This window comes from Tasmannia lanceolata, unplaced genomic scaffold (assembly GCF_043159265.1).
Source record: "Tasmannia lanceolata isolate RefF3 unplaced genomic scaffold, GAP_Taslan_0.1 ptg000023l, whole genome shotgun sequence".
In the NCBI taxonomy this organism is placed as follows: Eukaryota; Viridiplantae; Streptophyta; class Magnoliopsida; order Canellales; family Winteraceae; genus Tasmannia; species Tasmannia lanceolata.
Genome location: NW_027518700.1, coordinates 36,894,084 through 36,952,500, shown reverse-complemented (window position 1 = coordinate 36,952,500; position 58,417 = coordinate 36,894,084). Strand labels below are relative to the sequence as shown.

The 58,417-nt window shown below is 39.3% G+C and overlaps 1 protein-coding gene across 2 annotated transcripts; it reads left to right on the top strand.

Moving 5' to 3' along the window:
* Positions 1–6,812: 6,812 nt before the first annotated feature.
* On the top strand, positions 6,813–27,764 carry LOC143856185 (UDP-xylose transporter 3-like). 2 transcript variants are annotated; one of them, XM_077366301.1, is made up of 8 exons: positions 6,813–7,071; positions 7,158–7,283; positions 14,653–14,837; positions 15,918–15,985; positions 19,613–19,745; positions 20,405–20,566; positions 20,649–20,921; positions 27,341–27,764. In XM_077366301.1, exons 2-8 carry the CDS (start codon positions 7,163–7,165, stop codon positions 27,455–27,457), a joined length of 1,059 nt encoding a protein of 352 aa, XP_077222416.1. In that variant the 5' UTR covers positions 6,813–7,071; positions 7,158–7,162; the 3' UTR covers positions 27,458–27,764. The 2 variants fall into 2 exon arrangements, with proteins under 2 accessions (XP_077222416.1, XP_077222415.1); XM_077366300.1 differs by having other exon boundaries at positions 6,814–7,071; positions 7,152–7,283.
* Positions 27,765–58,417: the final 30,653 nt, after the last annotated feature.

Sequence of the window (58,417 nt, the reverse complement as noted above, 5' to 3'; positions counted from 1 at the left end):
TTCGTATAGCGGGTCCACCTTTGCGAGTCCACAAAAAGTGAAACCCTCCCATTGGTTCGTATAGTGGGCCCACCTTTGCTGGTCCACAAAAAGTGAAAATCCTCCCATTGGTTCGTATAGCGGGCCCACCTTTGCGGGTCAACAAAAAGTGACCAATGGGAGGCTTTATAAGCCACTTATGCGCAGGGAGCTCCCTGCGCAGGAACACTTTCCATATATATATATATATATTATGAGGAAAGTGTCTCTAGTCAGTCAACTAGAGAACCTTCTCTAGTCCGTCGACCAAAAACAAAGCGGGCCCACATTATTTGGATGATCCAAAGCATTCATTTGATGGGCAATGACATAGATAGGGTGTGCCCCAAAAATCATCTCCATAGGATCATCCTAACCTTTCAATTTGGGAAGGTTAAAAATGGACAATGGAGGTTAAAAACACAGTGGGCCCATGTTGTTTGGATGATCCAAAGCATTTATCTGATAGGCCCTGACATAGATTGGGTGTGGCCAAAAGTTCATCTCCATAGGATCATCCCAACCCTTCGATTTGTGGAGGTTAAAATGGACGCGTATAAACTCCACAAATATGTCCATTTTAACATCCACAAATCGAAAGGTTGGGATGATCCTATGGAGATAATTTTTTGGACACACCCTATCTATCTCAGGGGCTATTAAATGAATGCTTTGGATTGGTCAAATAATGTGGGCCCACTGTGTTTTTGGTCGGCGGACTAGAGAAGGTTCTCTAGTATGTGTGTGTGTGTGTGTGTGTGTGTGTGTGTATATATATATATATATATATATATATATATATATATATATATATATGAGGAAACTGTTGGTGAGCTTAAGCTCACCAAACTTATGGTGAGCTAGCTTGCCCAATCACATGGGGGCCCACTTTGTTAGGATGATCCAAACCATTCATTTGAAAGTCCCTTACATAGATGGGGGGTGTACCAAAAATCAGCTCCATAGGATCATCCTAACCCCTCCATTTGTGGAGGACAAAAATGGACAGACACAAATCTGCCCCATTTTTGTCCTCCACAAATGGAGGGGTTAGGATGATCCTATGGAGCTGATTTTTGGTACACTCCCTATCTATGATAAGGCCTTGCAAATGAATGGTTTGGATCACTCCCCAAAATGTGGGACCCATGTGATTGGGCAAGCTAGCTCACCATAAGTTTGGTGAGCTTAAGCTAGCAGAAGAGAAAAAGAGAGAATTATTTGAATTTCTCCCAAAATTCTATGAGAATTACATATCACTTTTTTGACTTTTTTTTAACAAAGGCACTCATTCAACCTACATATTTTCAATCCTACCCCCTCCTTTATGCTTTTTAATAAAGGCACTCATTAAAGCCACATAATTTCAATCCTACACCACTCCTTGATGCTTTTTTAATTATGGAAACCTCTATAGATTGTAGGGCTAGGATCATCCTATGGAAATGATTTTACGGGCACAACCTATTGATGTTGTGTTCCATCACATGGACGGTTTGGATCAACCTATGATGTGGTCTGTACAGTTCTTTGTCAGCCCATGCATCGCACGGGGTTTTTTACTAGTATATATTATAATATACTAGTATATATTATAATATACTAGTATATACATATACTATATAATATAATATATTATATATTCTATAATATACTAGTATATATATAATACATACTAGTATATTATGTATACATAATATACTAGTATGTATTATATACTTACTAGTATACTAGTAAAAAACTCTGTGCGATGCAAGGTCGACAAAGAACTGTACGGACCACATACTAGTATATTATAATATATACTAGTATATTATTTAGTATATATAATATATACTAGTAAAAAAATCCATGCGATGCACGGGCCGACAAAGAACTGTACGGACCACATCATAGGTTGATCCAAATTGTCCATGTGATGGAATACAACATCAATAGCTTGTGCCCGTAAAATCATTTCCATAGGTTGATCCTAGCCCTCCAATCTATAGAGGTTTCCATAATATGTTGTTCCTCTTAAGGTGCCCGGAATTCGTCAATATTTTGAAAGGTGTCCTGAATCCATAGTATTATGTAATATGTTAACAAAAATCCGTAGTATTATGTAACATATGCACTCAATCCGTAATTTTGCAAAAACAAAAACGCCACCATGTTGACGTTGTCCACTTTTTTTTTTATTAAAAAAGCATAAAGGAGGGGTATGATTGAAATTATGTGGCTTTAATGGGTGCCTTTGTTAAAAAGCGTAAAGGAGGCGGTAGGATTGAAAATATTTGGGTTGAATGAGTGCCTTTGTTAAAAAAAAGTGATGTGTAATTCTATTAGAACTTTGGGAGAAATAAAAATAATTCTCTCATTTTCTCTTATGCTACATAGATATAGATATAGATATATGAGGAAAGTGTTCCTAAGCTATAGCTTATCTAAGCTTATCTAAGCAACAGCTCAAAAACACATGTGACCCCACACTTTTTGGGGGATCCAAAGCATTCATTTGGAAGGCACTTCCATGGATAGGGTGTGTACAAAAAATAAGCCATATAGTATCATCCTAACCCAATCAAAGGTGGAGTGGAAAATGGACAAATGCTGTGTGTCCATGTTTCTACCCATTTTTTTCCCTCAACAGATGGCAGGGTTAGGATGATCCTATAGGGATGATTTTTGGTACACACCCTATCCATGGAAGGGCCTTCCAAATTGTAAGCCCAAGGGTTCCCATGGGTTAATCATCCACCTTACCTTCTTGTTTTGATGCTAGCAAACCAAATTGATTAGCATTTATGGACTAATGTGTTGCTTTGAGGTGTTGTGTTGTATATAGGAATTTGATATATAATATCGCCATTACACAACTCTTCTCAACACATGGCTTGTGAATCAAGGATCAAGGAACCAAGAGCTTGCACCAACAGTGAAGACATCACCATTTAGAGATGATCAAGTCAAGAAACTCAACATGAAGATTCCACAAGTTCCCTAAGCAAGTGTCAATAAGGAGCTTGGAGATGAACTAGCCATTGGTGACACCTCATGTACCTCAACATGCATTGAAGATTGGAGGAGAAGTCACAAGAGCCAAACAAGGTCAAGAAGTTCTCTCACAAGTAGAAGAAATTCAAGAAAGTGTAAAGGAGCCAAGACATTTCAAGGAGACTCATGGTATTCACTTTTAGAATGTATTTGGAGTCCTCTTGATTTTATGTTTAAATGCACTTTTAAAAGGTTTTCTAATGGTTTTCATACTTAACTTTTTAATATGTTTGAAAACCATACACACACCCAAAAATGTGTTTGAAAACTTAAGACTTAAGCCCTAGACCATGGCCCAAAAGCCCCTGCTTTTTAAAGTTAAAAATAGAATTTCACATAGGGCCAGTCGACCGGGCTTTACCAAGCGACCGCAAGATAGAATCTGGAAGTCCAGGACATCTCAAAATTTATCGGGCCGGTCGACCGGGCCAATCCGGTCGACCGCGGATTGATTTTCTAGAAATCTAGAAAACATCCAGGTTAGGCTTGGCAGACGACCGCAATGGGACAGTCAACCGCGGATAGGTTTTTGAGCCGAATTTTTAAGCTAACAGGTTAGCCTCGCCGGACGACCGCCATGGGACCAGTCAACCGCGACGGTAAGAAATTTGAAAATATAAAAGGGCGCCCGATAAGGGCGGGCGACCGTGGTGGCTCGGTCGACCGCGACAGTCTGGCAAACTAGCCGTTGGGGCATTTTTTGCTTGATTTTTTCACGCCAGTTATTTATAGTTTTACCCCAAACGGTCATATTTTCAAATACACTATATATATACATGATTAAAACCTATCTCTACAAGCTTTTGAACATTTGAGAAAGATCAAATCCCATTTCTCTTTGTACTTCATTTTGAAAATCAAAAGCAAAACCTCTTTCAGCTTTCATTTCTACATTCTTTCAAGAGGCACTCCATAGGGCTTTTCTTTGCTTATTCTTTTGGAGTGAATGTGAGCTTACAAAGTTGTAATTCGCCTATTTAAGAGGCATTGGGTGTTTTTCATTGTATTTGTTCTTCGTTGAGGGTCTTCTCTTCGGCCCGGTAAGAATTGTGAAGAAGAGGGTCTTCTCTTCGGCCCGTGAAGAAATGTGAAGACGAGGGTCTCCTCTTCGGCCCGTTAAGAAAGGTGAAGACGGCATATGAGGGTGTGTCCCCTCGCCGAAGGCCTCGTGCAGATGGGCTTCGCTTCGGCCCTTGAGAATGGAAAAGCTTGGTCATGTAATGGCTCATTGATCCGGCCTTGAAGGAGGATCGAGATAATGGAACTCACGCGTGGACGTGAAGAGTGGAGTAGGTCTTGTGATAGACCGAACCACTATAAATCTTGTGTTCATTGTCTCTCTCTCTCTCTCTCTCTTCCTTTTCTTCTCTTGCACGTGTGGTGATTGGTAATCTCTAACCTTACTTATGTTTGTGCTTTAATTGAACAAGGGTTAGTAAATGCACTTAAGTTGAATGTCTAAACCTTAAATTGCATTATAATATCTATTTGAACAAGGGTTAGCAAATGTGCATGATTAGAATGTCTAATCCCTAAATTTCACTAATATGATTATTTGAACAAGGGTTAGATTAATTAGTGCTTAATTAAAGGATTAATTTTTAATCTTCTCTTAATTAAGCCTAAAACTTCTAATTGACTAATTCACCCCCCCTCTTGGATTGTCACGCTTGTATTTCATAAATGAATGCTTTGGATCCCCAAAAAATGTGGGGCCACATGTGTTTTTGAGCTATAGCTTAGATAAGCTTATCTAAGCTATAGCTTATGAACACTTTCCTCTATATATATATATATATATATATATATATATATATATATATATATATATATATATGTATATATATATATAATATGAAACAGTCAAACCCTCTTGGATTTTTATTTCATGGGAGCTTTCCCGCGCGATGTCTAATGTATGTTTTCTCAATCCCTCTCTATTTTCATCTCTTGTATTTCTTTTAGTTTTTTTTTTTTTTTCAATTTCTATGTTCGTTTTGTGTTTTCTGGTTTTTAGGGCTGAATTTCTTGGTTTATTTCCTATTATTAGTTGCCCAATTTCAATTTTTTACCCCCCTTTGGAAATATGATCTCTAAGGCCATGTTTGTTTTTTATTTTGATGAGGGATTGCAAGTCCCAAACCTAATATTGGACTCAAAATTAAAACTAACCATAAAATTATCCTTCCTTTCATATGTTCATTTTGTAGCTAAAATGTATGTAAAACACTTGAAAAGTTAGAAATGCATGTTCTTTTACTTGTTTAGTTGAATTGGTATGTGCAATAATCTCTCCGTCCCTTTGTCTCTCATCAATTTTTAGGAGCGTATTCAGGGCTTTCGTGACCATGATTTCTATTGTGTTTGGAAAGGCATTTGCATAGTTTAGCTTATTTGCTCAATAGCATATTCCTATCCCGAAATTTTAGGTAGTGTTCAATTGGGTTTTACCTAAAATGACCTTTATTTATTATTTATTTAAGAGTATTTAATTAGAACTATTTGTTAAAGTAGTCGCTATAAATTCTGTTTATTTGCTCACATACATAATATATTAAAAAATTGGATAGAAATACTCTCTTGGTAACTCTAAAAGCACAATTTTCTGCCCAAAATTTTCGCTTTTTGTTTCCTTATAATTAAAAAAAGAATCTTTTAATATGAGAGACACTAAGGTTAAACTAGGCAAAGTGATATGTCCGCCTCTTTGTACTCTTTTATCATACCAATAAAAATTAAGATATGGAACAGGTTCCTAGATAACTTCTGGTAATTACTTTAAAAAAAAAGTTCTCTGCCCCCGAAGCAAATTCATGACTCCGCCCAGGGGCAGGAAGACTATCTGATAATTAATACTCTCTAATACATCACATAAATTGTGACGACTACTAATATAATTATTAGGGATTTGTAAGGACCATCACAAAAGGCATTTCGCGGAGAGCAGCCACCTCAGATGAATTAAATGAATGAGACAAAATCTGGTATTGTTTCTATCTTTCAAGTCATTCTAGATACGATTTTGAAATATTGGATCTTCCATTATTTAAATAGTGTATCTCATTCATTTATATAGGGGCCGTTTGGCTACATGGATTTTAGAATCCAGGATTTCTTCAAAATTATAGATGAGAGACAAGAGAAGAAGTGGATCAGCTACCGTTTTCTGATTTCTCGACCTTCTTTCCGTCAGCAAGAGAGTAGCAGATCTTCCCATATTTCCAAGTTCTAGAAATCTCAAAGCGAGAGAGAGATTTTTAAAACATGATTTTCTTACTTAAAATCCAAGAAACGCTGTCAAGACAGCATACGACAAGTTGATCATGAACCCTATTTTACACTTTTTCAAGCTAAAGCATGGATTCTAAATTCCACTTATCCAAACGGCCCCATATAGTGATTTATCATTCAATGAATTAATGAAGAACTCATTTAATCCGCGGATAACAATCAAATCATCTCTCTTTATACTTCTACCCATCTGTTAAAAAGTGAGCCTACATGGCTTCTCTCTCATGGAACAGTCAGCCCGCGAAATACCTTCAGCGTTGGTCCCTATCAAATCCCTAATCCTCAATTAAATGAGGTAGTGGACACTTCGCAGAAGGCATTTCGCGATGTTGAAGACAAAATCTGCTGAAAAGTGAGCCTATGTGGCTGCTGTCAGATGCAACAGATCATCTACGAAATACCTTCTGCGATTGGACGCTAGCAATTCCCTAGTTATAAAGAGGGGTTATAAAGAGGGGGTGCACTTAAATAAACAGAATATATTTTCATAAACAGGGGGTGCATATGGCGCCTGTTCATCTAAAAATACCATTTCCTGACGCGGAAGATAGCTGGAGTAACGCTCCTTATTTCCTTTTAGATTCTCTCTCTCTTCATTTGAAGCAATTTAAACAGATCTAGGGCTTCAAAAGCTGCATTTCTGCAAGCTTCCCTTCTTCGAATTCGATGGAACTGAACTGATTTCTCTTCTCAATTTCGCATTCTTTTCACCAATCCCCGAATTAGGTAGGTCTTGATTCGAATTCCCGTTTTGTTTGATATTTTTTTAGGTTATGTTTTATTTAACCTGATTAGTTGAATAATAGATCCAGATAAGATGAACGAGAACAAGGGATTCCAGTTAGGAACAGTTGGGGCGCTTACTCTATCGGTGGTTTCTTCAGTGTCAATCGTGATTTGTAACAAGGCACTTATCAGCTCTCTAGGTTTCACTTTCGGTAAGATTTCATTAAGATTATGGACTTTATTTCATTAATTTGATATACCATACCTATTTTTTTAGGGCTAGTGATAACGACACTTTTTGATGATTTTATTAACGTACCTTATCTTTTCTTTCTTAATTTACTTGTGAGAACTTGTTTGGAAATTGTGATAACCTTTGACACCTTGTTAAATAGTAAAGACAAGGTGAGTTAGTGCAATTATAATAACATGGCAGTGCGAATATCAGCAACCTTTTTTTATTTTTTTTGTTATGTTGCGTGAAAGTGTTCATGTTTGCTAAAGTGTAAAAGATAAATAATGCCTTTCTCCAACAGCTTAAGCTTTTGGAGAAGTTGGTAAGTTAACAATGTTAATTTTACTTACCGTGATTTTGAGGATTGTGTGAATTTGTTTTCTTATTCTTAATTATAAATTGTACTTATTTTTTTCATAATTATACTTTAATTCTTGCGTAATAGCTGTTCCTCATATTGGATTTTCATGTTTCGAGTAGTTGAATTTAGAGTTGTTGGTTAATGGTTTAAGTCTTCAATTGTAGATTGTACTAGAATTCTAATTTCTTCCAAAATGAATTTGTTAAGTATAAATTGTGCTTAATTTTTTCTTAATTATTATTCTAATACTCGCATAATTGCTGTTGCTCGTATGGGATTTTCATATTTCGAGTAGTTGAGTTTAGAGTTGTTGGTTAATGGTTCAAGTCATCAATTGTAGATTGTACTAGAATTCTAATTTATTCCATAATTCAAGTAAACACTCTCAAAGGCTCCTTCATAGGAGGAGAGAGGTCAAAAAATAGTGCGAAGGTGAGTCCAATGATGGGGATGTAAGATATAATCCTAGAAGATGACATTACATACGATTCTCTAATTGAACAATCAATAGCAATACAAGAGAATTGGAAAATGAAGGACTGAGAGAGTGGAAATTTGAAAACCTTATCAATGCTTCTTTTAAAAGTGAGGATTTCAAAAGATTCCTTCCCTACTTCCCTTCTAATCTTTCCTTGCTAAGACAATAAGCACCTCAAGTCGTCAATCTCTTGACATGACGGAATTGAACTTGGTGCCGCTCCAGACGATCTTGAATCTCCTCATTAAACTCTGCAAACCTCTAGGTTGAAGTGCTCCTCCCCTCTAGCTGGCAACCACCTGATGATATTGAAGGAGTCCCCTTCAACTATAAGCCTACTCAAGTCGTCGATCTGGGTTAATCTGATCCACTGCAGCACTGCCCTGATATCTGCTTCATTGGAGTAGTTGATCCCAATGAGAGCAGAAAAGGAACACATAGTCATTCCATCTTCATTCCTTAAGAGGTCCCAATACTGGCGGGACCCGAATTTCCAACGCTCGAACCGTTAAAATTTAATTTCACAGTACCTAGGTTCGGGAGACAATGTCTTCTCTCTTTTACACTACAAATTTCCTTCCGGCAGCACTTGAGGCCCGCACAAGAGGTGAACCTGAAACAGGGGAGGACCTTTAGCCCAAGAAATACTAAGAGAGATAAACTTCAAGATCATATAGATTGTACCTTTAGCAGAATTTTTGAAAATTCGAGTATGTCGCTCCTTCCAGCCTTCAAAGAATCCTCATCTTTTAATTCCAAAGGCACATAAAACCAGAGAAGCAGGATTCGTACCCAGAGTTGGGGATTCGCGAATCCCCGAATCGCGAATCCAAACCGTGATTCAATTCGAATCCCTGATTCTGGGGAATCCCGATTCCCAATTTTGGGAACCCCGATTCCCAATTAATGAAAACCCCGATTCCCACTTTATAGGAACCCCGATTCCCAGGCGATTCCCTGCGAATCCCCAGCGGATCCCAACTCCCCACAACTCTCAACAATTCCCCGACGAATCCCTGACGAATCCCCGGCGAATCCCCGACGAATCCCCGGCGAATCCCCGTCGACTCTCTGGCAAACCCACGATTCCCGCTTCCCACCATCCCAGGAGCCTTCGATTCCCGCTTTCGAATCCCGAATAGAATCCCGCTTTTGATTTCCGCCTTGGCAACCTTGCATAAAACTAGGCTTCAAGGAGGAAAGCTGAGAAGGGAATACTCAAACCATTTCGAACAAACTCTAGACATCAATAGATATCGTGCAATGAATGAACAATGGTCTACAGTCTCCATAGCCTCCACACAGAGAGCACAGTGATCCACAATCAAGACCTTGCAGTTTCGCAAGTGGTCCACCGTAAGGATCTTACCCTGTAATGCAAACCAACCAAAATCACACACTTTGTGTGGTGCTTGAATGCTCTTAACTTTGGCCACTGTGATGGGCTAGAGTTAGAGACAGAACGTCCCAGCTTGGGATCCCCTTTCACCTTTGGTACTCCAGTAGATCTTCAAAAAAAGGCCCTCCTTTGATAGAAAGACTTGACACTGAACACACTAGACGATTCCCAATTCTTAACCCTCTTGGAATTGTCTATATTTTTCATGCAAACAGAATCCAGATAATTCATGAACAACGCAACCCGGTCCAACTCTCTGTTTTTTTTTTTTTTTTGAATGGTAAGAATTTCATTAAAGCTAAGGAAGACCGAGATGGTCCACCCACAGAGCACATGAGAGTGAAACAATACAAAGGAAGCAAATGAAAAGATGCAAAAAGCAAAAGAAAATATCTTTCAGAGGGCAGGAAATCAAACATCTCTAGCCCCTACCTTCCAACCCCTTCCCACACCAATCTGTCAGCATCACTATTAGCTGATCTTTTGGCATGACTGAATACAATTGAGGATCCTTCTATCCGGCCCCGGATCTCATAAAAAAGGCACGCAAACCGCCAAGGTGGCACAACCGTCCCTCTAAGCCACCGAATCACATTCAATGAATCACCCTCTACAATCGTGCTATTCATTAAGGTTCGATCTATATACTTTATTTCTTGATATGCCGCTCTTAGTTCTGCCTCACTTGCATCAGAAGTTCCTATTAGTCCCGAGAAGGCCCAGATGATGCCTCCGCTAGAGTCTCTCTGGACTCCACTAATACCTGTGGGACCGGGAATACCCAAGCTAGAACCATCAAAATTTATCTTGACCATGCCTTCCAGTGGAGTCTTCCATTTTTGGAAGGAGGTTTGCTTCAGCCGGTCAAACTCTCTATTGAAAAACTGGTACATGAAATTAACTTTCCATGAAACCTAACCCTCTTCCCTATCCTCACTCTCTTGAACCATTGTAACTTTATTGACAGCCAGTCCAAGAAGTTTAGAAAAAGTTTTCATTATGCCCCCTCCTCGCACCATTTATTCCGCCAGAAGCTAGTCCTATTCCCTTTGTAGACCCTAAATCCAATCTTTTTAAAAAATTTATGCTTCTGCCTCAAGATATCCCACCATACAGTTAATCATTAGAGATGTACCTGTCATCAGAGATCCAGTTGCCCTTGCTATCACCATACTTGCTCTCAATGACTCACCAATAGCTGCCTAGCTGGTGTCGTACCTCCCCATACCTCCACATACATTTTCCAAGCAAAGCTTTGTAGTTCTGATGGAGATTTTTGATGCCCAACCCTCCTTTCCCGGTCGGTTTGCACACCTCTTCAACTAAATGGAACTCTCTTTTCCTATGAGTCGCCCAGGGGAAATTCCTTTGGATGTGCTTGATTACTCTAATCGGGCATCTGAAAAGTAGATAGAATTAGACCGGGATATTAGCTAGAAACACCTTAATGCGAGTGATCCTTCTCCCAAAAGTGAAACTAGATTCCGCTTCCAAGATGACAATCTCTTTTCCACCTGTTCAATAATAGGATCCACTCATTCTCTCAGATATCAATTCCGTTTCATTTCATCCGGAATGGACGGAACGATTTGTTCCAGACCGAAATCCGGTACGAAATGGGTACCCATTTCATTTTGTTCCGAATTTCTTCCGGTTTTGTCCATTTTAGACGAAATTCCGAACGAAACAGGCAAAATGTCTTGTTTCGTCCGGAATTCGTAAAAAATCCACTTTTCTTTTTAAAAAATCACGACAATGCCATTATAGCCGTTGGAAACTATTATTATCCTCATTTTGTGTCAGTTTTGACCATTTTATAGCCATTGGAAGGGTATTTCTTGTCTTTTGGCATCTACAAGCCCTTACACCTCTATATATACCCCTCTAACCCTTATTTTCCTACTCACTGCTCCTTCGACCTCTTATTTTTCTACAGATGTTTGTTGTGACGACGACGAGGGCTCCTACCACTCGGTTGAGTATGACGATCCTCAATATGGGAGCCCTTAGGAGGATTCAGGAGATGACATAGTTGAGTGATTGAGCTATGAGAGATGAGATCTGGTTTTGAGATGTATTTTGTATTTTCTTGTTTTTTGTATTAATAGTAAATTTAATTTTTAAGTAATAAAGATGCTTTTTATTTGCATATTTCGTTCATTTAATTGTTTCTTATATTTTTTTTACCAATTTTTAATTTTTTTCATATTTTTAACTATTAAAAAAAAATTCAATCCTCGTAGCAGAGTGAAAAGTTTTGAATGAAACAATGAACGAAACGGACGAAACACCGAAACATTACGTTATGGTTGCCAAAACGAAACGGCGAATGAAAAGGAGTAGACCCAGATTCATAGTTGGAAAAAGCTCCATTGAACACCATGTTAAAAGCACCAATATGTCTCTCTCCGCATCTCCAATATGAATACCAAGTAGTTTAGATTTCCGGAAGTTAGATCTTTGCCTAGTTACAACCTCACAGCAACGAATCACCGTGTTTAACTTCAACACTTTATCTCAAGGTTGCCAGAGCGGGAAGCGGGAAGCAAAGGCTCTCAGGGAGGTGGGAAGCGGGAAACGTGAAGGGTTTGAGAATTTTTTAAATAGTTAAATATTTAAAAAAAATTAAAAAATAAAAAATTACTAAAAAAAATATAAGAAATAAGTATATGAACCAAATATTTTTAAAAAATACTTTTTATTGAAAGATCCAACATTTACTTAAAGGAAAATCACTATTAGCTGAAATGCCTATGTTGACCAGTGCCTGAGAAGAAGAAGAAATTTTAGAAACCAAATTATGAGATTTTTTTGCCGGACTTTTGAAATTTAATAATGTTTGGACATTATAAAATTTTTGAATTTTTAAAATTGGAAAAATACCCCATCGTTTGTGTGGAACTTACCAACTTCTCCAAAAGCTTAAGCTGATGGAGAAAGGCATTATTTATCTTTTATACTTTAACACTCCCCCGCACGTGTGGCCCACTTGGCAAACACGTGGCACATGTGGTCCCACTTTGGGCCAACCATCGCATGTGGATTTTGCTATCTTGGAGGTTTGAACTCGAGACCTTTGGCTCTGATACCATGCTAACTTACCAACTTCTCCTAAAGCTTAAGCTGTTTTATACTTCAACAGTTTGGAAGTTAAGATTTTGACCCAATCCGCTTTTTTCGAATTTTATACTAGAACTAGAAAGTTGACTTTTTATCCTTTTAGATTTAGGTCTTGAAACTATTTTTAATAGATTCAAATGGGGGTTATTCCTTAATTTACATGTAAAGTCATCTTAAGTACTTAACCGACTTTACATGTAAATACTGAGAAGAGGAAGAGAAGAGGAACTAGCATGAGACAAGGAGGGTAAATAAGAAATGCGCTTCCCATAGAGTGAGATATGCGTTTCCCATAGAGTGGGAATCGAATTTCACATAGAGTGGGAATCACGTTTCCCACATTTCCGAAACGGGATTTCCAAAAATCGGGGAATCGAGAAGATTCCCATTTCCGAATGGATTTTCTGGGAATCAAGATTCCCCATTATGAGTAGAGATTCCTGTTTCCTTGCTTTATCTTCAGCCTCAATGAAATTTAGACTGTTGTCTGCAAACTCAAGATGGGAAACTTCCGTCTCTAGATTGCCAATATGAAATCCCTCAATTAAACCACACGCTCTTCATAATTCATCATTTTTTGTTGAGTAAACCAAATTTATTAAATAGGCAAAATTACAGTAGTAACTCACTGCAAGAACAGAGGTACATTAACTACATGTTAATCATATGAGCCCAGTTTAATAGAATAATTTTTTTGATAAACTGGAAAAGGTTTTTTTTTTTTTTTTGGGCGGGGGGGGGGGGGGGGGGGGGTTGCTTTATTGCCAATGATGGCCTATCAACTCACTCACTAGATAGAGATTCTACATCATGTAGCCTATGCTCAAGTTCACAGGTAAGTACTGATATTAACTATTATTACTTGTTGGTTGTGTGAGTGGGAATGAGTCCGTAATTACATAATAGAAAACTTAGAAAGAATGTGATTGTATGTGTAAAGTTCATAGTTCCATAATACAAAATTGGAAAGAGTTTGCTAGCCTCCCTAACCCAGATCATAGATCAGGCACCACTTATTAGGGGATGCAAATCTTCCTCAATTCTTGTTGTAGAGATGCGTATTCTTCCACGGACCACCTGTTTGACCTACCCTATGCATTCTCGACAAGGATCACAGCAAATGTAAAAGTGTTGGTTAACCCATAGCCAATGATTATTATTATTAGTATTGGTATTAGTATTTGCCTAAAAATGCCAACAGTAAGGCAGGGTACATCCTTGCACCATGTATTCACCAGAATAGAGTTGTGAAGTTGTCACATTCTGGTCTCCCATATAGTGGAGTTGATTCATTTTCTTGTACTTCAGTCTAAGAAAGTATAATGTCCCACAAAAAGTTGGAACCAGGCTTCAATGCCCTCCACCACTACCACTTTCTTTGGAGAGAAATGTCTCTTTCACATTCTGCAAATTGCAAATTCTTAAGTTCCCATTTTACTCTAATTAACCAAATGAACTTTATTTTCTTTTCTAACTCTTCTTTTGATGAAGTCTCCTGTGATCAACTCGGTTCACTCGGTATAGTTGTTGCCTCACTACCATTCAAACAAAAGTTGTTGCCTCACTAGTATCCAGATGGTGAACCACTAGTAATATATCAACAACGTACATAACCTTAACTAAGGTGATCCTTCTAGGGATCAAGGTGTAGTGATTCTGCACTTCTCCAATGGAATGGAACTAAATTACTAAACGCGGGCAAACTTTGTTTTCAAGACTTGCTCGTGAAACGATGGAGCTGACTTCTTTTGTGGGGGTATGGGAAATATTTGAGTTGACTTCTTCTGTTCTATGTTTGAAGTTCTGGCTAGGGAAAAATTCCCTCTTGCGTAATTCATTTTTATGTCGTGACTTCTTTTGTCTTGTCTTTGAAGTTCTGGGCTTTGGAGGCATACATATTTTGCATTTTATATATGTTGTTAAATGGTTGTAGGTCCCTGATCTGTATTAAGATATTTGTGAGCTTATGTTTCTTATCGGGTTTGTAGCCACAACTTTGACAAGCTGGCATCTTCTTGTCACATTCTGTTCGCTTCATGTGGCATTATGGATGAAGCTATTCGAACACAAGCCTTTTGATGCCAGAGCTGTAATGGGATTTGGCATACTAAATGGGATCTCTATTGGACTTTTGAATCTTAGTTTGGGTTTCAACTCTGTTGGTTTCTATCAGGTATAATCTTCTTCCTAATCCTTATGGACATATATATGATCTTGAGGTCATCTTTGGATTTTCATTTATCATCACCTGCCTCTATAGAAATATTTATTTTTTCTGACCCTAGGTTTATACTGTTATATTGTACTAATACAGTCCTGACACTTTTGGCCAAATATCAGACATACTATGTTTTCTCAGACTTCTTTTTCGGCTCATGTACTACTGTGCTAGTGCACCATTTTAATGGAATTATTCAGAAACTGCATTCCATCTCTCTCTTTTAATCTGTTTTGATGTAATGGATATGTGAAGTGTAATAAGATGCTTTATGCAGAAATTAACTGTTATTACTTGCGTCAGAATATATGCTTATGAAACTACTGTTGTTTTTATAAACGAAATGACATTAGAGGATAGAGGGTTTCCATTTCATTCCTGCGGTGCCTTTAGATTCTTTTCCTGAAACTATCTTTGTTATTTGTGAACTGTGACTGTTGTCATGGAAGATTAGCTTCGTTTACTTCTATTTCTAGGTTTTAAATTTCGGTTTTGGGTACTTCTATGCAAGGTTTTAAATTTCGGTTTCAGTTTTGGTCATCATGGAAACGGAAACATTTTGGTTTCGGTGGAAATTTAGTAAAATCATGTTTGGAAATCATGGCTTGGGAAATTTTGGTAGAAATTTGGGCAATATATCAAAAATTCAAAATTTGGAAAATTAGCAAATTTCGCTTGATCTTTCGGAAAATTTGCATAAATTTCGACCGAAGTTTTGTAATTTTTCGAATGTATGCGGATTTCGTGTTGGAGTTGAACAAAACCGAAAAATTTCGGCCGAAATTTAAAACCATACTTCTATGGACTAGTGCGGTCACAAATGTCCACACCAACATTTTTTTGATTGGAACTGTCATGTTGTCATTGGAGACGTCCATTGCTTACCTCTGCCTTGGATCATTAATCTATCTTGTAAGACTGTCGTATTGGAATTTAAGCTCTTCATTACCTCAGGTGTTCCAGTTATCTTCCTTGTTTGGGGGAATAGGGATTTACACTTTTTGACATTTTGTCATATCTCTGTTTCATTTGCAGATGACAAAGCTGGCAATCATCCCTTGTACTGTTCTTCTAGAAACCCTTTTCTGCAGGAAAATATTCAGGTCCGTACACACTTGACATTCCAATTCAACGTGACTCTTTAAGATTTAAATAAATTTTACCCGATGTTGAAGTGCTCTGCATCATTTTTTGTTAACATAATTCCGAGACGTATACTTGTTGAAGACTGTTTGCTTGTAGATAATATTTTTCCTTGAAAGGTGCATTGAGTGGAGATTCTGTAGTGGCGTAACATTATGACTGTGAAACAGAATCTTTGTTTGGTGAAATGTGTCCCTTCAGCAATTAAATTTGGGTACTCATGGCCATTTTGTATGGGGTTTTGTGTGAGAGAAGACCGGGGAGGTCTCTGCAAGGAATCAAGGGAAAGAGGAAAAAGTACAAATAACAGTGTAATTGTACTGGGGTATTTTTAGTCAAATGTTTTTACAGTTCTGTAATACCTAGCCCTAGGGGTGTAAATGAGCCGATCCGAGCCGAGCTTGGCCCTGCTCGGCTAGTTAAGTTCATTACCTAGGCTCGGGCTCGGCTCGGGCTCAAACCAGGCTTGAGCTCGGCTCGGCCAGGCTCACGAGCCACCGCGATCCTTACTGAGCTCGTTAATGGACCCCCAAAATCCTATATTCACACCCCCTCATCTTTCCTGGACAGCCCTATCTAGTGTAATTCGACTACTCTTTTTACACCACAGGGGGTGATCCAGGCAACAAAAAGGGTTCCAAAAAAGAAGTGATATATTTGGCCTCCCTCTTTCACTCCCTGGACAGCCCTTTTAGTATATATATAATATATATATATATATATATATATATATATATATATTTAAATATATTAAACCGAGCCTTAACGAGCCGAGCTGGGCCTGGCCTAGCTCGGGCTCGGCTCGTTAAGCTTAACGAGCATGCTTGGCTCGGCTCGGCTCGTTAAGGATCCGAGCCGAGCTCGAGCGAGCTTCCGAGCCCGAGCGAGTTTCCGAGCCCGAGCCTAAACTGACACCCTTACCTAGCCCTATGTCCCCTATTGAAGCAAAAGTATGGAAAATCCATGCGCCCCCATCGGTCTGCACTTTCAGCTGGACGACCGTTAAAGGTCGGATCCAAACGATTAACTTCCTGAGGCAAAGGGGGATGTTGATATTGGATCATTGTGCATTGTGCATTGTGCATAGGAGCAGGAGAATCAATGGATCATTTATTTATTCGCTGCAGAGTCCCTAGGGAAGTATGGAGTAGTATATCCTTCTCAGGTTTGGTATTTCATGGATTTTCCCATCTAAGCTAAGAGATTTACTAGAAGGGTGGTCGTTGGTTCCCTGGAGATCTAAAGGGAAGATCCTTTGGAACATGTGCTTGCTAGCCACTTTGTGGGTCTTGTGGAGAGAAAGGAACGCAAGAGTTTTTGATGGTGTTTCTAGGTCTCTGCCTTCTCTCTTCATTAAAGTCATAGCATTGACTATAGCTGGTAAAATGTATTCCATCCTTTCGTTTTTCTCTTCATATGCTCTTTGGGTGGGATGGAAGGAAGTTTGTCTTGGTGTTGAAAAGGAGACCATTGTATAGGATTGGCATCCTCCTACGCAGGGGATGCTAAAATTAAACTTTGATGGCTCAGGTTTGCATAATCCAGGTCCTGCCGGAATAGAGGGGCGGGGGGGTCCTTAGAGATTCTGGAGGAAGGGTTGTATGGGCATTTTCAGGGCCCATTGGTACTGCAGATGCAAGTAAAGCTGAAGTGTGAGCGGTTCATCAGGGGTTAAAAACTTGGCTAAGGAGGATCTGAATAGGGTATTGGTTGAGGGCGACTTTCTTAATACCATAAAGTGGCTAAGGGCTCTCTTGACCCACCGTGGAGATTTGCACATTTATTTGACGAGATCGAGGATAAAATTGGAGGTTCGCTGTTTACCTTCTCCCATGTTAGAAGATCAATGAATAGTGTGGCCGATCGGTTTGCTAGGGAAGGAGTCATTAAGCAAAGCTTAGAGTTATTCGATTTTTTGCCTCCTTGATGTCTTCTCTTACATGTTTTTTCTTATCCTTCTTTGTATTTTCTTCTTGCTTGTATTTTTGGGGATGACTTTCTTGGTCATCTCATTTTGAAATGAAATTTGCTACCATTCAAAAAAAATAAAAACAGTGTATCTTTGTTAAAAAGGCAGAATTCATTGAAGTAAAACTAAAACTACGCACCCTCCGATGGAAACTAGTCAGATACGAAGTTTAGATATCCCAACAGCCTGTTTAGAAATATTCTCAATATCTATCATGTGGATGTGGGAAGCATGACGTCCCCAAGGGATAATAATTAGTAGAATTCTTTGGCGACCTGAGTGACTTCCTTGGTGGCCTAGGTCAATGATCAGCCCCATTAAATGTCTTTGAGCAGATCCTCCTTTATCATAACAAGACAAGCCTCTAAACAGAAACCTCGTGAACATCTAAGCTTGTTATTTATTGCCTTTGGTGGAAGATCTCCAACCAAAGTGCTTTAATTAGTACTACCAATATTACTAACATATGTGTGTAATACATCTCGGGTAACCATGGATAATGCTGCTCAACCTAGAAGGCCTTGGGTAAACAATGCTGCTCTTAGAAAGAACTTGTATGTAGCCATGAAATTGTAAAGAAAAATGTATGGAACCATTTGAAAAAAGATAAAAAGAATTAAAGAATCGTTTTTTTAAAAAAAATCAAATATACAAAGCCATTTCATCTACCAAATCAAACATATAGACACACTTTTTTCTATTTAAAACATTTACCAAATGTTGCCTTGAAATTTACTCTTGAATGCTTAATTAATATTACAATTCAATTCAGAAAAGATGGTAAAAACCACTGAAAGTAGTATACAGGAAATCACAACTTTGATGAAGGCAGATAGCTTGCTCTTGTTATGCAATGCAATGGATGCATTGAATTCTATCCTCATCCCATCTTATTAAATTTGGTTGTTATAACTGTCATATTTTTCAAACAGTTTCATATTTTTTAATTTTTTTAATATTAATTATTTAAAATTAATATTTCTCAGGTCATAATGTATTTTCCGAAATGAAACATCCTAACGGACAAAACATCCCGTCTCATCATAATCTCTTTCGTATATGTATATTTCTTTTTTATAATCTTAATCTCCTTTCTGCATTTCTTTTTTAAATCATAATCTCATTTTTATATTTCTTTTAATAAAATTCCTCTATCAAATATCAAAAGAAGAAGTCATTGGTTTTCTATAGATCTAGGTCCTGGCTGCTTATCTCATCTCAGCACGGCAATGTTCTTCTGGTGGTTTGAGATGTTTTCCTGGATAGTTTAGAACGAACATCTGTGTTTTAGTTTTATTCAGGCTTCGATTAGCAAGCTAGATTTTTATTTTCAGGAATCCGGCCTTCCATTTTCCACGCTCGAGTGTTAGTCTTACAGGAAATTTTTTATACTTACACAAAATGTTACACACTATGACATTCTGCACCCACTCAGCTTAATTCTTCGTATTGTGCCCTTTCATTTTTGAATCAACACCAACCAAAAGTTCTTGTTGATGGAACTTGTATTACTCGTGCATATCTTAATCTATCTTAACATTGGTTTATGCCCAGATTTTTTATTTTTTTGACTGGTTATAATTGTAATGGGCTAATAGTTTTCTTCTCCTATTTGCAGTAGGACCATCCAATTCTCACTTTCCATCCTTCTTTTGGGCGTTGGCATTGCAACCGTGACAGATTTGCAGCTCAATGTTCTGGGTTCTGTCCTATCCCTGCTTGCAGTTGTTACAACTTGCATTGCTCAGATTGTATCCTCCATGAGTGTATAAGCTTCGTAGTCCATCTAGTATAAAGCTTCCATGTTAAAGCAGAGTAATTGAATTTCACGTAACCGGCAGGGTGGCGTGCAATTTGGCATTGACATGGATTTGTGATCTCATTTTTGGAGTGATTTCATTTTGCAGATGAACTTTTTCTTCCCATAATATATCCATACAAATAGAAAATGTGCTGAAAAGAGAAGAAACAAATGCAATAGATCTTTCATTGATTAATTTGAATTGTCGTGTACTACGTAGAACATTGTAATATACAGCACTTTATGTAGATATAAATTTCAAATGCTGTAGTTGTCATATTTACTGCCAAGCATTCTGAATATGTGGATGCAAGCTTTGGCTAGTTTCTCATGGCAAGGGATGCTCTTCACTTGAGGCACGAACTCTCCCACCTCCAGTGTTTTAATCAACATTTGTGATCAAATTGTGCTTCTTAAGTTAGACAATTTTTCTGTGCTACCTAGTTTTGCTTTGGACCTTTTTGTATCTTCAAATGATTTCCATCCTCTCTGGGTGGAAAACTTGTGCTGGGAACATATTTTCTTAGTAAATGCTCGTGTAACTAGGTTGACGCAACTTGCTAACTTAGATTTTGACAATGTGTTTTTGAAGACTTAATTAGTTCTCAGATGACAAACACTATCCAGAAGAGGTTTAAGGTCTCTTCGACCCAACTCTTATATCAATCTTGTCCTTATCAAGCAATGACCCTTTTCATCACTGGTCCTTTTCTCGATGGCCTTTTGACAAATAAAAATGTTTTTGCTTTCAAGTATACACCTCAAGTTCTGGTAAGCATTGAATGTTTGGTGGCTACTTCTCTACCCTTAAATTTTTTTTCTAAATTTTACAACTAAATAATTTTCCATGCAGGTTTTCATTGTTCTATCTTGCCTTATCTCTGTTTCTGTCAACTTTAGTACTTTTCTCGTAATTGGAAAGACATCGCCTGTCACCTATCAAGTCCTGGGACATCTGAAAACATGTCTTGTTTTGGCTTTTGGATATACTCTACTTCATGATCCATTTAGCTGGCGGAATATTTTTGGTATCCTGGTTGCTTTAGTTGGAATGATCCTTTATTCTTACTTATGCTCTCTTGAGAGCCAGCAAAAGATTAGTGAGGCATCTACACAATTGTCTCAGGTACCATCAGCTTCTCCCATTTCCCATTTATTTATCAAAACTTGTTCCATTGAGAAAATCGCTTGCTCATTAAGTGATTTATTAGTACCATATATAACTTTCCATCTTTTGGCAAATGAATGCTCCCTCATTAATTTTTAATATATTAAGTTTTCTTTGCCTGTGTGATTCAGTTACTACTTGAATACTCGATTGGATGGATCGTTTTATATATATATATATATATATATATATATATATATATATATATATATATATATATATATATATAGGTAAAGTGTTTCTGAGCTCGAGCGTCAAAAACTCATGTGGGCCCACATTTTTTGGGTGATCCAAAGCATTCATTTGAAAGGCCCTTACATGGATAGGGTCTGTACCAAAAATCAGGTCCATAGGATCATCCTAACCCATCTAAAAGTAGAGGGAAAAATGGACAGATACTGTTTCTCCACAGATCTGCCCATTTTTTCCCTCCACAAATGGAAGGGTTAGGATGATCCTAAGGACCTATTTTTTTGTAGGCACCCTATCCATGTAAGGACCTTTCAAATGAATGCTTTGGATCACCCCAAAAAATGTGGGGCCAGTATTTGTCCATTTTACCCTCCACTTTTGGATGGGTTAGGATGATCCTATGGACCTGATTTTTAGTACAGACCCTATTCATGGAAGGGCCTTCCAAATGAATGCTTTGTATCACCCCAAAAATGTGGGGCCACATGTGTTTTTGAGCTCTAGCTCAAATAAGCTGGAGCTAGAGCTCATATATATGAGGAAAGTGTTCCTGAGCTCAAGCTCAGATAAGCTTATCTGAGCTAGAGCTGAAAAACACATGTGGCCCCACATTTTTGGAGTGATCAAAGCATTCATTTGGAAGGCCCTTCCATGGATAGGGTGTGTACCAAAAATCAGCCCTATAGGATCATCGTAACCCTGTCATTTGTGGAGGGAAAAAATGGGCAGAAACATGGACACACAGTGTTTGTCCATTTTCCCCTCCACCTTTGATTGGGTTAGGATGATCCTATCGATCTGATTTTTGGTATACACCCTATCCATAGAAGGGCCTTCCAAATGAATGCTTTGGATGCCCCAAAAAATATGGGGCCACATGTCTTTTTGAGCTCTAGCTCAGATAAGCTTCTTTGAGCTAGAGCTCAGCAACACTTTCTTCTCTCTCTCTCTCTCTCTCTCTCTATATATATATATATATATATATATATATATATATATATATATATATATATATATATATCTCTCTATATATATATATTGGGAAAACTGCTTGTGAGCTTGAGATCATATAGCTTATATGAGCTAGAGTGCCACAAAAACATGGGTCCCACATTTTTTGGGGTGATCCAAAGCATTCATTTGGAAGGACTTTACATAGATAGGGTGTGTACCAAGAATCAGGTCCATAGGATCACACCCACACACATGGTAGGACACGGCATGCGATGCACGACACAGAAAAGAAAAAAGCTTATGATACAAAAAAGATCCATGAAAATATCTAAAAACTATCTAAACCCAGGGGAACCAAGTGAATATGAAAATTAAAAATGTATAAACAACGACTTTATGAGATTGATGATAGCTTCTTGTTTATGATTAATCTGTTTTGTAATAAGTACTTCTATATATTTGGTTTCGACTTCATTACTCAAAAAAGTAGACCTCGCCTGCGAAGTCAAAATTTTGTTCAATTATTATCTTTTGCCAAAGGAGAATTGGGCAGAGAACCCCTGCAATGGGGAGTAACTGTTCCAAAATGATACTATATTCAAAATCAAGGCAATCTATTCAAGCAGCAATGAAAAGATAAGTCTATATCCAGAAATATCCTTTTTTCAACGTATCAAATCTGGCTATAAAATGAAAACGCAAATTAAACATGGGCAACAAACCAAAAAGAACATCCATGCAATACATTGCTCAAGAAAAAAAACCCATTAAATTTGTGGGTTTCCTAAAGAAAACCAAGGTCGGAGGATTAGGATAATCCTATGGAGATGATTTATAGAGTACTACAACCTATATACCTTGTGGCTTAACAAATTAGCGGTTTGGATTATCCTATGAAGTGGACCCAAGTGTACATTTGGAAGAATAATGGACTTCACACAGCATATAAAATCTATAATCGCATTTAAATTTATGTAAGATATTACACATGGAAAATAATAAAAAGAAGCCACATGTGCTGAATGGGGTCGGATCTGCCGGTTGATGGATCTTGCCGGTGAAAAGGACTAAATTGAAAGTGTTTGTTTTTAGAGATTAAAAGGCATCATTTGCTTATAAGACTATCATAACAGTCAGCAGAGATTATTTAAAACCTTAATGATGTACATTTTCATTTAGATATTAAGTAGCTTATAAATGTAAATTTATTTATAGCTAATATCTTGTACAACAAACAGCTGCACTGAAATAAATAATATCTTAAATAACAAGCTTTTGCATTGAGATAAACTCAATAGCATTATATAGGAAAACAATATACATAAATATGTGTAGATGCATTACACGTCAGACGTTAATTAATGGAGAAACAATGATATGTCAGGTAAGAATACAAAGAAAGGCGAGATGGCAAAAGGGAAAGAGAAAAATCTAGAGAGAGAGAGAGAGAGAGAGAGAGCCACCTAATAAGTGTTGCACAGCTCGTGCCATTTTCCCGCCTTGTTAGGTGGGTCCGAAGTGCACGCGCCTAGGGGTGCAACTCAGGTCGGGTTGGGTTGGGTTGAGGGCAACCCTAACCCAACCTGAGATAGCATTCCCTCAACCCTAACCTGACAGGTTGGGGATGGTCAACCCCAACCCAACCCACCTCCAAATCGGGTCAGGTTGAGGTGGGTTGGGTTCGGGTTGAGTCGGGTTGGCATCGGGTTCATCTACGGGCAAAAAGAAATATACAAGAAAAACATAATCCTGAGAAAATAATGATAAAATTAGACGACGGAGTTCGGGTTCGGGTCTGGTCGTGTTGCCAAGGCCTCAACCCTAACCCAACCCGAATTTAAATTGGGGTGGCTTTTCCCAACTCTAACCGAACCCAATTCAAGAAAATGCCTACCCAAACTGAGCCAAAATCAGGTTGAACCCGTCGGGTTCGGGTTGAGCCCAACCCAAGTTGCACCCCTACACGCGCCATCTTTCTCCCAACCCGAAGTTTTGATTCTCCATCGTTAACTGAGTTCACATAAACGCATTCATCTTCCTTTTTATGTGTGACAGTTTCATCTACGATCTCCAGTTTCATATAAAAAAAACTAAAACATAAGAGATAGATACTTCGATATATATAAATCAGCAATCTACCAGCATCGCAAGATAGAGGGGTGTGGTTGGAGGCGTGGTTGCTGGCGGGCAATATTCCTGGGCGAATTCTGGGAGCAGGGACCATTGGAGAAGGAGGGGTTTCCAAAGGGGTGAGTTGAGAGAGATGGCTGAGAAATTGGCAGTTAAGGCTAATCTTTCAGAATTGTTTTCACCTGCTTATGGTAAAACAAAGAAATTACCCCAAATCGGATTAAACCTAAATTTCAAATTGATCACTGACTCTAAGCAGAAAAACCTTAATGAGTATACTTTCTATAACCCTTGGGTATTAGGGTTGGTAAATAGGCAATCCAATGCCGTGGCGAAATTGCTGAAATTTCCACCGAAATTGCCGAAATCTTCACCGAAATTTTAGACATTTCCACAAAATTTTTAACTGAATTTTACATGATTTTGGCCGAAATTTCCACCGAAACCGAAATTTAAAACCTTGCTTGCTTACAGGTACTGCATTTGAAGTACAATGTATATCCACTTCTGTTTGACAATGAGAGTGATGTGTTTCATTCTAGAATTAAACACATTTAGATTACCTACCACTTTTTCCTGAGAGAAAGTTTTGGTAAAGTACTTTCTCTGCATTTTTCTAGTCAAAATTAGCTTCCAGGCATATTCACAAAAGGGCTCAATTCTGACTTGTATCATAGCTTGATCAGCAAGGCAGCAAGCTGTAAATGCTCAAAGAAACATTTCAGCTTGAGGTCTGTTTGAATTTTGAAAATACCCTGTAGCTGTATTTTGGTCATTTCTTCTATCATTATATAAATACCAATATATTTTAGTGAACACCCCCCCTCCGGCCCCGCCCAAGGGGGGGTTGTATTTAACTATTTATCTATTTTCTTTCTTCCTCGACAACATCATCTTCAGATCTGATTTGACTTGTCATTTTTTTTGTGGAGTGTTTTTATATATTTTATTGAGTTTTGAGGGGACTAACTACAGAACCTTGTGATTTGGAGTAAATGCATGCGGGTTCTGGTTTTTTTTTTCCTTCATGTTTCTAGTTGACAGAGCCTTCTCTAGTGCAACTTGATTTTGATTTTGTGAATATTTTGTTATTTCTTGAGAATTCGTCTTCTAGTTGCATATATTTAAGAGAGGTCTGTCTAAATCTAGAAATAATAGCCCTCTAGTTTTCTTCAAAGAATATCCCGTCTGCAATGTGATACTGCATATCCATAAAAGCATCTCGACATAGTATTCTATTGGTTCTCTCCCTCTACGTTAGATTCTTTCTGAAGCATGGTTGAGGCCACATAAATGGTCATCAACTCCAAAGTTTAATTAATAATGGTGGTGAGGTCCCAGGTTCGATCCCAGCTTACCTACCAAAAAAAAAGTCCACCTGTGTTCCAATTTTCAAACCCTTTGGAGACATTTTTCCACTGGTTTTTTTTTTTGGAGACATTTTTCCACTGGTTAAAAGTGAATGACAAAATATTAGCAATTGTGGCCAAGTTCTCTTTCTCCATACCACAGGCATGGTTTTTCTCCGACAATCCCATGCCAATAAACAATGTCAAGTACTTTCTTCTTATTGGGGGTTCACCATTCAGAAGCCATCACTCTGGATGAGGAATTCCGCTTCCAATTCATATTGAGATGATTTATTTTCCCATTCATGCTAGAGAATAGGTTGACCAATTACTTATAAAAAGCACCAGAAGTATTGCATTGAATCATGATGAGAAAAACGAAGAGAACACGTGAGTGTTAGATTGAGTTTCCCGGTGGGTAAGATTTCATTTGTGAGTTAGCATATTAGTCGATGTATATCTGACCCTAACCGTTTCGGCCTATTATCTTTGCCCTTTGTAATGGTGCTTCTCACTATTCCTTGGGTTAGAGCTAAGTACAGTTGGGGCTCTCATAATTAATGCTCCATAAATTTATAAGAGAGTACCTTCTTAGAAAATGTTGTTCAAAATACATATACTTTGTTTGAATAGATCAAAATATGTATACTTTACAATACTATATGTAGGTACAACATAAGAGAAGGAAGAGAAAAAGAAAATAGAAAAGACCACAGTTGTCAAAATTCACGGACCTTAATTGCATTTTATACCACTGGTATTCTGACAGGATTGGAGGGTGTGTATATAGAATATGTTTCTAACCAGAAGAGTGTGACACTGTCAACTCATCTCTCTCAAATGAAAAGAACTGTAAGACCGTTCATCTCTCTCTTCCCTCTCTCTTTCTCTCTTAGTATTTGATGCTAAAAATGAAATGAAATTTAAGGGGTGACGAGATTGCAAGAAAAATCGGGTGATAGACTTGTTTTCTAGTACTTAATATGCTCTAATATGTTATATAAAATGCCACCGGGATTGTAAAATATAAGAGTCCCAACTGTAGTAGGATCTACCTGAATTTACGTACCTTAATTGGCTGAGTGAGTTTGCTATAACCTTAAAGATACCTTGGGAATTAAGCTTCTATCAGGATTATTATGCCCTGATTTTCAAGTGCAAAAATAGCCATCCCCTTTTGGAGATGTTCTAAAACTCCTAGATTAAGGGGTTTTTTGTTTCAAAATTTGAGTTTTCATGCTTTTTCTGTAATTATTAATTTTGTTTCCTAAATTTCCATGATCCATCCAAATGCCAAGTGACATCCAACAATTATTTTAATTTATTATCTTAACTGGGTAAAGTATCTAAAATTGCCAAATTCTGTAGGAAGATTGGCACCTTAGCAGAATATTTTTCTGGCTGTAATTGCTACTACACAAAAATGGGTCTACAACTACACTGCATTCTCTTTTCTGATTTTAAGTTTGTGAATATTATGTGGACCAAAACTTTATGTAAGGGCCTTTCAAATGAATGCTTTGGATCATCCCTAAAAATGTGGGTCTCCTGTTGTTTTGGTGCATGAGCGCATATAAGCTATATGCGCTCGAGTGCACAAACATTTTCCCCAAACTTTATTGTGTTGAGCTCAGGAAGATATGTATTTATACTATATGTGAATTTCATTTACAGTCTCATTTGTTTCATTTTTCAGAATTTCTCCCATCATTTCTGAAGTGCTAATTCTCCCTTGCTCTCAAACTGTTTCAGGCAAAGGAAAGCGAATCGGAACCTCTAATAAGCATCGAAAATGGAACAGGGCTTGTTTTAGATGGTGCTGTCTCAAAGGCCGCTGTGTGGAGCTCAGACAAAGATCTGCGTGCATAAAATCAATGGCAATCATGTTAATAGATTTATGGCAGAATCAGCCGAAAAAACTCTCCTGAGTGTCGAGGTTTTGGCAAAGAACATCTGTATGAATCGCATCTGCAAGTGGCGGGGACTATCGAGGTGAGATCGACTCTATAAATCTAGTTAGGAAAGTTGAAAGAAATGTATTTGTTTTCTATATCATTTTTGCTGTCATTTTATATCTGAACATCTGGGTCTTGTTTTGGAGACATTCCCGCTGTTGTTATTTCAACCAGATGTAGTTCTTACACTGGAAATTATAATTTGTTCTGCTTCTTCCGTCCATTCTTTGTTAAAGCTTGATGATCATCTTTCTCATGAGTGAATCAAATCAATTGCAGTTGCAGTTTTTTTCATTTTGAGAAATTATGGAAGGTATTTCCTAGGTTTTTTTCCTGTTTTTCAGCACTGTCACATCCTCTCCCACTCACTCCATCTCAGGTCTCTCCCTCTCCTGCCTTCCCCTACCATTTGGTAAGCTCCACGGAAAAAAAAATTCATGGTTGCCAAAGACGGCCTTAGTGCTATCACTTTTTTCTTCTTTTCAGTGTGCTGGTGATTCTAAACAATTTTGATGGGATCCTAGCCGTTTGTGTGGTGAGCTTCACCATGGATGGTGTCATAGCCCAAAAATCACATCAATTGAGTTATCTTAAAAATACGAATAGAAGAATACATTTAAGGTTCATCGTTGCCAAACATGGCCGTAGTGTTATCATTTTCTTCTTCTTTTCAGTGTGTGTGTGTGTGTGTTGGTGATTGATTCTAAACAGTGTGTATGGGATCCTAGCCTTTTGTGTGGTGAGCTTCACCATGGATGTGTCACAGTCCAAAAATCACTTCAATTGTGTTATCTTAACCTACGAATAGAAGAAAACATTGAAGGTTCACTGTTGGTTGAGTTTTATTTTATTTTTTTTCAATTGTCCTTTTGGAGCTCTCAAAAGTCCTCTCATCAAAGGGTTAGGGTCACTAAATTGGTGTGATTTGTGGTGTATGACCTGTTAATATCAATCCCAGGATCATTTACCCATGTATGAGGTGTATCAAATTAGACATCAAAGAAAAAAATTGCCCAACTGTTGTTTTACAATAAACCTGAACTGACTTGTCTCACCTACCAAAAAATAAATAAACTGACTTGTCTCTGACCTTGTTGGGAAATGCCCTTCTTTTATGTTGGGTTTAGATCAAATTATCTAATTGTGAAAAGATAAGAAGACACTCTAGTGTTTTCTTAAATATTATGGCAAACCTGCGTGGCCCAAAGATCTTTTATATATTTCTTCAATGGCAATTCTAGGTATGCAACGTGGTCAAGCAGTTCTAGAACTGCCAATGATTGTTGAACCATCATATCCGTGTGCAAATTGCAATGTTTTTGGAAGGGAAGTGATATTTACGCCTCTTTTATTACGAGGGATGCCCAACATCCCTCGTAATAAAAGGGGCGTAAATATCACTCCCGGGTTAAATATCACTTCCCTTTTGGAAATATTTACGCCCCTTTTGATTACTAGGGACACCCAGCGTCCCTGGTAATCAAAAGGGGCGTAGATATCACTTCCTTTTTGGAACTATATCCTCTAAGTGTTACCTGAATGGTACTAAAAACAGTAAGTATAGGCTCATTTTCTTTCGGCGTAAAAATGAACGGGCCTAAAACAATTTTTACGCCCATTTTTAAGGGGAAAAAATGGGCGCATAAAATTTGTTTTAGGCCCATTTTTTTGTCGAAAGAAACATGGCCATAATTAAAAGAATTTTCTGTAAAAGTTTGGAAAGGAAAATGTTGAGAAAAATCTGCCAGGTAAACCAATACGATCGTGCACAAATTTAATGGAAAAGTAAAATAAACAACAAGCCACAAGATGAACACCAAGATTTTACGTGGTTCGGCCAAGCCTACTCCACGGGGGAGAAACACGATCTTCCACTATGAGAAAAACAATACACTAGGATTACAATGGATTTAAAATCCAAACCCACAAACTCGCAACCCTTTCTTTGCTTCTCAAACCAAGACTGTACCCAAGAGTAATATGAGAAAAGACACACTCTCTCTCTCTCTTCCCTTCTCTTTCTCTCTCTCCCTCTTGTTTTGCCGTTCTCAGTGTGTTTGCCTCCCACCCCAAGAGTGGAACCAATAACCACTTTTATAGGTTTTACAAAATCTAGAAAACAGAAACACTTTCTATTTCTTGTTAATGCCTTCCCACGCAAGCAACAGGGTGGTGGGTGGAAATAAGGAAACTCTCCTAACGGAAAAGTTTTTCTAAAATTTCCTACCTTTTTACACATGAAAAGGGACAATGTTATCCTTTTCATTTTTTGCTTAAGAGGGACCTTCAGAATGATACCCTCTGAATTAAACGTAGTATCATATCATTTCCCTCTAAATGATTGAAAGAAAAACTTTTTCCAACAAGAGATTTTCGGTCAGAATATTTTTAACATGAACCCTTGGTGGGCCCCACATTGAACATGGGAGGCCTCACTTGGGCCCGGATTGTTCGAAGATCCAAACCGTTTATTTGTTGGGCTCAATGTAAATAGGCCTTGCCCTACAAATCTGATCCTAATTCATCGATATATACAGAATTATATATAGTGACGTCCCTCTCCAAATCAGAGGGTTGGAATCATCCAATAAAGATGTTTTATTGGATGATAAGGCTGTTGGACATTTTGGTTTTTTTCATTGTTTAAAACCATTTAACCTAAAGACCCGGATGGGTCATTCCAATCTTATTTAATTTTGAACGTTAGTTTCCCACAAGTGCACGTTCCTTTATGCTCTGTTTGGTTGCCGGGTTTTTTTTGTGCCTGGGAGTTTTGTGGGAGAGTAAGTTAAATTTTGATCCCATCCCATGTTTGGTTGTCTTTTAGCACTAGGTTTATTTTAATCCCACTCTTGTGATGATTACTTGTGGGGTGAATTTTTTAATCCCACTTTTGTAATGATTGCCTTTTCATCCCATCCCAAGATAACCCCAGGAACCAAAATAAACTCAGGAACAAAAAATAAGCTTGAGAAGAATTTTTTTCTACCCAACAGTTCAAGCAACCAAACAAAGGTTTTTTTTTCTCCCACCATATCTCCCAGGGTATTTTTTTCTCCCACATAACCAAACATGGGATTTTTATTTTGCCAGGATACTTCCAGGACTTTTTTTTCTCCCACCTATCTCCCAGGGTATTTTTTTCTCCCACATAACTCCCGGGAACAAAAAAAACCCGGCAACCAAACAGAGCATTAGTTTTGAACGTTAGTTTCCCATATGTGCACGTTCCTTGCACGTATTTGTTATTTGCCCTCCAAACAAGGATATGGGAATCATTCTTATTGGTCTCCTTTGATGGATATGGAAGACATGGATGGATATGGAAGACATGGGGTTAGTGGGCAGTTTTATCAATAGAAGTGGTCCCAACTCTATCTCTATTTAATCACAGGCTCATTAGGATTGCTGATCCATCCAAGCAAGAGCATAAGGCAAGAGGTTTAAGTTGAAGGCTTACTTCAAGTTCTTTGTTTTCAGCCATGGCAGGTAAGTCTAAAAGGATTTCTATTTTCATGTGTATTTTGGTTGACAATATCCAGTGTTTTAAATTTAATCAGAAATATTGAATTGTATTTCTACTTACATTCGTGGTATCAGAGCTCCGGTTTTTCAACCAATATATGCATGATATTATTATTATTATTATTATTATTATTTTTTGCGGCCATTTTGAGTAGTTTTTCATGGAGTTTCAATTTCGTGGAGTTCCAAGATCAATGATATTAAAGGTTGTCTTGATTAGGGTTTTGTAAAACTGAAAGAAAATAATATTGATTTGGGTATTCTCCACCGTTTTTTTTTTTGGGACAAAATCTTGTAGCCATGGGTTGTTATTCGTAGTCTTCCGGCGTCTTCGATTTTGGTGACCGGATCTCATCTTTTGCCGACCACTATGGATGGCTTATCGATACTCGCTGCAATTTTGAGTATCAAGATGGGGTTTCTTAAGGAAGAAGACATTCCTTTAATTAGAAACACACCCGTTTTGATACTGGCACCCATGTACAACTACTGACGTGGCGTGTTGTGCTCTTGTACATACCTTGTAAAAGGTTTCTTAATGTGAAGTGGCATGTTCTACAATATTTTTGACAAAAACACACTCAAGCACCCATTTTGATATTTCCACTCATCATACAGAGGTCTTAGTTGGGAAGTGGAGAATCTTACTTCACACAAAAGATAAGACTCCCCTTGTCAGAGTTGCAGCTTTACATTTAATGCATATGTATTTTAAGTTTAAAATGCATGGTTCTTTAAATGCTTTACATTTTTTATTTAGGGCGCTGATATTTTTGGGGCACAACCTATTTACATTGTGGCCCATCAAATGAATGGTTTAGATCATTCTATGGAGTTGGTCGTAAAGTAACATTAAGGCCCGTCCACAACATAGGATGATCCAAGCCGTCCATGGTTTGGATAATCCTATGGAGTTGGTAACATTAAGGCCCAATCGTAGGCCCCACTGATTTTTTTTTCAAACTGAAGCGTGCTGTCCACAACATAGGATGATCCAAGCCGTCCATGGTTTGGATCCTCCTATGGTGTGGTTCGTACAGTAACATTAAGGCCCAATTTAGGCCCCACTCATATTTTTGAAAATGAAATGTACCATCCAGACCATAGGATGATCCGAGCCGTCCATTTGATGGGCCATAACATAAATGGATTGCGCCCCTCAAAAGGGTTGGCCCATCAAATGAATGGTTTGGATCATCCTGTGGTCATACAGTAACATTAAGGCCCATCCACAACATAGGATGATCCAAGCCGTCCATGGTTTGGATAATCCTATGGAGTTGGTCGTACACTAACATTAAGGCTCAATCGTAGGCCCCACCGATATTTTTCAAATTGAAGCGTACTGTCCACAACATAGGATGATCCAAGCCGTCCATGGTTTGGATCATCCTATGGTGTGGTTCGCACCAATTTAGGCCCCACCCATATTTTTGAAAATGAAGTGTACCGTTCAGACCATAGGATGATCCGAGCTGTCCATTGATGGGCCACAATGTAAATAGGTTGTGCCCCAAAAATCTTTTCCGTAGGATGATCACAACCCTACAATCTATAGAGGTTGCATAAGATGTAGTTTCTATTTAGATCGGAGGGCTAGGATCCGTCTATAGAAAAATATTTTGGGACGCAACCTATTTACGTTTATGGCCCATCAAATGGACGGTTTGGTTTATCCTATGGTGTGGTATGGGTGGGGCCTACGTTGTTCAAAGATGGGCCCACCATTCCACCAATGGTTTCTGTTGGGCCCACCAACTGTTCTTGTTGTGTGTGTGGAGAGAGGGAGAGAGAAAGAGAGAAAGAGAGAGAGTGTGTGGGGGGAGAGAGAGAGAGAGAGAGAGAGAGAGAGAGAGAGAGAGAGAGAGAGAGAGACCAGTCAAATGGTGGGAATACGTTAGCCAGCCGTCAAGGGGTGAGGAAATAGCCGCCCGGGGGGGGGGGGGGGGGGGGGGGGATATCAGCGCCCTTTATTTATTCTGGTTAAGGGTGTCAATTTTGGCTCGGAAGCTCGCTCGAGCTCGGCTCGAATCCTTAACGAGCCGAGCCGGCTTGCCAGGCTCGTTAAGCTTAACGAGCCGAGCCCGATTTAGGCCAGGCTCGGCTCGGCTCGGCTCGTTAAGGCTCGTTAAGAATTTAATATATTTAAATAAATAAATATATATATATATATACATTAAAAGGGTTGTCCAGGGAGTGAAGGGGGGGGGGAATATGTCACTTCATTTTTGGAACCCCATTTGTTACTAGAACCACCCCCCATAGTGTAAAAAAGTAGTCAAATTACACTAGTAGGGCTGTCCAGGGAAGATGAGGGGTGCGAACTTAATATAACCCGAGCTCGGTAAGGCTCGCGAGCCTGGCCGAGCCTGACCGAGCCGAGCAGAGCCGAGCCGAGCTTTTGAGCTTAACGAGCCGAGCCGAGCCTGGCCAAGCTCGGCTCGGCTCGTTTACACCTCTAATTCTGGTGGCTCTCTCTGTCGATGTAGGATAGGTATACATCCAACCATTTTTTTTTTTTTTTTGGTAGGTAAATTGGGGTTAGGCAAGACCCCGACCAGATATCATTAAATAAAAAAGGAGAACAACTAGGGGGGCTTAAAAAGCAGCCAAAAGGGAACACGCTCCCAATACAAAAGGCCTAAAGCATAGGAATTATAATCGGGAGAACAAACAACCTGATGCATCATTAAAAATGATATCGGCAAGCAGCGGGGGAGGGATGAGGGAGCAATGAGCTTCCCCTTGCACACACAATCTACTTTAGATAGAAAATCTGCCGTAGCATTAGCTTCCCTCCAAACGTGAGACACCTTCCATTTTCTGAACTTGGAGAGGGAGCAATGAATATTATCAAGAGTGGGAATCAATCTCCAAGGACATAACCAGGTTTTGTTGATGATGTTGACTGCCATGAGGGAGTCGGATTCCACCCAAATCTGATCAAATTCTTTCAGGACAGCAAGATTGAGCCCATGGTTAATAGCTTTGATTTCAAGGGAATTTATTGCTTCATTTTCCATGTTGATCGAAAAAAAGGCAACAACCTCACCCTTCGGGCCCCGGAGAAGGCCACCAATACCAGCACTGTCACACATAAGGGAGGCATCCGTATTGATTTTGATTGTTTGGTTCTCAGGGCTGATCCAGGAAAAAAATTTGGGAGATACGACAGATTGGAAGAATGGAATGTTCAAATTGGCAGCGAATTTCTGGTTCCTAAAAGAGGGAGCATCCTGCAGACCGAGAAAGCACAGCCAGGTCTTCATAGCCGAGAGGATTGACCAAAGGATACTCTGCTTATGGGTAAAAACATTATCATGAATTCGACGATTTCTTTCCAACCATATAAAATATATGGCGGCACAGAATCCAATTCTGATAGCTGTAGCTGACTGACCTTTTCCACTGAACGTCTTACAGATCCATTCCTCTTCCTGCTGAATGGAATTAAAAGTTTTTCTTCTGAAGCAAAATTTCCGAAGAACAGATCTCCATAACCACGCAGAGTAAGAGCAAGAGAAGAAGATGTGGTTTACAGATTCCGGCTCTCTATGACAAAGAACACACCTGGCATCACGGTTCGGGCCCAGGAAGCACAATCTGTCCCTAGTGCTAAGGCCATTATTCATAGCCTGCCAAGAAATGAAGCTTTGCCGAGGAACATTTCCGCGAAACCAACCAGTCGAGTGCCAATCAGTTTTACCATGCGGGGTTCGAATGTGATTCCACGCACTCGTTGTTGTGAAAATGCCACTCGAAGTGGGTTTCCAAATCGCTCTGTCTTTAGAATGAGTTGAGAAGATACCAGATCTCATGATTTGCTGAAGGTCTTTGCGCTGTTCAGAGTGCAGCATGAAATCCCAAAATCCTGACAATTTCATATCTGCAATTGTGACATCTTTCAACAGGTTATACTGGGATCCTTCAGTAGTCTGCTTGATAACAGGACCATCAGGATGCCATGGGTGCTTCCAGAAGTCAATGTTCTTCCCTTGGCCCACCACATAGCAAATATGGGCTCTAGCAAAGTCTCGGCTCTTAAAAATGCTTCTCACTCCCCAAGGAGGATCAGAAGGCATAGGCCTGGTCCAAATATTCTTCTTCCTGAGGTATTTCAGCTTGAACCAATTAACCCAGAGCGATTTTCTTCCATCAATTAAGTGCCAGAACAGTTTGGCCTGGGCCACTTTGTTGATATCCGAAAGTTTCCTCAGGCCAACTCCTCCTTCCGTTTGGGGCCTACAGATAGTGTCCCACGCTATTGGGTGATACTTTCTCAGGAGACTTGAACCAGCCCAAAGAAAGTCACGCATAATTCTTTCGATTGATTGAAGCACCCCTTCAGGCAGGTTGAATGAAGCAGACCAGTAGCATTGAAAGGAACCCAGGACAGATTTAATAAGTTCAAGACGCCCTGCTCTTGCAAGGTTCCTATTACTCCAGAGCCCAATCCTGTTCCTTATCTTGCTCAAAAGCGGCTGACAATCTTTAGCAGAGGGCCTAGAAGTGACAAGCGGGAGGCCCAAATATTTGATGGGGAGGGCTCCCTCAGAGATGTTCAGAATCGTACAGATGTGGTCTTTAACCTGATCCGAGCAGCCCGTAAAGAAAATTTCGCTCTTTAAGGTGTTGATATCCAGCCCAGACCAATTCCGGAATTGAGTTAAACAATTTTTTACTCCTGAAGCAGATTCCGTTGATGGATCAATGAAGATCATAACGTCGTCGGCAAATAGGAGATGCGTGATGGTAAGATCTCCTCTGGAGAAGGGGCTCGAAATGCGCTTGTGAAGGAGAGCTTGATCAAGGGAGGTAGTCAACATTTCCATGATTATACAAAATAGAAGAGGGGAGAGGGGATCTCCTTGCCTGAGCCCATTGGAGGAGTTGAAGAAGCCTTTGGGAATCCCGTTGATGAGGATAGAAAAGGAAGCAGTGGAGATGCATTGCGAAACCCACCTGCACCAAGTCTCATGAAAGCCAATTTTCCTCATGAAGGAGATTAGAGAGTGATGATTAACATTGTCGAAAGCCTTCCTTAGATCTAATTTAATACACATTGCTTTTTTCCTTTGGTTTCTGTGAAAACCATGGCAGAGATCATGGGTAAGAAGAATATTGTCTTGGATCAATCTTCCTTGAATAAAGGCCAATTGATTAGGACTTATAATTTTGTCCATAACTCTCTTTAACCGGTTAGCCATCAACTTGGTTATAATTTTGTAAAGAAAATTACAGAGGGAGATAGGTCTCAAATGATTAGGACTGGTTGCATTAGCACATTTGGGGATAAGAGAAATGAATGTGGTGTTAAGAGCAGGTAAAATTTTACCTGAGTGAAAAAAGTGTTGAATAGCAAGAGTGATATCGTCGCCAATAAGATACCAAAAACTTTTAAAAAATGAGCCATTAAAACCATCTGGACCCGGGGCTTTATTCCCATCAGCCTTGAAAACAACCTCCCTGATTTCTTCATTAGAAAAAGGCAAAATGAGGGAATTTGCTTCTTCAATTGAAAGAGTTTTAGAAGGATCCGGAGAATCTCCTTCGAAAGACTGATTATGATTCAGGGTGGAATGGAAATAGCTAACCAAAATGTCTTCAATTTCATCCGGGTTAGTCGTGATCTCCCCATCGGTCCTCGCAATTGCTTGGATGCTGTTCTGGTTCCTTCTCATATTCATCGCCGAATGAAAAAAAGCAGTATTAGAATCCCCCAAGTTCAACCAATTAATCCTGGATTTTTGGAGGAAAAGAGCTTCTTCTTGTCTAGAAATTCTGCAGAGGTCTTCCTTAGCCAGGGATTCCTCTTTTCGGAGAACAGAGCTGGAGGGGTCAGCTTGAAGCTTGCTCTGAATTCCCTCTAGGTTTTGCTTTAACATAGGAATTTTAATGTCAATTCTGCCAAAGGTTTTGTCATTCCACTCTTTGATGGACTTTTTGACTTCTTTCAGCTTCCTGGTAGCTCTAAACATGGGATTTCCATCGATCTGAATGTTCCATGGCCTCTCCACGATTTCATAAAGAGATGTGTCCATGAGCCACATATTATGGAATCTAAACGGATATCCACCCCTCGAACTATTTTGCTGACATTGGATGATAATAGGGGAGTGATCGGACAAACCAGAATTTTTGAATTGGGCAAAAGAATGGTGGAAGGAGGCCAACCAGACTTCATTAACCAGAGCTCTATCCAGCCTACGAAGCTTAAGATTTCCCATTCGAGAGTTGTTGTTCCAGGTAAGAAAGTGCCCAATCGATCTAAGGTCAGTTAAGGAGCAGGAGTCTATACAACAGTTGAACTCTTGGATGTCAGCTGGAATGGGGTCCCTTCCTCCCCACCTTTCATCAGAGAATCTGATCACATTAAAGTCGCCAAGCGCAATCCACGGCCTGTGAATTCCCCTAGCCAAGTTGTTCATATTGTCCCATAAGATTCTCCTCTCTACTGCGTTGTTTGATAAACAGCAGTGAATTCGAACTGAATGTTGGAGTGGAGGACAGTTGCTTCTCCATGGATGAATTGATCCGATTCAAGAATAATGGCGACATGGACCAATTGGGGGTTCCAGAGAACCCAAATTCTACCTTTTTCAGTATGAGCGTAATTAGCATGGGCGATCCAATTATCAGAAATTTCAGAAATGTAATCATTCATAACATTTTCAAAGGCTTTAGTTTCCAGCAGGCAAAATAGAGGAGTTTGACTTTCAATAATCATCTCTTTGATATCCTTCCTCTTAGAATGGGAGCACAGCCCCCTAACATTCCAGGCTCCCAAGTTTATCATCATTAAAACTAGATTCGAGAGAGCGGTTTTCAGATCCCCGGACAGGATCATCTTCAATCAAGTTTGTAACCGGAAGGAGCATTTGCTCATCCCTGCTAGAACTTACATCTTCTTTAAAAGAGATAGGAGCGTCTTCCAAATCGTCTATCTTCCTTCTAATGATAGGACTATCACCAGGTTGAGGGCATCCATCAGATTCCCCATCCACTTGGGATGATTCCTTGGCAGTTTCAGGATCCTCATCGCCACTGAGAGCAGAGAAACTGTTTTGGAGCGTTATTGATTCAGAATGCTGCTCGTGCCTGGGGGAAGGATCTCCCAGATAGCTTACAATCCGGGTTTCTTTCAGAGGAATCAAAGGTTGGGTGGAGTCTTGGGTACTCTCTGGAGCTGAAGATTGCGGAAGGATATTAACACGATCGACAATGTGAATTTGCTGATTCTGAGATGATACCATGACAGGTTTCCATTCTTGTCTGACCTTGCTTTTAGGTGGATGAACGATTTTCGGACATGCTTCACTCACATGGCTGAAATTCATACAACATTTACATGCCATCGGTCTCCAATCGTATTCCACAGCCTGATTATGGATTCCATTGGGGGAGTGGATCGGGATATAATCAGGATATGAGGATCCTGCTTCAAATTCTACACAGAGGCGAGCATAGCTGAGTCTTGTTTCTTCCGCCGTTTGGGAATCCATATATAAAGGATTTCCAATAAAACTGGCTATCTTGCTAATACCTGATGAGCTCCAGAATTCCAGGGGTAACCCTGGGAGGCGAATCCAGATGGGGACTGAAGTGAGGTTCAGTTTTTCAAGGGGAATACCAGGTTTCCATTTCCTAAGGATTAAAGGGCGTCCGGCGTAGGAATGGCCACCTGCTTCAAGAACAGATTCACAATCCTTCGAGCAAGTGAATTGAAAGAGATAAAACCCCTTGTTCAGAGAAAAGATCTGCATTTCTCCTTTGAGGCGCCACTTTTTCATGAGATTATCTCTCAAGTTTAAGAAATAGGGCCTGCGTCCAATGAAATATCCCACAAGCGCATTGTTCCACTTGCTAGCAACCTTGGAGACTTCATCTGGTTCGAACTGGACTTTACGACTTCCATTTTCATCTTCAGAAGGTTTTTCAAATTTGAGATTCATTGAAGATTTTTCTTTTTTTTCCTCAAAGAGAGCACTCCATGGGTTTTTTGGGTTTGCAATGGGATTTCCCCCCTCAGAATTTGAAATTAAATTTGGGCGGATGACATCATGGGTTTGGTTAGAGGTCCCACTAGGCTGGATTTCTACGAAATTTCCATCTTTTGAACAAAATAGAGATTGGCGCCCATGATCTGGCCTAGAGAGGATTTCATAATTTCCTGCCTTCATAAGCCTCTGATTTAGAGGTGGGCCCGAGCTGGGAGGAGATGACGGGTTTGCATGCATACTGGGTAAAAGGGGGGATTGGATATTACCCACCTCGGATTCTCCATCCAGCGGTTCCACCAGGGGGTCATGATAACCATGGTTAGAGGATTTTCCGACAATGGGTATGGAAAGCTCCGGCAACCTTGAGCTCGCCTGGTTGGGGACTGAGGCTTTCTCCGATTCCCTCACAAGAGGTAAAGAGGAGAGAGATTGGATCATCACCGAATTTGCAGGGGGGATAAATCGTCTGAAGGTCTCTGCATCCATTGGCTTAGAAATCTGAGAGCTAGGCTTCCTAGAAGACTGGTTCTTTCCAGAGATCTTACCAGCAGAAGTTTGGGATGGTTTTCTGGATTGGGGGAGGGCTTTAGGGAGGATTTTGAGGAGCCTAGTTCCCCTTTTGAAGTGGGTTTCTGGGTTATAGCCTAACTCATCCACAGAAACATTGGAGAGAACTTTACTCATCTCTTCCACGGGAATAATCGGGCTCTTGGACTCACCTTTCGCTGGACTAGGAAGTCCGATGAAGCAAGGCCAATATTCGTCGACGAAGTCTGAGGCTTCTTGGACTGCATCTTTTCCACGGTCAGGGGGTTTGGGATTGAGAGACTCAACAGAACGCCTGATCTGACCCGACATCCAACCATGTTTAATAAACCCACCCTCTTGTATAAACTTTTTGTATATTGATATTGACACTCACTATAAAATGATAAGAGGATAGGGAAATGATACTAGAACAATCATATTTTTTAATGGTTGTACGGTCACATCTTGGGCCTTCTCTCACTGTTTTGGCTTCCGAGAGCTTTTGGGAATTGTAACAACCGGGAATTGTAACAACCATTTCGACAGCTCTCTAAATGCTAAATGACAAAGTACTTTAGAGTAAACATCAAAACATGCCAGATTCAGTAGGTGACTTACTCCATTGAAATAATATGGCCGAAAAGTTCAATCTTCTAAATTGGGTTAATTATGCTACCACCAAAGTGGGCTAATTAATACAATTTGGATGATAATTGAATACTATCATTTTATACCTCCTTGAATATTTTAGGATATTATTTTAAATTGACATAGATGGTGATCATGCCCAAAGGTGGGTCATCATTCTATATCAATTTAAACGATTCAAGAGAGGTTAAGTGAATGTAACAAACTAAAGGAGTTTAAGCCCGAAGGATTAAATTCTTTGAAATTTGTTACTGTCACTCTAATTAGTCTTCAATCAAATCAAAGCTCACCATTTGAGAGAAAGCTAGTATGTTGCAATCTCAACCCAAAGGAGGGATTGCAATGATACATTATTTCTTCATATAATTGAACCCATTTGGGTCAAGTATCCAGAAGGCATGAGTAAAGTTTTCTTTTGATTTTCATTCATACAGTATTTTGGATACTATATGGTGAGTAATTCGTGATTTCCCAATAGGGCAACCCGGGGGGGGGGGGGAGGGGGCGTGGGTGCTGAATTTGTTAATTAAAAATATTTTCTCTCTTTTAAACTTTTGTGAGATTGAATTCCAAAAACTTAGGCTATAAATTTCACTTAGGCATTTTTACAAACACTTGATGAGTGGTTTTTGAAAGCCTTAGTTGATTCTCTCTTTTAGTCTTTATCTAACCTAAGTTCAAATAGTTATAAACATAAAGAAGGGTTAGAGCTTACCAATCACCAAGTGCAAGAGGAAAAGCAAGAGAAGAAGAGAGATACCAAGATTTATAGTGGTTCGTGTTAGGATTATTTCCTAACGGTGGATATGGATGTTGCAAGATCGACGGTCAAGATCATTTGGTGTGAAAAGGTATAAACGTTTGAAAAAAAAGAGACGTTTGGGGAGGGATCGGCGCGATGAGGAGTCGCATCTCTTCCCACAAACGCTTATAAAAAGGAACTCTTGGGTCCTATTTGCTCACAACAAATTCGTTTCAATCTTCTATCAACAAGACCTACTTAACTCTTCTAAGTTTGGCTCTTTGGGTACTCCACTAATGTTGAGATTTTACATGCCTAATCTCCAAGCGTTACAAACGTCTTCTCCGCCTCCGAGGGAACAAACCCTCTAGCTCCATATTCACCTTTTTTAACGGGCCGAATTGGAGACCCTCTTACAACCAAGCTTCTCCTTTCAAGGCCAAAGCTAAAACCCTATTCACAAAGTTGATTCACCTTTCTTACCGGGCCGAATCGAAGACCCTCAATACAAATGAAGAACACTCTCTTTAGCCTCTTGTTAGGCTTGATACATTAGCAATGAAAGCTCACAATCTCTTAAAAAGATTAAACAAATAAAAGCCCTATGGAAATCTTCTTCAAGTATGGAAATGCAAGTTCAAAGCTCTTGAAGAAAACTAATGGGTTTGAAAGTTTTGGCTCAAAGAAGATTTTCAATATTTTCAAAAGTCTTAGAATCCATGAGGAAACATCATATTTATAGCCCACAATGATTGCTCAATGTTTGGGGGTAGTTTTGGCAAGAGAAGACAAAAAATAGGTCAAAAAAGCAACTAGCCATTATGCCCCAACGACTAGTTTTTTGCGCCTCGGTGGTCGATCGGGGTAGGGCTGTCGCCCGCGGTATAGCTGCTGGAATTATAAAAAAACGGAATTTTTAGTGTCCCGGTCGATCGAGCTTACGCGGTCGACCGCGGCTGCAAAAAACAGTTTTTTGTCGCGATCTTGTAAAATTCATATCTCACTCGTTTCTCATCGAATTTTAAAGTTCTTGTACTGTACGGACATGATAAAAATTGAGAGCTATCCATTAAAAATATTTTCAAAAATATTTGAAAATGTTTTGGACCTATTAACTCAGGTTTAAGTTGTTAAGTTGATGTTTTCATAATTCAAGTACTAATGTCATTTCTTTTCATTTGTAAACTTTGGTTGGCACTTGGACTTTGGTTCCTCGAGCTTGTGGACCCCAATCCGAGGACGGTAGGGGAACGAGTCCCTACATCCTCTACATCTCCACAATGTGAATGAGAGCTCTCCCAAGGAACTCTCGAAACGATGCCACCCTCACAGCATAGCATGAGTGGCGATACAAAACGAATGAGATATATTCTGATCCGTAGCTTGGGCTCGAAACCAAGATGTACCTAAAAATAACTCAGAGTCGCCATCCATGGATACGCCATGGAACCAAAACAAATGCTCTGTTTGCAATAGATAACCAGAGATACAAAAGGTTCGTGCCTGATGACGAATGGAGAAGGTCCGAAGAGCACCCCCAATTCGCCCGAGTGCGAACACTTGGTCTCTTATGCCATTTATTATTAACTCCAAAGAATTTTAGGTAAAATCATGTGAAATGGGAACAAATACCCCCGAGTGAACGTCTAACTAATCATGCATGACTCGGGGATGAAATAATAAGCATACACAACATAAATGAAAGAAGTGTGTCACCTAAGCATCGCTAGGTTATGTGTGACATGCTTAATGGGTGTCTATGTTCTGGTGGGCACACACATGCATGCTACAGCTAAAGGTATAAGGTCTGCGCATGAAAGTAAGAAAACACAACAAAATATACATTATAAAAACACAACAAATCCTAAGACTCTAAACGATTTAGCCCGAGTTCTTGGATGGTCTGATGTTCATCCAAAGAAGCCTATGTATCCCCGCCTCCACGAGAATCAAGGCAACGTAGTTCTTCGCGCCTATTCTAAGCTATGATGCCTAAGACACCTAGACCTCTATCCTATACTCGACCTAAAAAACCGGACTAGTTCTTAAAGCTTCTTAAACGATCATTTAGATTTCAGTGAATTGTGTATTTTGGGACACCCTATATGCCCTAACTAAATGTAGGTTAGCCCTAAGCTAATGCAGGTGGTTCCTACAACCTATATGTAACTAGGCTGTATTTCCTAAGGAAAACAAAGGGTTGACTAACGCATCCTATTCTAGTCATCAGTCGATGATGTGAATCGCCAACTGACCGGACGGAGGCGCTCCTATAACTCTAGGACAAACCCCTAACTCTAAAACAAACACACACAAGCACACAACAAATCAAAGACTAACTCCTAACTCTAAAACTCTCTATCTAGGACAAAGCCCTAACTCTAGAAGAAGATCCTTTGAAAACAGGTATAAAAGATTTTTGGTATTTTTTTAAAAGGAGTAAATGATTTATTTACAAAGGTTTGGCTGGACCTGGGATAAGAATCCCAAGCTGCACTACGTACCTCGTGAAAGAGGATCAAGCCAACGTAGTTCGAAAACGAACTCTCCTGATATACTATAAAACTCAACACTTTAGATTTTTTTTTAAAGGTTTTTGATATTTTCAAATGCTTTTGATGTGTTTTTATATTTTTTGTGATTAAAAGTGTGTTCACACCCTTTCGGCTAAAGGGGATCTGATAGAAGAGCCTCTATACCCACCATATCACGGTAGGGTATTAAAGAGGAAAACATGATCCCTAAATCCTTGGGAGAAAGAAGACAAACGAGGGAACTAAAATTCCGATACGAGAAAAATAATCTCAAAGAGATGACCAAAAGCTGACGAGGCTTAGCCAGTATCCAAAAGAGACGAGTTCTAACATGAGAAGGAAAACCCTAAATAAGCGAGAGATGAAAAACCTCTAACCCAAAGGGTAAACTTCTAAACAAGAGGGGACAGATAAAACTCTACAAGAAGATCTACTAAACGATCAGTCACTTAGGAACGGTCCTAACTGGCTAAACACTCTAAGAGCAGAGAATCCCTTAACCTGCAAAAACTCTAAGGCATGAAGGGAAGAGGCTGGCTCAAGAAACGTTCCGTCATCGCCGCATAAACCAGAGAGAAGTGTTCCCAAAATCGATAGAATCCCAAAACTCGAAAAGGATCCCGAGGAACGTGCAAAGAATAGTCCTGGAAAGAAAGGAAACCCCTCAAACCCTGTGAAGACCCTAAGATGGGAAAAATGATAAGAGGGCAAGGGGTTGGCTCAAGAAATATTCCGTCATCGCCTGAATCCGAAAGAGATGTTTCCGAAATAGGTGGAATCCCGAAACTCGAATGGGATCCTAAAAAGAACATAAGGGGTAACCCCGAAGAACCGGGGTAGATCTAGAAAGACGAAGATGATCTCGAAAATCTCAAAGAAGCGCGAAACTGAGAAGATCACAATGAACACTATGAAGGTTAATCAAGAAGAAGTGATAAAGGGTTTGTCGCCTTGACTGAACTCTTGGTTATAGAGTGAGGCCTAATTTACAACCGAGCACCACAACCCAAACTAAACAGAACTCATCCCTTTCCAAAATGGAAACACGAACAGTCCGAGGAGCACCGAATTAGGCTATATCCCTGTTTCTAAAAATAAGATCGAAGGTGGGTATCAAGAGAAATCCGGGTTTGGGATTGAAATCTATTTCTGTACATAACCGGAACAACCTAAAATGATCAGATCACACTCCAACGACCCCACAGAGCAAACCCACATTACTTGAAGAGCGAATGACTTGCGTTTACACCCTTGGATGATTTTAGCAAAGTAAGCTCATGATATTCAATGACCAAACACAGACATAAGTTCCGAAGAACAAAGAACCTAATCCATGCTCTTTAGAGGTTAAGAAGCAAGTAGACATCGAAACCGAGTTGGAGAACCGGGCCTCTGACCCATGCTCTGCAATTTAAAAATCAAATGAGAAACCATTGACAAAAGAGCCCTTGACCCCTATGGAAATTGACAAAGAAAGCTAACACATGATTTCAAAATGAGAACAAAGCATTTCTATGTAAAAAAAAAGATTCCAAGCATTCAATGAGGAGCCATTGGCAACATAAGGGTAGAAATGCATGCACTGAATTTGTTGAATAGGAAGAACATCATCAGATCAATGGGTAATCACAATATTACTATCATTCATGGGTTCGGGTAAAAGAAATTAAACCAAAGTCTGTGAACCATAATATATTATTAAAATTTGATGTCCCATAGCTCACTACAATCTGATGATCAAGAGCACAAACTAGAGAAGTAGGGAAAAAAACAAAGGCAAGGCGAATGGGTTCTCCAACTGATAGCAAGTGGATTAATTACACTCACCAACACAGGGCAGTATCGAAATTATCAACTGAGGGGCCCTTATAAGCGCTACCCTGTTGTGATGATTACATACCTATTTGCTTTCTTCAGACCCCACCTGAAGAAGACTACCACAAGCTCAAGCTCACAAATGAAGGGGCATTGAAGCATAAAACACCAAGAATAGAGGCGACAAAAGAAAAGTCAAGAACTCAATTGGATGAAGACAACTGCGGTTGCACCACTTTTTCAATCATGCCATTGATGAAGCTTTAGAATAAGTAAGGGAAGGGTCTGATTATGGTCGGATTGATGGTGAACAAGCTACCAGATGTTGATCTTGGATAAAGGTGACTTGAATCTTCCATAAGTATAATAGTTGGCTGAAACAGAGCACTTATTGACCACAAAATTTAGAGGCTATCAGATGTCGTTACAACATCTCCTTTGTCGATCTCCTAATAGAATAAAGTCAACAATAGAAAAGGGATCCCAGAACATTCAACAAAGAGAACATACAACCCATTTTCATCAATCGATTTTTATGCACCACCATGAACCCATTATCCAACGGGTTATCCGATCAAGAAATAAACTAAGATCAATTGGAATAAAGATGCAGATATCAAATTTTGAGGATCAAATGAAATTTGAAGAAAATAATCATATGAAAAACAAAACCCTCATAATTTGGAAAAGAAAAATTGATCAAAGACCATCAACTAGCAGAGAAGTGAACAACAATACCCTCTTTCGTGCTGTTGCAGCCCCTTTGATCGCCTCTTATATGTGCTTCTCTTCGATCGAGCCCCAATCCGAGGAAAATGGCGAGGCCATGGCGATGACGGAATTATAGATCGGTGATATGGGGATCGGCGGCAAGGATCCTGGGGTAGAGATTGCAGGGGAGGTGGCTGATTTGGGTTTAATGGAGGTTTACAAAAGCAAGGTCTGATGGTGGAGGATATGATGGTAAGCTTGGACGTGGGTTTCAAGGGGAGTAGGATTGAAGGGATCCATGGTGTTTGCCGGAATCACGGACGCTTAGTCGGCACCGGATTTAATGGAGGTGGCTGAATTCTGGGTGGAGGTAGCGAAAATGGCGACGATGAAAATGACAAGGGTTTGGATGATTAAACGGAGGAGAAAATGGCCATAGGGGAGGTGAGCATGGTCAGACCTCCGGCAAAGTTGCCGAAAAAATGGCTCTCTCAATCTCTCTTTCAGTGACTCAAACTCTAGCTGATCTCCCCTTAAAAATTTCTCCCTCTTGCAGATCTGATGGGGGTGAAGAAGAAGAGGTCGGATTCCGACAATCCGACCAGAAAATATGGTGGTGCCGGTGGTGGGAGGGGGACGAAGGTGAGGTTGGAGAAGATGAATCAAGCTCTCTCTCTCTCTCTCTCTGTCTCTCTCCTTTTCTGTTTTCTTTTGTGACTAGGGTTTTGCTCCCCACCGATTTTTTTGAAGAGAAAGTGAAATCTTGGGTGAGATGGTGACTCTGGGTTTGGGTGGTCGGAACAAGGATGAAAATGGGGATTTGAAGTGGGTTTCAAGGATTTGTGAGATGGAAGATGAAGGTGAAGGATAAGATGGTTTGAGAAAAGGGTTCGGATGACAAGGGTAGTGGTGGAGGTGAAGGGAGGGTGATTGGCCGACGGCTCTGTGGTGGTGGCGATGGGTAAAGCTCGGCTGGGTTTTGGGGTTGAAGAAAACAAAGGGGTTTGGGATATTGGGTTTTAGACAAGAAGATGATGGTGGAGGTGGGTCTTGAAGTTAAAGGTGGCGGTGATAGGTGGAGCTCGATGGTGGAGATGAAGAAGTGGTGGTGGGGCTCGGATTTGCGTTGGCCAGCCGGAGAGATGGCTGGAGATGGCAGCTCTTTTTCCTTCTCCCTCTCTGCAAGTTTTCATTTTTCCTCCTTTCTCTAGAAAATGGGTCGAATCTCCTAAAAACCCTAATTCGTTTGGGTTTTAAAGGAAAATGGGGAATGATATATGCAGACCCCCCCTTCTTTATTTAGACAGCCCCTCTAGGGTAATCTTTGACAACTTTTAACCTGCAGGGGTGGCCCAAGTAGAAAACAGAGGGAAGAAAATTTGTACAAAATATCTTCTCCTCCTTTGATCCTAGCCTTTCAAACCGCCTTTATCAATGAAGGGCTGAGATCAAAAGCTCTCTAACCACCTAGGAAGCTTCCCAGGAAGATAAATCAAAGACCGTATCCAACCAGAGGATTTGTGATCTACAGTGACGCATCAAAGGAAGGGCTCGGATGCGTATTAATGCAAAATGATAAAGTTATAGCTTATGCATCACGCCAACTAAAATCCCACGAGAAAAACTACCCCACCCATGATATGGAATTGGCGGCAGTAATCTTTGCAATGAAGATCTGGCGACATTATCTCTATGTTGAAAAGTGTGAAATTTATACTGATCACAAGAGTCTCAAATACATATTTTCCCAGAAGGAGCTGAATATGAGACAGAGAAGGTGGCTAGAGTTACTAAAGGATTATGACTGCACCATTCATTATCATCCTGGAAAGGCGAATGTAGTGGCAGATGCATTGAGTAGAAAAACTTTCGGAACCTTGGCAACAATGCTAACCACTCAAAAGCATTTACTCCAAGATCGGAGAAAACTGGGTATGGAAATAGTTGGACCTAGAACCAAGGGCTACATAGCAGAGATGGTTGCTCAACCATCACTATTGGAGAAAATCAAGGCAACTCAAGTCGACGATCCTGAATTATAAGGGAAGATCGAAGCAGTTCGGAAAGGCAAGCTTCCCGAATTCAATGTTCATAAAGATGACATCTTAAGATTCAACACAAGACTGTGTGTGCCCTCTGATCTAGAATTAAGAAGGAAGTTGCTGACTGAGGCACATAGTTCGGCATTCTCTATACACCCAGGGAGTACGAAGATGTATCGTGACCTTCGAACCCATTATTGGTGGAATAATATGAATAGAGACATTGCTGAGTTCGTATCTACATGCTTGGTTTGCCAACAAGTTAAAGCAAAACGACAGCTACCAAAGGGAGCCTTACAACCACTAGAGGTGCCTATGTTGAAGTGGGATATGATAGCAATGGATTTTGTTATGGGACTACCGAGGACTACGAAAGGAAATGATGCAATATGGGTCATCATTGATCGACTGACGAAGGTAGCTCTTTTTATCCCAATACGAGAAATTTTTTCCTTAGATCAGTTGCCGAAGCTCTACATCAAAGAAGTAGTCAGGTTACACGGCATACCAGCATCCATTATGTCTAATCGTGACACGCATTTCACATCTAATTTTTGGAGGAATATACAAAAGCATTGGGGGACAAAGTTGAACTTTAGCACTGCCTTTAAGCCTCAAACAGATGGTCAATCCGAACGGACAATTCAGACACTAGAGGATATGCTTAGAGCTTGCGTAATAGACTTCCATGGTAATTGGGAGCAACACTTACCATTGATTGAATTTTCTTATAATAACAGTTATCACTCTAGTATACAGAGTGCACCCTATGAAGCTCTCTATGGTAAGAGGTGCAGAACACCGACATGTTGGGATGAGGTCGGAGAAAGGAAACTTCAAGGCCCAGAGTTAGTACAGGAAACTACTGACAAAGTACGTATGATCCAACAACATATGAGGACGACTCAAAGCAGACAGAAGAGCTACGCCGATCATCGACATCGAGACCTGGAGTTTGCAGTTGGTGACCGTGTATTCTTAAAAGTATCACCTTGGAAGGGAGTGATAAGGTTCGGAAAGAAAGGGAAGCTCAGTCCCAGATATATTAGACCATACGAAATACTTGAACGAATTGGACCTGTAACTTACCGTCTAGCTTTGCCACCAGCTTTATCACATGTTCAAGATGTATTTCACGTCTCACTTTTAAGGAAATACTTGGCAGACCCATCACATGTACTGAAAACAGAACCAATACAGTTGGAACAAGATTTGTCTTATGAAAAGCAACCAGTACAAATCCTCGATCGAAAGGAACAGATTCTTCGGACAAAAAGAATACCACTGGTGAAAGTTCTGTGGAGGAGCCAAGCCATCGAGGAAGCGACATGAGAACCGGAGGAGGAGATGAAACAAAAGTATCCTCATCTGTTTACTTCGTAAGGTACGTAAAATCTTGAGGCTAAATTTTTTTTAAGGGGGGTAGAGTGTAATAACCGGTAAATATATAAATATATATATATATATATATATATGTAGACACCCCCATTTTGCTCCGCCTTAGTCAACAAAGAAGTTAGTATTTTTCTATCGGTTTTCCAGTGTTTTTAATTTCCGTATCCGTCTCTTATATTTTCTCAATCTTTTCAATCATTTCTGCCGTGTTTCGCATTTTCCCGCTAAATGTTGAGAAAGGTTATTCGCAAGAATCCGAGCAAAGGGGGAATTTGGACCCATTCGGTGGGCCCGCATTGAACATTTGTTTAGATTTGGATCAAACATGGGGCCCGCATATTGTTTTAATGAACAATGAGTTTTGAGCCTACTTCGATCTAATGCATAAAGATGTCCATCAAGGGAGCGGTCAAGATCTCAGAGAAGTCATTTTAACAACCAGTTTTTGTGGCGACCATCAAGTTGAGCTATTCAGATAACCCTTGAAAACGATTTAAGGAGCACAACGAATTTATATTGAGGTCCATTAATTGAGTGGCTCGGATCATCCCATGAAAAATGATTTGAGGGCCCAACCCATTTACATTGCTGCCCACTAATTGGGCGGATTGGATCATCCAATGGCTGATTTGTGGGGTATGACCATCCATGTTGTGACCCATCAATTAGGTAGTTCAGATCATCCTATGGAGATAATTTCAAGGGTGCAACTCATTTACGTTGCGGCCAAATCAAATGGACGGTTTGGATTATCTTATGAAAATGATTAGGTGGGCATGATCATCGGTTGGATGGTCTGAATCATCCCAAAGAGGTGATTTTGGGCGCAACTAACTTATGATATGACCCACCTAAAACCAAGTTGAATTGGTCTCTTAAAATCTTGATCGTCCACCTACTTTTTGGCAATTCTTCTTCATTGTTAGCATCCTTAACTATTAAAGAGAGTTTCTAATTATGATGGACGTGTGAATATCCTTATTTATGGCGTGGAATCCAATGCATGGGAATTGGCTTTCTATCTTACTATAATGAGAAAAAAGGAATGGCCAATATGAAATGGAAATTTGCCATAATGGGATGTTTATGCCGTGTGATAAACTTAAACTTGGGCAATAACCTAAAATAAAAAAAGGTGAAGTTTATGTTAAAAGAAGCTTTCTATTATGAAGAATAGAAGCTGGATATGTAATAAAAAGAAAGAAAAATGATCTAAAAAGGAGGCTCCCTCAACAACAGCTCGAAAAAGAAAAAAAGAAGAAAAAAAAAAGCAACAGAGAGTCGTCTTTCTCATTTCCTTCTGATCCCACACAGCACTCTGTGTCTCTCCCTATCTCTCATAGATCTCACATCCTCTTCTGGAGAGCAGCAGGTTAGAATTTGATTTTTCAAAAAACCAAGAAAAACAGAGTACTCTCTCTTTCTCTCAAAGACTCTTCCACGTTCTGTCTCCCTCTCTCTCTGTTTCAAACTGTCCACGGATTTTCCTCTCTCTCACCCATCACTCTGTTTTTCCTCTCTCTCACCCATCACTCTATTTTTCCTCTCCCTCACACCCATCACTCTGTTTTTTTACTCTCACACGCTTAATCTTTAGATCTCTGTCTCAATCTCAATCTCTCATTCTTGAACTCTCTGTGTCTGTTTCAATCTCAATATCTCACTCTCGAACTCACTCTTTCATTCTCTCTGTTTATCTCTCTTGATCTCTTTCGGTCTCTCTATCTCACTATATCATTCTCTCTGTCACTTCTCCCTCTCACTCACACTCTCCGTTCTCTAACTCTCACTCTCATTCCATATCTCACTCATCTATCTCTCCTTCTCTCTCTCTCTCTCCCTCTCTCTCTCTCTCTCCACAGTGAGAAATTCTAAAAAAAAAAACAAAGAAAGGGAAGAAAGGACATCGGACCGAGCGTCGACGAATTTTTCCAGATTTTTCAGCTCTTGGATTCGGCGAGGATCTCTATCACAGGTAGGTGCACTATTCTCAGATTTTTCCTGGATTATTTGGTATTTTTTTATATATTTTTGCATGATTTTAGCATTTAATTGTATTTAATTCAATATTATATGGGTATGCTCAAAATCGTGTTTTACATGAGTGATTCAAGTCCGATTCATCTCCAAATTTAATATACTGATCTGTTCAAATAGACTAAAATAACTGTCGGATCGGATCGGACATTAGATCAAGGGATTTCAAAATTTTGAGTGGAGATTGGAATTTCATTTAAAATAATGACTGAGAAATTAAGAAATTGAAAAAAATAGCTATCTCAGGATGATCTATTTTGTGGGATATTAAAAATTTTTTATGTCCGTCACATCAGAACAATGTTAAAGGACATTTTCCGAAGTCGTAATTTTCTCAAACATCATGTTTTAAAAATAGAAAACTCTTCAAAAACATCTTTTTGAAGAAGAAAAATTGAAAATATACTAAATAGGTTCTAAAATTAATGAAATTTCGTGGGCAAATAATATGATTCTGATACATTCTACCATGAATTTTTAAGGATTTTTGGATTTTATTTGGTATATTATTTGATGCTTTCTTTGAAAACAATCGGATTTTGTGAGATTTTTTACTGATATCAAATCACAATTAAAATTCTCAACATATTTACAGTAGTCTTATATTCCATATTTCATACTGCTGTAAAATTTTCAATTGATTTGGAATTTGTTTCCTAAGGGATGTAGTGTAAATTCATAATCTGGTCTGAAAATTCAAAAATCCGAAATTGATAGGCAATAGTATCTAAAATTCATGAAAATCTCACAGCATATTATGTTTACTCATATATTACTACTGTAGAAATTTTGATGAATTTAGATTTCTATTTCTAATAGTTTCTATGTTATTTTAACAATCTGATCGTATTGTTATTAAATCAAGAATTAAGAAGAGCTTAATATAAAAATCTGTAAAATTTTTACAGTAAGCTACATTCCATCCCATCTTGTTGCTGTAGAAATTTCAGTTTATTTCGAATTCGTTTGCAATAAGTTCACTTGTAAAATCACTCATGTGGTCTGAAATTGATAAAATCCATAAAAATTGAAATTAATCAAAAATTATTATGAAAATTTCTAAAGAACCTTAAATTTCTGTCACATGTTCACTCCTTAATCCATTGAAACAGAAATCTTAGGAGTTTTAGATTTCCCTTGTAAAATGGCCATAGCATTCGTAACCGTATCTCAATTGTAATCGATCCTTGGCAATTTGAGTATTTAAGCTATAGCATGTTATTGGCTCCGAGGTTTACTGTCCACGGAAATCCTGAGAGATATGCCAGGCAATAAGGTGCTATAATTTAAGTATTAAATTGCACAAGGGAAGAGCGCACGATTCCCTTCCGTGGATGCTATTCGAGGCCGAAATTTGTGAACGATAGAACCTTTGGTATTCCTTAAATGTTCAGAAACCGAAAATCATTGAAATCCGAAATACATTAACTTCAAGAACTTGAATCGATTCACCTCGTGTCTTTCGGAACCGTTGGATTACGGTTTCCGTCATAAGAACCATTAGAGCCCTACTTAGGAACACTTACGTCATGTCGTGTCCTAGGTTTTAGGGAGTCCTAGGTTTTAGGGAGTCCTAGAGTTAGCAGTCCAGCCTCATCACGGACGCTTGCTATAGATAGCAACCGTGCCATAGGTCTAGTTACACTAGTCACCCAATCTTTCCCGAGGACAAGCCTAGTTACCTAGTATGTAGGTTAACCTGCATTAGTCTAAGGGACAACTTGCACTTAGATAGGATCATATAGCGTCTTAGATGAAATTCTAGGATAATAAAATCTCCAACTTGAATTAAATAACTTCTCTTAAAACTGTTGAAACAGTTAATCCAGTCTAGGTCGGTGTCTTAGTTAAGTTAGGCATAAGTAGCTTGGCTTAGGTGCACCGAACTACGTCGACTCTGATCCCAGTGAAGCTTGGGTACGTAGGCAGCTTGGATGCTTGATGGCATACCAACCACGAGTCGGCTCCACAACAAATTGTGGGATTTTGTATATTAATTTTCTTGTACATTCTTAATTAAAATATGTAGGATTTCCCTGAAATTAGAATTTTAGGAGAACTTTCACTTAGATTGAATCCAAACAAATTAAGAAATCAAGATGCACATCTAGGATTTACATTGAAATTAGATCATAGGATGCATGTCACATAGTTCGCACATTAACATAGAGTTAAATGAGCCATTTAAAAGAAATTCGAAAGAGTTAACTTTTGGAATTGAAGACCGATTATCGGGCAGGAATGGTGCATGTGGTGGATAACTCCACATACCTTCCATTCTTGTAACCAGGTAACGAGTCTAGATTTCTGGTTAATTATGGGTCCTAGATCTCACATCTAGGTGGCGACTCTGTCACTCTCTTTTGTGTGGAATTCAGATTACCTTAGTGATCCCAAGTTCACATAAAAGACGAATTAAAATCAATAATAAAAGAGCACACGCCAATCGCGTGGGTACGAGAGACCAAGAGAGAGCGTGGCGGCTCGCGCCCCACCCCTCTCGCAGGGATCGGGTCCCACAATATATATATATAATAAATAAAAATGGCCTCATAGGTGGGTAATCATCGGCCATTACTCATTTTTTCCCGAGTTAATCGGGCATGAGGACGTCTTGCATAATCAGGCTTACGCGATTTGAACCCGACGCTGAGCGTGGATTGAACGGCTTCCTACCACTAACCCGTCGCCCCAGATGTTAATTAGAAATGAGTAGATATACTTACATATATTGAATATTCACAATAGTCACTATTCAAAATTACTATGCATTGACACTATTTACATCACTATTCATATTTACTATTCAGAGTAGGACCCACCAAGTATTATTCACCAGCGGACCCCACAACAAGCGGGTCCTACCACCAGTGGGACCCACCACAAGCAGGACCCACAAATAGCGGGACCCACCACCAGCAGGACCCATCACTAGTGGGAACCACTACCAGAAGAACACACCGCAACCACTTTCAATAACTCATTGACTAAGCGGGTGAACTCCATTGCAGCTAGTGATAGGTCCAACTCGTGTGTCAATGAGTTAAATACTAAATTACTTCAGTATTTAAGCTACTATCCACATGACATATTTAAATACTAAATTACGGTGTGTTAATGAGTTAATGAAAGTGGTCTTCTTAATGGAAACAAAACCCCAGCATTAATATCATCATTGCCGGCAAGACAATTATTAAAATAGGGTTGTGAAGGATACCTCGCTCAAGTTGTGGACACGAGTAAAAAGAAGATGAAATTGGAGGATGTGCCTATTGTGCAAAAGTACGTGGATGTATTTCTTGATGATCTACTAGAACCCCCACCGGATCGGGAACTGGAGTTCTCTATCAAGCTAGTACCTGGAGCAAATCCAATATCCAAATGACCGTATCGAATGGCGCCGATAGAATTGGAGGAACTAAAGAAGCAACTGCAAGAACTATTAGACAAAGGATTCATCCGGCCCAGTGTATCACCCTGGGGAGCTCATGTCCTGTTCGTAAAGAAGAAGGATGGATCAATGAGGTTGTGCATTAGTTATTGAGAACTGAACAATGTCACAATAAAGAACAAGTACCCGTTGCCCAGAATCAACGACTTGTTCGACCAACTTCAAGGTGCTATGTACTTCTCCAAGATCGATCTCAGATCTGGTTATCACCAGCTGAAAGTAAAGAAGGAAGACGTTCCAAAGACAGCGTTCCGCACACGATACAGACATTATGAGTTCGTTGTCATGCCATTCGGACTAACGAATGCCCCAGCAGTATTCATGGATCTAATGAACATAGTATTTCACGATTATCTCGACAAATTTGTGGTGGTGTTTATCGACGACATTCTTATCTATTCTAAGAGTCGCGAAGAACATGAGGAACATCTTAAGATTATTTTACATACACTTCGACAGAAGAAGCTGTATGCCAAATTCAGTAAATGTGAGTTCTGGTTGCAGCAAGTGGCATTCTTGGGTCACATAGTCACCCGAGAAGGAATTTCTGTGGATCCAGTGAAGACTAAAGCCATCGAAAAATGGCAAAAACCCACGACAACAACCGAAATTTGGAGTTTCTTGGGACTTGCCGGCTATTATAGTAGGTTCGTGAAAAACTTCGCTCGATTAGTAAATCCATTAACAAAGTTAACTAAGAAAGGTGCGAAGTTTATCTGGACCGAAGAATGCGAGGAAAGCTTCCAAACGTTAAAGAAGAGACTCGTCAGCGCACCTGTGCTACCATTACCAACACCAACCGGAGGATTTGTGATCTACAGTGATGGATAAAAGGAAGGGCTCGGCTGCGTATTAATGCAAAATGATAAAGTTATAGCGTATGCATCACGCAACTAAAATCCCACGAGCAAAACTACCCCACGCATGATATGGAATTGGCGGCAGTAATCTTTGCAATGAAGATTTGGCGACATTATCTCTACAGGGAAAAGTGTGAAATTTATACTGATCACAAGAGTCTCAAATACATATTTTCCCAGAAGGAGTCGAATATGAGACAGAGAAGTTGGCTAGAGTTGCTAAAGGATTATGACTGCACCATTCATGATCATCCTGGAAAGGCGAATGTAGTGGCAGATGCATTGAGTAGAAAAACTTCTGGAACCTTAGCAACAATGCTAACCACTCAAAAGCAATTACTCCAAGATCTGAGAAAACTGGATATGAAAATAGTGGAACCTCGAACCAAAGGCTACATAGCACCGATGGTTGCTGAACCATCGCTATTGGAGAAAATCAAGGCAACTCAAGTCGACGATCCTGAATTACAAGGGAAGATCGAAGTAGTTCGAGGAAAATTCTTTTGAATTCATTCCAACACATTGCGTTCATTTCTTCTTCGGTTCTTGTATTTCGAATTAAATTCCACCATTGATCCGCGTCACCGTTCAATCTATACGTCGCCAATCTTACACGTTGTTGGCTGGTGCAGACGATCACCGAAAAGATCTTTTTGATGGAGTGAAACTATCTTCCAGCTTCTAAGGGGTCTATAGTTCCCGAGAAGGTTGGAGGATGCTGCCTTATAAACTGTTCCACTATAGCTCCTTCGTTTTGAAGTGGTGCAGATGGGGCTCTTTGTTGGTTCATGTTTGCTGTCATTACTTGGGCTAGCTGTGCCAATGCAGTGGCAATGGCCATCATTTCCAGCGTTGTTGTTTCTAGCGTTGGCTGTAGGTTATTCGTTTGATGCTTGTCTTTCTCTACGTGGCCTGCCACGTCCCCTCCTTGCCTCAGCCTCGATTGCAAAAATCTATTCCTGATTCTCCGCCATCTTCATATCATAGTATGACGTTAGTAATCTAAATTATAACTCATTAGCATTGCATTTATATTAATCTCACATAAATATCAAAGAATACATAAGTCCTATAATAACCAACGACTAGCGGTATAGTTAACATATTCTAACCATATTGTAACTTAAACATTTTGATAGGGTAAATCCTAATCCTATCTTTTGGATCCTAATCTCCAAAACCGACTAAACTTCGCTTTGATACCAAATGTAACAACCCGAATTTTTAGAAATACTTAACTCGAGGCATAGGAGAATATTAAATACTAAATTACATCATTTATCTCAAAGACTTTCATTATTCCCAAGATCTCAAATACAACAACCATGTTTAGAGGGTTTACAGAAATTAGGTCTAACTTATTACATCTTAATTCAAGACATAGTTAAGACATATTTAAAACATATTTGTCCTTTAGAACAGTTCTAGATTCAACTCTAGCGTTCCTCATCTTTCATCTTTACTTCACCTGGGGGTTGGAACAATAAAACAAGGAAAAAGGGTGAGCTCAAATAGCCGAGTAGGGTATAAAAAGCAAGTGATGTACAATTGTCATGTTCATAAGAACATGATATTTTGTAGATATAACATCTCACATTATAAACATGGAAAGAAAGAATAAGCAAAACATACTTTTCAAACGTACAAAGAAAACTTACAGAACATGATATCAAGAATTATATATATGGACTTCATTAAGCATAGATGCTTTCATTCATAGCCATATCTCAGCCCATTCATAGCCGTACATCGGCTCATAATCCTCTAGATTTACACTCTCTAGAGTTGTCATTACCCACGTGCACATGGAGGACTATAACGCATCCACCCGTCATCATATCATAACTCAGTCCATATTCAGAATTAGGGTATCACAAGATAAACCCTAAACATAAACATATCTCACGGAAACAAGTTTCGAGGATACAAATAGAATTATAGCTTTATCAGTAAAGTCACTTATCTAAAAGGAATGGGATCTGAAAGGAAGGATCCCCCTTAGATTCTCATCAGTTGTGGATCTTAGAAGGAAAGAAACTCTTATGACAATTGCGAATAAAGAGAATCAAAGAATAGAAAATACTTACATCAAGTATAGCAAAAGAGAATCAAAGGAAGAAAACCCTTACGTCAAGTTTAACAAAAAGAGAATAAAAAGATAGGAAACCCTTATATGAAATATAACAAAAAAAGACTCAGAAGATAGGGAACCCTTACATCAAATATAGCAAAAGAGAATTAGAAGATAAGAAACCCTTATACCAAATATAACAAAAAAAGACTCAAAAGATAGGAAACCCTTACATCAAATATAGCAAAAGAGAATTAGAAGATAAGAAACCCTTACATCAAGTTTTTCGGTCACAGGTTTTTCGAGCTTTCATACCTTGGAGTGGATAACCTGTAAATATATTCTAATTTTAATACATAATGTCATCTCTATCAAATTTATGTTTTAAGGCAGTAGTTCTTTCTGTCCAGGTAATGTGTATCTATGTCCAAAATAATGTTCCCTGTATTCAGTGTTCTTTCTGTTAAATTTTAAGATCATGGGGCCCAGCATGCACTATTCATATGAACCCCACA

Bases quoted from the DNA above. Each gene is read 5' to 3' on its own strand.
- LOC143856185 (XM_077366301.1), top strand. From the start codon at position 7,163: ATGAACGAGAACAAGGGATTCCAGTTAGGAACAGTTGGGGCGCTTACT. The intron at 19,746-20,404 runs GTATCCTCCATG...ATTAGTTCTCAG, and splicing joins CAACTTGCATTGCTCAGATT to ATGACAAACACTATCCAGAA. The intron at 20,567-20,648 runs GTAAGCATTGAA...TTTTCCATGCAG, and splicing joins AGTATACACCTCAAGTTCTG to GTTTTCATTGTTCTATCTTG.